Source organism: Lolium perenne, chromosome 7, assembly GCF_019359855.2.
Source record: "Lolium perenne isolate Kyuss_39 chromosome 7, Kyuss_2.0, whole genome shotgun sequence".
Classification (NCBI taxonomy): domain Eukaryota; kingdom Viridiplantae; phylum Streptophyta; class Magnoliopsida; order Poales; family Poaceae; genus Lolium; species Lolium perenne.
The window spans coordinates 64,566,903-64,638,991 of record NC_067250.2 but is presented as its reverse complement, the minus strand read 5'-3'; the positions used below and the strand labels follow the sequence as shown (position 1 = coordinate 64,638,991).

The window sequence follows — 72,089 nt, the reverse complement described above, 5'->3', positions numbered from 1 at the left end:
GTCGTCGCCTCGTTGACCTTCCGACTCCGCCTCTTCTCCTATTTAAAGGTCCCTGACCTAAATCTTCGATACGAAAAAGCCACGGTACGAGAAACCTTCCAGAGCCGCCGCCATCGCGAAGCCAAGATCTGGGGGACAGGAGTCTCTGTTCCGGCACGCCGCCGGGATGGGGAAGTGCCCCCGGAAGGCTTCTCCATCAACACCACTGATACGTCTCCGACGTATCGATAATTTCTTATGTTCCATGCCACATTATTGATGATATCTACATGTTTTATACACATTATATGTCGTATTTATGCATTTTCCGGCACTAACCTATTAACGAGATGCCGAAGAGCCAGTTGCTATTTTCTGCTGTTTTTGGTTTCAGAAATCCTACAAAGGAAATATTCTCGGAATTAGACGAAATCAACGCCCAGGGTCCTATTTTTGCACGAAGCTTCCAGAAGACCGAGGGGGAAACGAAGTGGGGCCACGAGGCGACGACACAACAAGGCGGCGCGGCCTGGGCTTGGGCCGCGCCGGCCTATTGTGTGGCCACCTCGTGTGGCCCCCTGACCTACCCTTCCGCCTACTTAAAGCCTCCGTCGCAAAACCCCCAGTACCGAGAGCCACGATATGGAAAACCTTACTGAGACGCCGCCGCCGCCAATCCCATCTCGGGGGATTCTGGAGATCGCCTCCGGCACCCTGCCGGAGAGGGGAATCATCTCCCGGAGGAGTCTTCACCGCCATGGTCGCCTCCGGAGTGATGAGTGAGTAGTTCACCCCTGGACTATGGGTCCATAGCAGTAGCTAGATGGTCGTCTTCTCCTCATGTGCTTCATTGTCAGATCTTGTGAGCTGCCTAACATGATCAAGATCATCTATCTGTAATTCTATATGTTGTGTTTGTCGGGATCCGATGGATAGAGAATACTATGTTATGTTGATTATCAATCTATTACCTATGTGTTGTTTATGATCTTGCATGCTCTCCGTTATTAGTAGAGGCTCTGGCCAAGTTTTTGCTCTTAACTCCAAGAGGGAGTATTTATGCTCGATAGTGGGTTCATGCCTCCATTAAATCTGGGACAGTGACAGAAAGTTCTAAGGTTGTGGATGTGCTGTTGCCACTAGGGATAAAACATTGATGCTATGTCCGAGGATGTAGTTATTGATTACATTACGCACCATACTTAATGCAATTGTCTGTTGTTTGCAACTTAATACTGGAAGGGGTTCGGATGATAACCTGAAGGTGGACTTTTTAGGCGTAGATGCATGCTGGATAGCGGTCTATGTACTTTGTCGTAATGCCCAATTAAATCTCACAATACTCATCGTATCATGTATGTGCATTGTCATGCCCTCTCTATTTGTCAATTGCCCGAGTGTAATTTGTTCACCCAACATGCTATTTATCTTATGGGAGAGACACCTCTAGTGAACTGTGGACCCCGGTCCATTCTTTTACATCGAATACAATCTCTTGCAATACTTGTTTTCTTGTTTTTCTGCAAACAATCATCATCCACACTATACATCTAATCCTTTGTTACAGCAAGCCGGTGAGATTGACAACCTCACTGTTTCGTTGGGGCAAAGTACTTTGGTTGTGTTGTGCAGGTTCCACGTTGGCGCCGGAATCCCTGGTGTTGCGCCGCACTACATCCCGCCGCCATCAACCTTCAACGTGCTTCTTGGCTCCTCCTGGTTCGATAAACCTTGGTTTCTTTCTGAGGGAAAACTTGCTACTGTGCGCATCATACCTTCCTCTCGGGGTTCCCAACGGACGTGTGCTGTACACGCCATCAAGCATTTTTTCTGGCGCCGTTGCCGGGGAGATCAAGACACGCTGCAAGGGGAGTCTCCACTTCCAATCTCTTTACTTTTTTTTTGTCTTGTTTTATTTTATTTACTTTCTTGTTTGCTGCATTATATCAAAACACAAAAAAATTAGTTGCTAGCTTTACTTTATTTACTGTCTTGTTCTCCATATCAAAAACATAAAAAAATTAGTTACTTGCATTTACTTTATCTAGTTTGCTTTATTTACTACTGTTAAAATGAATACTCCTGAGAACACTAAGTTGTGTGACTTCACTAGTTAGGCTTAATGGAAAACAACAACAAAATGAGAGATCTTTATGAACTTTATCTTCAATTAGGACATGATGTGTTTGAAGAGAGAATTAAAAAACCCATGGAACTTTATATGCATGCTAATGGGAATGTTATTAGTATGAATGCTTTGAACACCATTGTTGCTAATGCTATGGAAAATTCTAAGCTTGGGGAAGCTGGTTTTGATGAGCATGATATCTTTAGTCCCCCAAGTTTTGAGGAGAAAATTTTCTTTGATGATACTTTGCCTCATATTTATGATGATTATAATGATAGTGGTCTTTTGGTGCCGCCTACTATGGAGAGTAAATTTTATTATGATTATACTATGCCTCCTACACTTGATGAGAATAATAATGATAGCTACTTTGTTGAATTTGCTCCCACTACAACTAATAAAATTGATTATGCTTATGTGGAGAGTAATACTTTTATGCACATGAACCATTATAAGAATGTTTTAAGTGATGAATATATTGTTGAGTTTGTTCATGATGCTACTGAAAATCTTTATGAGAGAGGAAAATATGGTTGTAGAAATTTTCGTGTTACTAAAACACCTCTCTTTTTGCTGAAAATCTTGAAGTTACACTTGTTTTATCTTTCTATGCTTGTTGCATTATGCTTCATGAATTTGTCTATTTACAAGATTCCTTTTCATAGGAAGTGGGTTAGACTTAAATGTGTTTTGAATTTGCTTCTTGATACTCTCTTTTGCTTCAACCCTTATTTCTTGCGCGAGCATCATTAAAATTGCTGAGCCCATCTTAATGGCTATAAAGAAAGCACTTCTTGGGAGATAACCCATGTTTTATTTTACTACAATACCTTTGTTTTATATTTGAGTCTTGGAAGTTGTTTACTACTGTAGCAACCTCTCCTTATCATGTTTTTGTGCCAAGTAATGTCTCTATGGTAAAGTTGATGCTAGATTTGGATTGCTGCACAGAAACAGCATTGCTGTCTGTCACGAATTCGCGCAGAAGTCTCTGTAAAAAAATCAAAAAAATCTGGAAATTTACGTGCGTGATCCTCAGATATGTACGCAACTTGCGTTAGTTTTGAGTTTTTCCGTTTGAGCAAGTTAAGTGCCCCTTCCAGGTTCGTCTTTACAGACTGTTCTGTTTTGACAGATTCTGCCTTTTATTTCGCATTGCCTCTTTTGCTATGTTGGATGAATTTCTTTGTTCCATTAATGTCCAGTAGCTTTGTGCAATGTCCAGAAGTGTTAAGAATGATTGTGTCACCTCTGAACATGTGAATTTTTGATTGTACACTAACCCTCTAATGAGTTTGCTTGAAGTTTGGTGTGAAGGAAGTTTTCAAGGGTCAAGAGAGGAGTATGATATACTATGATCAAGAGGAGTGAAAGCTCTAAGCTTGGGGATGCCCCGGTGGTTCACCCCTGCATATTTTAAGAATACTCAAGCGTCTAAGCTTGGGGATGCCCAAGGCATCCCCTTCTTCATCGACAACATCATCAGGTTCCTCCCCTGAAACTATATTTTTATTCAGTCACATCTTATGTGCTTTGCTTGGAGCGTCGGTTTGTTTTTGTTTTTGTTTTTGTTTGAATAAAATGGATCCTAGCATTCATTGTGTGGGAGAGAGACACGCTCCTTAGGCTTTACTCATAGTATTCATGGCGAAGGTTGAATCTTCTTCGTTAAATTGTTATATGGTTGGAATCGGGAAATGCTACATGTAGTAATTCTAAAATGTCTTGAATAATTTGATACTTGGCAATTGTTGTGCTCATGTTTAAGCTCTTGCATCATATACTTTGCACCCATTAATGAAGAAATACATAGAGCTTGCTAAAATTTGGGTTGCATATTTGGTCTCTCTAAAGTCTAGATAATTTCTAGTATTGAGTTTTGAACAACAAGGAAAACGGTGTAGAGTCTTATAATGTTTACAATATGTCTTTTATGTAAGTTTTGCTGCACCGGTTCATCCTTGTGTTTGTTTCAAATAACCTTGCTAGCCTAAACCTTGTATCGAGAGGGAATACTTCTCATGCATCCGAAATCCTTGAGCCAACCACTATGCCATTTGTGTCCACCATACCTACCTACTACATGGTATTTCTCCGCCATTCCAAAGTAAATTGCTTGAGTGCTACCTTTAAATTTCCATCATTCGCCTTTGCAATATATAGCTCATGGGACAAAATAGCCTTAAAAACTATTGTGGTATTGAATATGTACTTATGCACTTTATCTCTTATTAAGTTGCTTGTTGTGCGATAACCATGTTTCTGGGGACGCCATCAACTCTTTGTTGAATATCATGTGAGTTGCTATGCATGTTCGTCTTGTCTGAAGTAAGGGCGGTTTTCACAAACAAATGGTTTGAGTATGCATACTGTTAGAGAAGAACATTGGGCCGCTAACTAAAGCCATGAATCATGGTGGAAGTTTTAGTTTGGACATAAAACCTCAATCTCTTATGAGAATATTAACTGTTGTTGAATGCTTAAGCATTAAAAGAGGAGTCCATTATCTGTTGTCTATGTTGTCCCGGTATGGGTGTCTAAGTTGAAGAATGATCAAAAGCGAGAAATCCAATGCGAACTTTCTCCTTAGACCCTTGTACAGGCGGCATAGAGGTACCCCTTTGTGACACTTGGTTGAAACATATGTTATGCAATGATAATCAGTGTTAACCCAAGCTAATTAGGACAAGGTGCGGGCACTATTAGTACACTATGCATGAGGCTTGCAACTTGTAAGATATAATTTACATGATACATATGCTTTATTACTACCGTTGACAAAATTGTTTCATGTTTTCAAAACCAAAGCTCTAGCACAAATATAGCAATCAATGCTTCCCTCTGCGAAGGGCCTTTCTTTTACTTTTATGTTGAGTCAGTTCACCTATTTCTCTCCACCTCAGGAAGCAAACACTTGTGTGAATTGTGCATTGATTCCTACATACTTGCATATTGCATTTGTTATATTACTTTGCATTGACAACTATCCATGAGATATACATGTTATAAGTTGAAAGCAACCGTGAAACTCAATCTTCCTTTGTGTTGCTTCAATACCTTTACTTTGATTTATTGCTTTATGAGTTAACTCTTATGCAAGACTTATTGATGCTTGTCTTGAAAGTACTATTCATGAAAAGTCTTTGCTTTATGATTCATTTGTTTACTCATGTCATTACCATTGTTTTGATCGCTGCATTCATTACATATGCTTACAATAGTATGATCAAGGTTATGATGGCATGTCACTCCAGAAATTATCTTTGTTATCGTTTACCTGCTCGGGACGAGCAGGAACTAAGCTTGGGGATGCTGATACGTCTCCGACGTATCGATAATTTCTTATGTTCCATGCCACATTATTGATGATATCTACATGTTTTATACACATTATATGTCGTATTTATGCATTTTCCGGCACTAACCTATTAACGAGATGCCGAAGAGCCAGTTGCTGTTTTCTGCTGTTTTTGGTTTCAGAAATCCTACAAAGGAAATATTCTCGGAATTGGAGGAAATCAACGCCCAGGGTCCTATTTTTGCACGAAGCTTCCAGAAGACCGAGGGGGAAACGAAGTGGGGCCACGAGGCGACGACACAACAAGGCGGCGCGGCCTGAGCTTGGGCCGGGCCGGCCTATTGTGTGGCCACCTCGTGTGGCCCCCTGACCTACCCTTCCGCCTACTTAAAGCCTCCGTCGCGAAACCCCCAGTACCGAGAGCCACGATACGGAAAACCTTACTGAGACGCCGCCGCCGCCAATCCCATCTCGGGGGATTCTGGAGATCGCCTCCGGCACCCTGCCGGAGAGGGGAATCATCTCCCGGAGGACTCTTCACCTCCATGGTCGCCTCCGGAGTGATGAGTGAGTAGTTTACCCCCGGACTATGGGTCCATAGCAGTAGCTAGATGGTCGTCTTCTCCTCATGTGCTTCATTGTCGGATCTTGTGAGCTGCCTAACATGATCAAGATCATATATCTGTAATTCTATATGTTGTGTTTGTCGGGATCCGATGGATAGAGAATACTATGTTATGTTGATTATCAATCTATTACCTATGTGTTGTTTATGATCTTGCATGCTCTCCGTTATTAGTAGAGGCTCTGGCCAAGTTTTTGCTCTTAACTCCAAGAGGGAGTATTTATGCTCGATAGTGGGTTCATGCCTCCATTAAATGCAGGACGATGACAGAAAGTTCTAAGGTTGTGGATGTGCTGTTGCCACTAGGGATAAAACATTGATGCTATGTCCGAGGATGTAGTTATTGATTACATTACGCACCATACTTAATGCAATTGTCTGTTGTTTGCAACTTAATACTGGAAGGGGTTCGGATGATAACCTGAAGGTGGACTTTTTAGGCGTAGATGCATGCTGGATAGCGGTCTATGTACTTTGTCGTAATGCCCAATTAAATCTCACAATACTCATCGTATCATGTATGTGCATTGTCATGCCCTCTCTATTTGTCAATTGCCCGACTGTAATTTGTTCACCCAACATGCTATTTATCTTATGGGAGAGACACCTCTAGTGAACTGTGGACCCCGGTCCATTCTTTTACATCGAATACAATCTACTGCAATACTTGTTTTACTGTTTTCTGCAAACAATCATCATCCACACTATACATCTAATCCTTTGTTACAGCAAGCCGGTGAGATTGACAACCTCACTGTTTCGTTGGGGCAAAGTACTTTGGTTGTGTTGTGCAGGTTCCACGTTGGCGCCGGAATCCCTGGTGTTGCGCCGTACTACATCCCGCCGTCGTCAACCTTCAACGTGCTTCTTGGCTTCTCCTGGTTCGATAAACCTTGGTTTCTTTCTGAGGGAAAACTTGCTACTGTGCGCATCATACCTTCCTCTTGGGGTTCCCAACGGACGTGTGTTGTACACGCCATAAACCACCGCCATCTTCATCAACGCTGCTGTCTCCCATGAGGAGGGAGTAGTTCTCAATCGAGGCTCGGGGCTGTACCGGTAGCTATGTGGTTAATCTCTCTCCTATGTGCTTCAATACAATAATCTCATGAGCTGCCTTACATGATTGAGATTCATATGATGATGCTTGTAATCTAGATGTCATTATGCTAGTCAAGTGGATTTTACTTATGTGATCTCCGGAGACTCCTTGTCCCACGTGTGTAAAGGTGACAGTGTGTGCACCGTGTGGGTCTCTTAGGCTATATTTCACAGAATACTTATTCGCTGTTATGAATGGCATAGTGAAGTGCTTATTTATATCTCTTTATGATTGCAATGTGTTTTGTATCACAATTTATCTGTGTGCTACTCTAGTGATGTTATTAAAGTAGTTTATTCCTCCTGCACGGTGTAATGGTGACAGTGTGTGCATCGTGTAGTACTTGGCGTATGCTATGATTGTGATCTCTTGTAGATTATGAAGTTAACTATTGCTATGATAGTATTGATGTGATCTATTCCTCCTTTCGTAGTGTGAAGGTGACAGTGTGCATGCTATGTTAGTACTTGGTTTGATTATGTTGATATGTCATGCACTCTAAGGTTATTTAAATATGAACATTGAATATTGTGGAGCTTGTTAACTCCGGCATTGAGGGTTCGTGTAATCCTACACAGTTAGTGGTGTTCATCATCCAACAAGAGGGTGTAGAGTCTAGCATCTATTTATTTATTCTGTTATGTGATCAATGTTGAGAGTGTCCACTAGTGAAAGTATGATCCCTAGGCCTTGTTCCTAAATACTGCTATCGCTGCTTGTTTACTGTTTACTGCATCTTTACTTCCTGCAATATTACTACCATCAACTGCACGCCAGCAAGCACTTTTCTGGCGCCGTTACTACTGCTCATATTCATTCATACCACTTGTATTTCACTATCTCTTCGCCGAACTAGTGCACCTATTAGGTGTGTTGGGGACACAAGAGACTTCTTGCTTTGTGGTTGCAGGGTTGCATGAGAGGGATATCTTTGACCTCTTCCTCCCTGAGTTCGATAAACCTTGGGTGATCCACTTAAGGGAAACTTGCTGCTGTTCTACAAACCTCTGCTCTTGGAGGCCCAACACTGTCTACAAGAATAGAAGCACACGTAGACATCAAGCACTTTTCTGGCGCCGTTGCCGGGGAGGAAAGGTAAAAGGCTCTCATACTCCGGTCCCAGGTAAAGTACTTTTCTGTTGCCGTTGTGTGTGTGCTCGAAGCTATTTCCTTTAGATCCTGCAATTGCATCTTTTTGTTTCTTGTTTACACTAGTTTGGCATAATGGACAACAATGAGCTTCTTATTCTATTTCCTGATTTAAGACATGGATGGTTTGATGCGAAAATTAAAAAACCCATGGAACATATTAGTATGAACATTTTGAATACCATTGTTGCTAATGATATAGAAAGTTCTAAGCTTGGGGAAGCTGGTTCTGATGATCATGATCTTTTTAGTCCCCCGAGCATTGAGGAGAAAATTTACTTTGATGATACTTTGCCTCCTATTTATGATGATTATAATGATATTGGTCTTTTAGTACCGCCTGTTATGGAGGATAAATTTGATTATGATTACAATATGCCTCCTATATTTGATGATGAGAATAATAATGATAGCTACTTTGTTGAATTTGCTCCCACTACAACTAATAAAATTGATTATGCCTATGTGGAGAGTAATAATTTTATGCATGAGACTCATGATAAGAATGCTTTATGTGATAGTTATATTGTTGAGTTTGCTCATGTTGCTACTGAAAGTTATTATGAGAGAGGAAAATATGGTTGTAGAAATTTTCATGTTACTAAAACACCTCTCTATGTGCTGAAATTTTTGAATCTACACTTGTTCTATCTTCCTATGTTTGTTACTTTGCTCTTCATGAACTTGCTTATTTACAAGACTCCTATGCATAGGAATCATGTTAGACTTAAATTTGTTTTGAATTCGCCTCTTGATGCTCTCTTTTGCTTCAAATACTATTTCTTGCGAGTGCATCATTAAAACTGCTGAGCCCATCTTAATGGCTATAAATTAAGAACTTCTTGGGAGATAACCCATGTGTTTATTTTGCTACAGTAGCTTTGTTTTATATTTGAGTCTTGGAAGTTGTTACTACTGTAGCAACCTCTCCTTATCTTTATTTTATTGCATTGTTGTGCCAAGTAAAGTCTTTGATAGCAAGGCTGATACTAGATTTGGATTACTGCGCAGAAACAGATTTCTGTTTGTCACGAATCTGGGCAGAATTCTCTGTAGGTAACTCAGAAAAATCTGCCAATTTACATGCGTGATCCTCAGATATGTACGCAACTTTCATTCAATTTGAGCATTTTCATCTGAGCAAGTCTGGTGCCACTTTAAAATTCGTCTTTACGGACTGTTCTGTTTTGACAGATTCTGCCTTTTATTTCGCATTGCCCCTTTTGCTGTGTTGGATGGATTTCTTTGTTCCATTGACTTCCAGTAGCTTTGGGCAATGTCCAGAAGTGTTAAGAATGATTGTGTCACCTCTGAACATGTGAATATTTGATTGTGCACTAACCCTCTAATGAGTTTGTTTCGAGTTTGGTGTGGAGGAAGTTTTCAAGGGTCAAGAGAGGAGGATGATATACTATGATCAAGAAGAGTGAAGAGTCTAAGCTTGGGGATGCCCCGGTGGTTCATCCCTGCATATTTCAAGAAGACTCAAGCGTCTAAGCTTGGGGATGCCCAAGGCATCCCCTTCTTCATCAACAACATTATCAGGTTTCTTCTCTTGAAACTATATTTTTATTCGGTCACATCTTATGTACTTTGCTTGGAGCGTCGGTTTGTTTTTGTTTATGTTTGAATAAGTTCATCCTTGTGTGGGAGAGAGACACGCTCCGCTGGTTCATATGAACACATGTGTTCTTAGCTTTACTCTTAGTGTTCATGGCGAAGGTTGCGGCTTCGTTAATTGTTATATGGTTGGAAACGGGAAATGCTACATGTAGTAATTGATAAAATGTCTTGGATAATTTGATACTTGGCAATTGTTGTGCTCATGTTTAAGCTCTTGCATCATATACTTTGCACCTATTAATGAAGAAATACATAGAGCTTGCTAAAATTTGGTTTGCATAATTGGTCTCTCTAAAGTCTAGATAATTTCTAGTAAAGAGTTTGAACAACAAGGAAGACGGTGTAGAGTCTTATAATATTTACAATATGTCTTTTATGTGAGTTTTGCTGCACCGGTTCATCCTTGTGTTTGTTTCAAATAACCTTGCTAGCCTAAGCCTTGTATCGAGAGGGAATACTTCTCATGCATCCAAAATCCTTGAGCCAACCACTATGCCATTTGTGTCCACCATACCTACCTACTACATGGTATTTCTCCGCTATTCCAAAGTAATTTGCTTGAGTGCTACCTTTAAATTTCCATCATTCGCCTTTGCAATATATAGCTCATGGGACAAAATAGCCTTAAAAACTATTGTGGTATTGAATATGTACTTATGCACTTTATCTCTTATTAAGTTGCTTGTTGTGCGATAACCATGCTCCTGGGGACGCCATCAACTTTTTACCTTTGTTGAATATCATGTGAGTTGCTATGCATGTTCGTCTTGTCTGAAGTAAGGGCGGTTTTCACATCAAATGGTTTGAGTATGCATACTGTTAGAGAAGAACATTGGGCCGCTAACTAAAGCCATGAATCATGGTGGAAGTTTCAGTTTGGACATAAAACCTTAATCTCTTATGAGAATATTATCTGTTGTTGAATGCTTAAGCATTAAAAGAGGAGTCCATTATCTGTTGTCTATGTTGTCCCGGTATGGGTGTCTGATACGTCCCCGACGTATCTATAATTTCTGTCGTTCCATGCTTGTTTTATGACAATACTTACATGTTTTGCTTGCACTTTATAATGTTTTTATGCGTTTTCCGGAACTAACCTATTAACAAGATGCCACAGTGCCAGTTCCTGTTTTCTGCTGTTTTTGGTTCCAGAAAGGCTGTTCGGGCAATATTCTCGGAATTGGACGAAATCAACGCCAAACCTCCTATTTTTCCCGGAAGGCTCCGAACACCGAAGAAGAGTCGGAGAGGGGCCGAGAGGGCCACTGCACCATAAGGCGGCGCGGCCTGGCCTGGGCCCGCGCCACCCTATGGTGTGGAGCCCCCAGGCACCCCCCTGCGCCGCCTCTTCGCCTATAAAATCCCTTTCGACCTAAAAACGCAGTACCAATTGACGAAACTCCAGAAAAGTTACTGTGGCGCCGCCGCCATCGCGAAACTCCAATTCGGGGGACAGAAGTCTCTGTCCCGGCACCCTGCCGGGACGGGGAAGTGCCCCCGGAAGCCATCTCCATCAACGCCACCGCCTCCACCATGCTCCGTGAGTAGTTCCCCCATGGACTACGGGTTCTAGCTGTAGCTAGTTGGTATTCTCTCCCCCATGTACTTCAATACAATGATCTCATGAGCTGCCTTACATGATTGAGATTCATCTGATGTAATCGGTGTTGTGTTTGTTGGGATCCGATGGATGATACATTATGATTAGTCTATCTATAAAGTTTGTGAAGTTATTGTTGCTGCAATCTTGTTATTCTTAATGCTTGTCACTAGGGCCCGAGTGGCATGATCTTAGATTTGAGCTCTATACTTATTGCTTAGATTGTATCTACAAGTTGTATGCACATGTCACTGTCCGGAACCAAAGGCCCCGAAGTGACAGAAATCGGGACAACCGGAGGGGATGGCGGTGATGTGAGGGACACATGTTTTCACGGAGTGTTAATGCTTTGCTCCGGTACTCTATTAAAAGGAGTACCTTAATATCCAGTAGTTTCCCTTGAGGCCCGGCTGCCACCGGCTGGTAGGACAATAGATGTTGTGCAAGTTTCTCATTGCGAGCACGTACGACTATATACGGAAAACATGCCTACATGATTAATGAATTGATGTTCTTTCTTAATGCCTTATCAATCCTATCAATTGCCCAACTGTAATTTGTTCACCCAACACTTGTCACTTGTTATTGGAGAGTTACCACTAGTGTAGATCGCTGGGAACCCCGGTCCATCTCTCATCATCATATACTCGTTCTACATGTCATTAGAAGTAGTATCAACTATCTTCTGGTGCCATTACCTCTGTGTTACTATTATCTTTGCTGTATTCTTGTTACTATTGTTCTCATATCACTGCTACTTTCACATCACCCCTGTTACTAGTGCTTTTCCAGGTGCAGCTGAATTGACAACTCAGTTGTTAAGGCTTATAAGTATTCTTTACCTCCCCTTGTGTCGAATCAATAAATTTGGGTTTTACTTCCCTCGAAGACTGCTGCGATCCCCTATACTTGTGGGTTATCAAGATTGTTTTCTGGCGCCGTTGCCGGGGAGGCATAGCTCTACTCATAAGTTCACCTGGGGAGTACACTCTACCTCTTTCTCTGTTTTATTTTATTTTGTTTTGCTTAGTTTACTTTTGTCTAGTTTATTTGTGCTTAGTTTATTTCTGTCTAGTATTAGTTTGCGTAGTTTACTTTTGCTTAGTTTATTTTTGTCTTGTTTTATTTGTCTCATATACCCAAAAATCCATAAAAATTTGAAAAACCAAAAAATTAAAAACTGCTGTTATGGGAGAACCTACAACCTACTTGGAGCTTATAGAATGCTATAATAATTATAGAGAATCAAGAACTGGTAAAATAATGAGTGCTATGATAGAAAAATTGAATACAATGGCTAGAATCTTGCTTAGACGCCATGATATAAACTGTTGCTCTCAACAGGATAAGCATTTTAAATTTCAATGTGGCTCTAGTGAGGAATTTTTAATGCTAGAACAATTTGTCTTATTTATGGGAGCCTCTGAAATAGAATCCTTCATGGTTGAGAATTATGAAACTTGTGCTATTTGTAAGGACCTTAAAGATTATGTCTCTACTATCCTTAATTCTTGCATAGAATGCTACAGTAGGAATCCTTATATCCTTGATTATAAAGAGAGACACATTAATGCACAAGAATGCACTCACAATTTGCAGGAACCAGTGGAAGAAGAAATTGATGAACCTGAAAGCGCATTGGATGAAAAAGAGGAGGAAATTGATGAACCTGAAAGCTCATTGGATGAAAAAGAAGAGGAGAGCGACGAACAAAAGGAGGGAGAAAGGATTAGCTACCCATGCCAACCTTCTAATGAGAGTAACTCTTTATCTCTTACACTATTTGATTGTCCTCCATGCTTACCGAAAGAGGTTGAATGTTATGTTCCTGTGGATTCTCTTGAAATATTACCTATGAGTAAAACTTGTGAGAATAATTATGCTACTGTTATATATGATAATCCATGCTACTTTGATAAATCTTATGATAATGCTTTGTTTGTGCCTGATGTCGAAATGCATGGTACTAAAGAATTTTGCTTGGCAAATGTTTATGATAAAGCTCTAGATGATGATCCTATGTTACTTAATAATATTAATTGTACTACTAATGAAAATGGGATTGGAGAGTATTTAACTTTATCTATGTGTCCCATATCTCTTGAGATTGATCAACTACCTTGTTATATTATTAATAAAAGTAAGTTTGAAAGTTTTAATTCCACTATTCTTGAACTTGATAAAAATTATGTGTTTGGAAATCATGGAAAGTATGCTGCATGTGATAGTTATATTGTTGAGTTTATTCATGAAGCTACTGAGAATTATTATGAGAGAGGAAAATATGGTTGTAGAAATTTGCATGGTACTAAAACACCTCTCTATGTGCTTAAAATTTTGAAGCTACACCTGTTTTATCTTCTTATGCTTGTCACTTTGTTCTTCATGAATTTATTTGTGTACAAGATTCCTTTGCATAGGAAGCATGTGAGACTTAAATGTGTTTTGGATTTGCCTTTTGATGCTCTCTTTTGCTTCAAATACTATTTCTTGCGAGTGCATCATTAAAACTGCTGAGCCCATCTTAATGGCTATAAAGAAAGCAACTTCTTGGGAGATAACTCATGTGTTATTTTGCTACAGTACTTTATTTTATATTTGTGTCTTGGAAGTTGTTTACTACTGTAGCAACCTCTCCTTATCTTAGTTTTGTGTTTTGTTGTGCCAAGTGAAGCCTCTAATCGAAGGTTGATACTAGATTTGGATTTCTGCGCAGAAACAGATTTCTATCTGTCACGAATCTGGGCTGTTTGCTCTGTAGGAAAATCAGAAAAATATGCCAATTTACGTGCGTGTTCCTCAGATATGTACGCAACTTTCATTAGTTTTGAGTTTTCTGATTTGAGCAACGGAAGTATTTTATTAAAATTCGTCTTTACTGGCTGTTCTGTTTTGGCAGATTCTATCTCTGTTTTTTGCATTGTCTCTTGTGGACTTTAAGCGAGCTTTTCTAGACATAGAGAGCTGTAGCTAATGTTTTATTGAGTTCTTGCAATGTGCCACTACAGGACCAAGGTGGATTCAATTTTTTTGTTGAGTACTAACCCCTCTAATGAAGTTTATGAGAAGTTTGTTGTGAAGGAAGTTTTCAAGGGTCAAGAGAGGAGGATGATATATGATCAAGAAGAGTGAAAAGTCTAAGCTTGGGGATGCCCCCGTGGTTCATCCCTGCATATTTCGAGGAGACTCAAGCGTCTAAGCTTGGGGATGCCCAAGGCATCCCCTTCTTCATCAACTTATCAGGTTCCTCCTCTGAAACTATATTTTTATTCGGTCACATCATATGTGCTTTACTTGGAGCGTCTGTGTGTTTATTTTCGTTTTTTTTTGTTTGAATAAGATCGGATCCTAGCAATCCTTGTTTGGGAGAGAGACACGCTCCGCTTTTTCATATGAACACTTGTTCTTCGTTTTACCTTTAATGTTCAATGATAAAAGTTGGAAGCTACAATACTTATTTGGTTGGAAAAGGAAAATGCCTCATATGTCTTGGATAATTTGACACTTGGCAATTGTTTTGAGCTCTCAAGTAGATCATGATTAAGTTTTTTCATGTAGTTTAAACCTATTAGTGGAGAACTACTGTAGAGCTTGTTAAAATTGGTTTGCATAATTGGTCTCTCTTAAGGTCTAGATATTTTCTGGTAAAAGTGTTTAAGCAACAAGGAAGACAGTGTAGAGTATTATAATGCTTGCAATATGTTCTTATGTAAGTTTTGCTGTACCGGTTCATACTTGTGTTTGCTTCAAACAACCTTGCTAGCCTAAGCCTTTGTACTGAGAGGGAATACTTCTCGTGCATCCAAAATCCTTGAGCCAAAAACTATGCCATTTGTGTCCACCATACCTACCTACTATGTGGTATTTCCTGCCATTCCAAAGTAAATTGCTTGAGTGCTACCTTTAAACAATTCAAAATGCTTCTCAATTTGTGTTAATGTTTTAAAACTCATGAGGAAGTATGTGGTGTTTATCTTTCAATCTTGTTGGGAAACTTTCACCAATGGACTAGTGGCTTCATCCGCTTATCCAATAATTTTGCAAAAAGAGCTGGCAATGGGATTCCCAGTCCCAAATTAATTAACCAAAATAGACACTCCTCCATGATATGTGATTGTTGGATGGCACCCGAAGGATTCGGTTAGCCATGGCTTGAGAAAGCAAAGGTGGGGAGGAGTGTCATCATAATAAAACTAAAATAAAAAGGCACTCCTTCATGGTATGAGATTGTTGGCAGGCACCCGAGATTCGGTTAGCCATGGTTTGTGAAAGAAAGGTTGGAAGGAGTGCCACCCAAAAATAAAATAAAATGGGAGCCGCTCTTTGAAGGTTTGTCTGGCAAGGGGGTTAGAGTGCCCACTACCATTCGTTGACAACAACAAACACCTCTCAAAACTTTACTTTTATGCTCTCTATATGTTTTCAAAACCAAAGCTCTAGCACAAATATAGCAATCAATGCTTCCCTCTGCGAAGGGCCATTCTTTTACTTTATGTTGAGTCAGTTTACCTACTTCCTTCCACCTTAGAAGCAAACACTTGTGTTAACTGTGCATTGATTCTTACATACTTGCATATTTGCATTCATCATATTACTTTGTGTTGACAATTATCCATGAGATATGCATGTTGAAAGTTGAAAGCAACCGCTGAAACTTATATCTTCCTTTGTGTTGCTTCGATGCCTTTACTTTGAATTTATTGCTTTATGAGTTAACTCTTGTGCAAGACTTTTGACGCTTGTCTTGAAAGTACTCTTCATGAAAAGTTTTGCTATATGTTATCTATTTTTTAGCAACTATAGATTATTGCCTTGAGTCCACTTCATTCATTTCATATGCTTTGTAATAGTATGATCAAGGTTATGTAAGTAGCATGTCACTACAGAAATTATTCTTTTTATCGTTTACCTGCTCGGGACGAGCAGGAACTAAGCTTGGGGATGCTGATACGTCCCCGACGTATCTATAATTTCTGTCGTTCCATGCTTGTTTTATGACAATACTTACATGTTTTGCTTGCACTTTATAATGTTTTTATGCGTTTTCTGGAAATAACCTATTAACAAGATGCCACAGTGCCAGTCATGTTTTCTGCTATTTTTGGTTCCAGAAAGGCTGTTCGGGCAATATTCTCGGAATTGGACGAAATCAACGCCAAACCTCCTATTTTTCCCGGAAGGCTCCAGAACACCGAAGAAGAGTCGGAGAGGGGCCAGAGGGCCACCAGACCATAAGGCGGCGCGGCCTGGCCTGGGCTCGCGCCACCCTATGGTGTGGAGCCCCCAGGCACCCCCCTGCGCCGCCTCTTCGCCTATAAAATCCCTTTCGACCTAAAAATGCAGTACCAATTGACGAAACTCCAGAAAAGTTACTGTGGCGCCGCCGCCATCGCGAAACTCCAATTCGGGGGACAGAAGTCTCTGTCCCGCACCTCTTAGGGATGGGGAAGTGCCCCCGGAAGCCATCTCCATCAACGCCACCGCCTCCACCATGCTCCGTGAGTAGTTCCCCCATGGACTACGGGTTCTAGCTGTAGCTAGTTGGTATTCTCTCCCCCATGTACTTCAATACAATGATCTCATGAGCTGCCTTACATGATTGAGATTCATCTGATGTAATCGGTGTTGTGTTTGTTGGGATCCGATGGATGATACATTATGATTAGTCTATCTATAAAGTTTGTGAAGTTATTGTTGCTGCAATCTTGTTATTCTTAATGCTTGTCACTAGGGCCCGAGTGGCATGATCTTAGATTTGAGCTCTATACTTATTGCTTAGATTGTATCTACAAGTTGTATGCACATGTCACTGTCCGGAACCAAAGGCCCCGAAGTGACAGAAATCGGGACAACCGGAGGGGATGGCGGTGATGTGAGGGACACATATTTTCACGGAGTGTTAATGCTTTGCTCCGGTACTCTATTAAAAGGAGTACCTTAATATCCAGTAGTTTCCCTTGAGGCCCGGCTGCCACCGGCTGGTAGGACAATAGATGTTGTGCAAGTTTCTCATTGCGAGCACGTACGACTATATACGGAAAACATGCCTACATGATTAATGAATTGATGTTCTTTCTTAATGCCTTATCAATCCTATCAATTGCCCAACTGTAATTTGTTCACCCAACACTTGTCACTTGTTATTGGAGAGTTACCACTAGTGTAGATCGCTGGGAACCCCGGTCCATCTCTCATCATCATATACTCGTTCTACATGTCATTAGAAGTAGTATCAACTATCTTCTGGTGCCATTACCTCTGTGTTACTATTCTTTATTTGTTATTCTTGTTACTATTGCTCTCATATCACTGCTACTTTCACATCACCCCTGTTACTAGTGCTTTTCCAGGTGCAGCTGAATTGACAACTCAGTTGTTAAGGCTTATAAGTATTCTTTACCTCCCCTTGTGTCGAATCAATAAATTTGGGTTTTACTTCCCTCGAAGACTGCTGCGATCCCCTATACTTGTGGGTTATCAGTGTCTAAGTTGAAGAATGATCAAAAGCGAGAAATCTAATGCGAACTTTCTCCTTAGACCCTTATACAGGCGGCATAGAGGTACCCCTTTGTGACACTTGGTTGAAACATATGTTATGCAATGATAATCCGTGTTAACCCAAGCTAATTAGGACAAGGCGCAGGCACTACTAGTATACTATGCATGAGGCTTGCAACTTGTAAGATATAATTTACATGATACATATGCTTTATTACTACCGTTGACAAAATTGTTCCATGTTTTCAAAATAAAAGCTCTAGCACAAATATAGCAATCGATGCTTTCCTCTTTGAAGGACCTTTCTTTTACTTTTATGTTGAGTCAGTTCACCTATCTCTCTCCACCTCAAGAAGCAAACACTTGTGTGAACTGTGCATTGATTCCTACATACTTGCATATTGCACCTGTTATATTACTTTACATTGACAATATCCATGAGATATACATGTTATAAGTTGAAAGCAACCGCTGAAACTCAATCTTCCTTTGTGTTGCTTCAATACCTTTACTTTGATTTATTGCTTTATGAGTTAACTCTTATGCAAGATTTATTGATGCTTGTCTTGAAAGTACTATTCATGAAAAGTCTTTGCTTTATGATTCAGTTGTTTACTCATGTCATTACCATTGTTTTGATCGCTGCATTCATTACATATGCTTACAATAGTATGATCAAGGTTATGATGGCATGTCACTCCAGAAATTATCTTTGTTATCGTTTACCTGCTCGGGACGAGCAGGAACTAAGCTTGGGGATGCTGATACGTCTCCGACGTATCGATAATTTCTTATGTTCCATGCCACATTATTGATGATATCTACATGTTTTATGCATACTTTATGTCATATTTATGCGTTTTTCGGAACTAACCTATTGACGAGATGCCGAAGGGCAGTTCTTTGTTTTCTGCTGTTTTTGGTTTCAGTAAATCCTAGTAAGGAAATATTCTCGGAATCGGACGAAATCAACGCCCAGCATCTTAGGATTGCATGAAGCTTCCAGAACACCCGAGAGCCGCCAGAGGGGGGCCACAGGCCCACCAAACAGTAGGCCGGCGCGGCCAAGGGGGGGCCCACGCCCCCCTGTTGTGTCGTCGCCTCGTTGACCTTCCGACTCCGCCTCTTCGCCTATTTAAAGGTCCCTGACCTAAATCTTCGATACGAAAAAGCCACGGTACGAGAAACCTTCCAGAGCCGCCGCCATCGCGAAGCCAAGATCTGGGGGACAGGAGTCTCTGTTCCGGCACGCCGCCGGGACGGGGAAGTGCCCCCGGAAGGCTTCTCCATCAACACCACCGCCATCTTCATCAACGCTGCTGTCTCCCATGAGGATGGAGTAGTTCTCCATCGAGGCTCGGGGCTGTACCGGTAGCTATGTGGTTAATCTCTCTCCTATGTGCTTCAATACAATAATCTCATGAGCTGCCTTACATGATTGAGATTCATATGATGATGCTTGTAATCTAGATGTCATTATGCTAGTCAAGTGGATTTTACTTATGTGATCTCCGGAGACTCCTTGTCCCACGTGTGTAAAGGTGACAGTGTGTGCACCGTGTGGGTCTCTTAGGCTATATTTCACAGAATACTTATTCGCTGTTATGAATGGCATAGTGAAGTGCTTATTTATATCTCTTTATGATTGCAATGTGTTTTGTATCACAATTTATCTGTGTGCTACTCTAGTGATGTTATTAAAGTAGTTTATTCCTCCTGCACGGTGTAATGGTGACAGTGTGTGCATCGTGTAGTACTTGGCGTAGGCTATGATTGTGATCTCTTGTAGATTATGAAGTTAACTATTGCTATGATAGTATTGATGTGATCTATTCCTCCTTTCGTAGTGTGAAAGTGACAGTGTGCATGCTATGTTAGTACTTGGTTTGGTTATGTTGATCTGTCATGCACTCTAAGGTTATTTAAATATGAACATTGAATATTGTGGAGCTTGTTAACTCCGGCATTGAGGGTTCGTGTAATCCTACACAGTTAGTGGTGTTCATCATCCAACAAGAGGGTGTAGAGTCTAGCATCTATTTATTTATTCTGTTATGTGATCAATGTTGAGAGTGTCCACTAGTGAAAGTATGATCCCTAGGCCTTGTTCCTAAATACTGCTATCGCTGCTTGTTTAATTTCTTTACCGCATCTTTACTTCCTGCAATATTACTACCATCAATCGCACGCCAAAGAAGCACTTTTAAGGCGCCGTTACTCGCTCATATTCATTCATACCACTTGTATTTCACTATCTCTTCGCCGAACTAGTGCACCTATTAGGTGTGTTGGGGACACAAGAGACTTCTTGCTTTGTGGTTGCAGGGTTGCATGAGAGGGATATCTTTGACCTCTTCCTCCCTGAGTTCGATAAACCTTGGGTGACCCACTTAAGGGAAACTTGCTGCTGTTCTACAAACCTCTGCTCTTGGAGGCCCAACACTGCCTACAAGAATAGAAGCACACGTAGACATCAGCGGCATGCTCGCTGGGCGGCGCACTCGCCGGGGGAGGTACAGGGGCTCCCGGAGGAGGAGAAGGGCGTGGGGCTCGCTGGGGGGGGGGGGGGGAGGGGCCGCTCGCCGGGAGGAGCAGGGGCCGCTCACCGGGGAGAAGCAGAGGCGGCATGCTCGCCGGGCAGCGCACTCGCCGGGGAGGAACATGGGCTCCCGGGGGAAGAGAAGGGCGTGAGGCTCGGCGGGGGAGGAGCAAGGCGGCACGCTCGCCATGGAGATCGGTAGGGCAGAGCTCGCTGCGGGGAGCACAGGCTGCGGTCGCTCCATGAGAAGGTCAGAGAGATTGGGGGAGGAGAGGGATTGCGTGGTCACCTTGAAGATAAGGTGGTGGGATCCAGCAACGACCGATAATCAGCGCTTAATCGGGCGACAGATCTCAAGCATTTTCCTATAATTAACCTCTTTCGCCTCTGATCCGAGCGTTCTCTACCCCGCCGCAGCCATGTTTGATCTGGATTATTTCGGGGAGACCTCCTTGACTTCTGCCGTCGGACACCGGCTCCAGAGTTGCCTCACGATCTAGCGGCCATCGTCGTCGGCATCGCGGTCTAGGCGCTGCTGACCTCTCGATTTGGCAAGGTGCCCCGTTGTCGGCCAAGTGATCTCGGTGCAGCTGGCCTCCTAATCTGGTAGGTAGCCAGCCTGCCGATGTGCACGTCCTTACCGTGGATCAGCAACGTCAAGGCAAGAAGCAGTCCACGTCTTGTACATGGCCAAGCCAACGCATGTGTGCACGGGCTGGATGCACGTCGCTACTCCTGTAGCCTAGGCTGAGCACATGGCCAAGCCAAGGCAAGTAGTCCACGTCTTGTACATGGCCAAACCAGCACATGGCACATGCACCCGGGGCCTAGGCTGAGCACATGTGCGCGGACGCCGTCAAAGCGAACAGCTCCTACTTCGGCCAGCACGCGCACTGCAATCCGCCATGGAAGTTGAGTGTGCGTGCTTGGATCTTGGGGCATGGGGCGACGTGTCTGTGGTAGATAGTGTAATGGGCTCGTTCTTAATTTTCGGGGTGAAAACCCTTAGGATTGATGACCTTCTGTGGTCCTATATGGTAATTATTGCTGCTTTCTAGTCGTTTTCTTGCTAAAGGTATTACTTGGAGATTGGACCTCCTCTAGGCTGAAAATCTAAAATGTGACCATGCTGTACCAGACGACGGTGGTGTTTGTCCACTTGTGGTATTCTTGTTGTTGCGAGTTTCCAATTACTTCGAGGAGTTTTGTCTTAAGTTTTTTTTCTTCTTTTATTTATTCAGCTGTGTGCATCCTTGATGTGTAGACTTGAGCCAGATGTTGAGTTGTTGTAGTGACCGGTGCATTTATTATCATCTTGGTATTAAAATATTTTCTTTATATTTTTTTTTACCTTTTATAGGTTATTCATGTAGCTCTCTATATTGGGTTCATCGTGTGGTCCTTTCGAAGCAGCCGGAACATATAAAATCTTGGTGCAGTTGACTAATATTTTATTCATAACCGGAAGAAGGTGTGTGGTGCTCAGAGTGCGTCGGTGAGAGTATGTATCTCGATACTATCTAGTATATCAAATTTAAGACAAAGTTTCAGAAGACGTGTGTGATTCTAGAACTATAAAGCATACAATTATATAGTAGTTCATAGTCTTTTATTTGGAAAATTTTAATATAAAATTGTGCACAAAGTCTATTTGATATATATTTAGTATTATTTATTTTCTAATCCGGTATTGCCATCCTTGTACTAGTCCAGCTGCTGGAAAGATATAAATGCTCCATTGTGTCTCCCTGGAAGCATGGGGAAAGCAAGCATGGAGGTGCAGATGCAAGTGTCTTGCCCCCTAGGGCTAGTCTTTTTCCTCCTGTGCTTTTTCTCTCCTCGCCGTCCCACCGAGGCGACGCTGGTCCAAAGCCTGCCTGGCTTCGACGGCGTGCTCCCCTTCCTCCTCGAGACTGGGTATGTATATATGTATGGATGGTCTAACCATGAAAAATACGGTATTGGACTAATTTCATCGGCTCATCCATGTTGGCAGGTACGTGACCGTGGACGAGGAGAACGGCGCAGAGCTTTTCTACTACTTCATCGAGTCGGAGGGTGACCCAGGGCGCGACCCGGTGCTCCTCTGGCTCACCGGCGGCGACCGCTGCTCCGCGCTCAGTGCGCTCATGTTTGAGATAGGTCAGCAGTTAGTGAAATCTACATGCCATAATATTTGTTAGCCAATCACTGTCGATGTTACGGCGCCAATCACAACACCTTTGCTTGCAGACGCAATCACTGTCACATGTACATCTACTTCACTTCGTTTGGTTGGGAACCTAATGCAATTCCGTCTGCAGGACCGTTGAAATTCATCACTGAACCCTACGACGGGATTGTACCACGACTACGGTACCATCCCTACTCCTGGACAAAGGCTGCAAGTATTGTGTTTGTTGATTCGCCGGTTGGCGCTGGCTTTTCCTTCTCCCGGAACCCCAAGGGCTACGATGTCGGAGATTTCTCTTCGTCGTTGCAGCTCACAACGTTTCTCACCAAGGTACATCGAACTTTTTCTTTGGTAAGTACCAGAGGACACAGTTCAGTTCTTATCTATACTGTTTTTGTGTTCATCTTTGCGAGCAGTGGTTCACGGAGCATCCAGGTTACATCGCAAATCCTTTATATGTTGGAGGAGACTCGCGCGCGGGAATGTTGGCTCCACTTGTCGCGCAGATGATCTCAGAAGGTGGATTGCTATTTGCTACTTCATCTGTTCCTAATTTTTGTTGCTGATTTGGATGTATCCATTAACAAAATATGTTTATATACATCCAAACTTGCAACAAGAATTATGGAATGCAGAGAGTACATTTATTGACACATTTAAGGTGCTGTGAACATATATTCGAACTTTAAAATACCCTACTATTTTCAGGCATTGAAGCTGGAATGACACCGACGATAAATATGAAGGTACTCAATTCACACGCAGATATGCTACAAACAACTTAACTAACTGCGAAAACCTCAATCTGACCTGCTACAATGAAAATATGGTTAGGGCTATCTGGTGGGTAATCCAAGTACAGGTGAAGTCATTGATTTAACTCGAGAGTGCCATATTTGCATGGAGTCGGAGTAATTTCAGATCAGCTATACGAGGTGATTACTTAGACACAAGTTGCGCCGTGCTCTTGCTCAGTTGCCCACTGACCTGCAATTAGCTGCTAGTACTGTATTGCCCTTATGAGTTGCCTTAATTCAATGTCCATCTGCTTGCATGCGACGATATGGATGCTCTTCATAAGTCGATAATGGAGCACTGCCCAGGGGAAGATATTATAAACCCCAAGAATGCACTTTGCGCCCAAGATTTGGACAAGTTCAACGGTGTAAGGATTAAAACTACTTCCATCATCATTTGTGTATAAAGCCAGTGTCGACCTAGGAAGCACGTATACTTGGATATGTATCCGATACTTGATACAGGGATACCATGACACATAAATTTTTTCAGAAACGCAGATACGTCGATACGTTGGTATATATACAAAAAGTAATGATTTTCATAGGAGCAATACAAGTTCACAAATAAAAACAACTGCAACTTCATTATTCGTCAGCCGCTGCAACTTCATTTCCAAGTAATATTTTTCTTTATAAGGTAAAAAAGATGGAATTCACGTTAAATTTTATTCTATTATTCGTCAGCCGCTGCAACTTCAATTCCAAGTTGTCGAAGAGTAGAATCTGTAATGCTTGGACATATTATCATCCCCTATTTGATATCCTGAAAGTATTGTTGAGGTATCCAACACGTATCACTATTTTTCCCCTTTTTTAATTGAAAAATTGGGCGATACATATGGGATATCTACCGGGCTGTATCCAGGCAGTATTCAATACTGATACGCAAGAAAACTGATGTATCCGTGCTGCCTAGGTGTCGACATTGTTTCCCTGTTTCAAATACGTCGTTCTCTAGTGGGTCGCTTGAATAATTCAGTTATTCTATATCATTTTGACTTACTTCTTAATATGCCATATTACTACCGAAACAACTAATTTATGTTCCCCACAGCTATATGATCAGATTGACGCGGCACACATTTTGAACAAAAACTGCGATCATTTATCTTCTAGACCAATTGATGAGGCCATAAAAAGAAAGATCCTAAAGGAGGATACTAGAGTACTCAAACATTCACCACCTCTCCTTCCAATGGATTGCCAAGTAAGTTCTCCGTAATTTACTCCATTGATGAAAAACTGAAGTCGTCGTGCGACATCAAGGAGATGTTTGTCATTAAAAACGATGGTCCATCAATTAGTGTCTTCTGTTTTGTTTTCATTGAGAATTTCTACCATTCCCCTATCTTTTCCTTTTCTATCGTATTGTTCTTCCACATGCTTTCTCCGTTTCCATTTGTAAGAAATATTATGTTTTGTTATTTAATACAAGACTTTGAGCAAGAATTACTTTTAATACTAGTATGTGTTTTTTAAAAAAAAACTTATTATTAATGTTGATCTTATATCATGTGGAAACCTTGTCTTAATGAAATCTAATACACCCTACATGCATTAAAGTATGGAGTAGGAAAAATAGAGAAAGCCTAGTATCTTTAGAAGTCTTATGTACAAATATGTTCTAATATCACCATGAGTTGTTTCTAAATCACGTTATACATATTTTTTCTATCTACAGGACTATGGTATGTACTTGTTATATTATTGGACAAACAATAACATCACTAGGAAAGCCCTTGGCATCAAGACGGTAAATTACCAGAATAATCCTTGAGAAGTTTTTTTCATAGCGCTATTTAAAACCAATGTATAATCATGCTCTTATATATCCCTATACACCTTGAACTCAGGCAAGCAAGGACGAATGGGTGAGGTGCCACGAAAATGATCTACCTTATTCTGCAGACATCACGAGTAGCATAAAGTACCATCGTAATATGACATCAAAAGGTTATCATGTCTTGGTATACAGGTAAAACACTATTATGGTCAAAGATTATCTGACATAAAAAAATTTGCACTTTATGATTGGCAATGTTTTATATTACCGCGAACCACAATTTTGCAAAACATTACTGAAAAAATTATTTAAACAATATGATAGGATATGCTCTCATGTCCATATCAGTCTATCAAGTTGCATATTTAAGTTATCCAACCTTTCATCTATCTGCCTTGCACAGTGGAGACCATGATGCTCTAATACCATTTCTGGGTACACAGTCATGGATACGATCACTTAAATTTCCCATTAAGGATGAATGGAGGGCTTGGCATCTTGATGGACAGTCCGCCGGGTAATAATTTGTTTATAATACACGTGCTTTGAATAATTCTGCTCACGATTCAAAATATAATGTATATGCAGATTCACCCAAACATACGCAAATAACCTGACGTTCACTACTATAAAGGTAACACATATCTATCTCTACCATCATTTATTAGAGAGCTAAAATTTTAATATTTACAAAACTATGTTCACACAAAAGCCGTGATTTTCACAAACCAATAAGTTGTACACTTCTCGATTAACAAGTGAGAACAAAAGAGTTCTATATCTGATAGAACATATATTTTCAAGTAGAAGCTATAGTAAACTAACACCACTCAATTTAAATATAGGGTGGTGGACATACTGCGCCAGAGTACCAACCAGAAAGATGCCTAGCTATGTTTAGTCGTTGGATTTCCAGTAAGCCGCTTTGAATAATGTGTTCAATTGTTATACAATGTAGTGAGGGTAGCACCCGAGTGTATGAATGTGATACTTGAATGTGTCTGGATGTTGTATTAGTAGGTACCCAAAAGTATGAGGGAAGTACACATTTATGTGTCTGAAATGTTTGATGTTGTATCTTATCTTATACTAATATATATATACTAAGCAAGATTGCCTTTTCTTTTGCCACACGGGTCCATTTTTATAACATTTCTAGTAAACTTCGGAGTACTTGAGTAGTGAATTGGAATGTGACTGACGCTACAATGTTCTTACTAGTGCCACCATTTTCCATCTCATATTGTATCAATTTGACAATGAACATTAAAAAGCAAAAGAGGAAATACTTGCCAAGTTTTCAAGTAGCATATGCAAAAACATAAACAATACGGAAAAATTGAAACAAATAAGTAGTCTTGCTGATCGATAATACAAGTTCTTATCGAGCCTCGAGACTGGGTTAATCTGCGACGGCCATGGATCTTGTGAAGTTTCCCATCATGGTTACCAGATCGATCAAGGCCAAGGCACACTTTACACGAGGTGGAAGAATTGGGAACCAGTATATGCGATCTTCTTCTGTCCATTAATTGCATTCATCCGGTGAATTGATTGGTACTGGTGCTATGATCCATGTGAGAATTGATTGGTACGTACTGGTGCTATATATGATCCATGTGATGCGCACATGCGTATATCCGCCAGGTTAGACTGTTTCAAATCGCTGCATTGGCACAAAGGAAAATAAATTTGATCGATCTAGTCTTTTATGTTGTTTTTCTGTTGTCATACAATGATGCAAGTGTTGATGCGGATCAATTGCTTCTCCCGTGGAACATGATATATGATCTACATGCATCTATTTGCCGGACGAACGGCGTACATATTTTGGTACGTATTTGAGAAAAGCAGGAAGTAGAAAAGATGGTGTGATGCATATGACATCCGATTGTTACGATGAATTTACCTAGTAGATGAAGTCTACATGCATCTATTTGCACTACTGGCCAATGCGAGATGCACTACATAACTAATCCGGATATGGAATCATTTTTATAGCTGCTGCGCCTGTATTTTGATGCATGTTCAGAGCTGGCATAATCAATCAGTTTGGCTAATTTCAGTAACCATGCCACTTTATCTTTTTAATTTTCATTAGAATCTTTCTTATGCCATCATCAACTAAATAGAAAACCCAACCCAATTGAGGAGCCTTTTTATGGTACGGACAAGAAAATATTAGCCATCCAGTCAATAGATCCAATGGTCCAATTTAATTAAATCTAGTCGTTTCGAAGAGTAGTATTTTTCCACCCAAGAACGAATTTGGCGGACACACATCTAATAAAAAAAACTTCCCTTTGCTCAGCATTTCTTAGAATACATATTCTTTTTAGGGAAGCTTATAACCTTATTTATTTTACTCCTTTACAAACAATAGGAGTGGATCTCATTATGGTTCATATAGAGAAAAACCTTCCTTTTTCTAGAGAATTTGGATCTCATCATGGTTCATATAGAGAAAAAAAACATATATCGCCAATGGAGTGGAAAAAGTATAAATGGAGTGCCCAAATGTTGACCGAGAACTTGCTAAATTTTTAACAATTGTTCATTTGTGTCTAAAAAATAATACAATGATAATATTTTTTCCACGTAGTGAAATAATGTACTGCTTGCTTTTAGAGCAATTTTTTGCATGGATAGATTCTGTGATTTTGGGTGTTGAGTGATAGTCTCAGATTTAGCAAAACAAAGTTTAAAATATGTCAAAACTTCATTGCAATGAAGGTGCATTTCTATCTAAATGGTAGTGGTAAATGTCGCAGACTCAAACCAGATAGTTCTTGGTTCAGGCCACCCTATTTTCTTGCAAGTTATTCTATTCTAATTTACAAATTTAATTTTTTTAAATCATGTGATAATTTTCTTTTATCCGGACACCCACATAACTTTCTTTTATATCCTATCTGTACATCTCATAGAGGAACTCCACACATCGTCCATCAGTAGCGCGTGATCGAGCCTATGGGGATGGCGATTTTTTTAATAATATATAGTTTTCGTTAATTTTATAAATAATACCCGATTTTGAACTTTTTCAAAAATAATACAGCGTTAGGTTAGTGTTTCCGGAACCCAATTAGTACTAATCGGGGAACACTAACCCGATTAGCATCAAGCACATGCATGCATGCACATGCAGCCTCCTCTACCCCGACTAGTACTAATCGGGTTTCTCTAACCCGATTAGTACTAATCCGGTTTCCCTTACCCAATGGTGTATTTTTTAAAAAAATCATGTATTATTTATAGAATTAACGGAAAAAAGTATTATTAAAAAAATCGCATGTGGATGCACCCACTTGTAGTTTTTAAAATTCAAACAAAAACTTAAACTTTTTCATATTTTATTATAATTTACAAACTTGAATGAAATTCAAATAAAATTTAAGCCTAAACTAAACTAAAGCCCGTGCCATCTCTTTCAAAACGTGAACATATACAAAACGTGAACATATATACCAACAAATGAGCAGTGCCATTCTCTTGATCCCTTACATAAGATTCATTCTTTGCATCCACCCAACTAAAACGAAAAGGAAAAAATATATAATGAAGATCAAATGTTGTAAAACAGATCAAATAATGAATAGTAATGTGGATTGATAATCCTAAAACATACAGGGCTGTCCAAATAATATGGCAGCACCAAGTCGCCAAACGAACTGGTGCGCGGGTTGATTTTATTCAAACATAAGGTACAGTAACATTTCCAAAAATGCTATAACCAATGTCAGCAATTTTACCCGTTGCTTAGGGTAGAAACTACAGGTGCAGGTGCAGCCGATGCACATATTCTTCTGGTGCACTGGATACGTTCTCGTAAATTCATGCATGGATCTTAGTGACCATGGGAAGTGGGAAATAAATTCCACAGCCGGTGGATACAAGTAGTAATCCTAAACCTACGGATATTTCATACGGAATTGGCTTACGGACGTACGTGGAAGTTGCTGGCTGGTGGAAATTTGTTTTGCTCCCGTGATTTCAGGGCTAGAATGGCTCCACGCTTCTCCACGTCAGTCCGTAACCAGAATTTCGTAAAAATCTGTCCGTAGTTCTAGCATTACTGGGATACAAGATGGACGTTCTTTTCTATGAAGATTATATTTTACGAAAAAACCACCAGTTTATTAACCATCAATAGTACGTAGTATAAATAATTTAAAAAGTAATATAAACTAGAAATAGATATTCCGATCACCTAGCGAAGACTACATACACTAGGCGTGCCGCTGTTATCGCCCTTCCATCACCGGAGCCAAACAAAGCTTCTCGCGGTAGAGTTTGTTGTAGTAGACATACAAGATATTGTCGTGCTAAGCCCCACGTAGATCGGAGTTGACTGACATGAAAATAGACCAACAAACACGAAAACCGATCGGATCCTGGGAGATCCAACAGACACACTATTCCACGCGTCCTTCGCCAGCACTACCGGAATGAGGATAAGGCATAGATAACCTTATTCGAACTTCAGGATGCAGCCGTAGCCTCACCATCTCGACAAAGACACCAAAAACAACCAAAATAAAGAATTAAAACTTCCCGCTGGCGAGAGTCCGTGGTCCGCAACACCTCCAAAAAACCAAGGCCATTGGAGGCAGAGCTGACCGGCGGCATTGCCGACGAGGAGAAGGGACCCCAGAGGGTTTATTGAGACGAAGATTGACGTTGTTGAACAAGAAAAGACAAACTGGCTGGCTAGTTTGAGGGGGCGACGAATGCGGCCTTGAGGTTCACGTCCGACGAGCCACCCTCGAGCACCGCTTCTCGTGCCTTGTCCCTCCACATCTTGGCCTTGGCGCGCACCACCTCGGACGTGGCGAGGCCAAGGCACCTCTGCAGCTCGCCCGCGTCCAGGATGCCATCCTTGTCACTCACGACGGCCCTGACCCCGGTGCCTAGCTGCTCCATCAACCATGCGTTAGTGCCCTGGTCCGACCACTGCGGGACACCCACAACGGGCACCCCGCACGACACGCTCTCTAGCGTCGAGTTCCAACCGCAGTGGGTCACGAAGCACCCCACTGCCGGGTGTGACAGGACCTTCCCCTGGTCGCACCACTCCACCACAATGCCGGCGCCGGCGCCGTGGCCGTGCTCCTCGTCGCCGCGGGGGTTATCCTTCCTCAGCACCCACAGGAACGGGCGGCCGCTTTCTGTCATGCCGCGATCCACCTCCGCGATCTGCCGCTTGCTCATCACCGACGTACTCCCGAACGAGATGTACACCACCGACCCAGCCGGCCGCTCGTCCAGCCACTGAAGGTAGTCCTTGCCATCCTGCTTGAATAGATCGTTGCCTTGGGACAACGAGGTCGCCGCCGGGCCGGCGTCAAGGAACGAGAGCACGGGGCCGACGGGGAGGACGTCAAGGCCGTGCTGCCGGAGCGTCGCCACGGCCTCTGGCTCCATGGCGTCGAACGTGTTGGCCAACACGGTGGGTCTGTGGTCGCCGAAGAAGAGCTCGCGGAAGGCCGTGTTCACCATGGCGAACGGGTCGTCGTCAGACGTGCCGGTGAGGAGGAACGACGGCAGGTCGCGCGTGAGAAGCGTTGCCGGGAGCCCTGGGACGTGGACAGCCGCCGTCAAGTCGGTCGTAGCGCCGGCGGTGCCACCAAGGACGTGGAAGTAGCAAGCCAGCACGGTGGCCGACTGGATCCAGTACAGCACAGATGGTACGCCGTGCTCCCGGGCGACGCCGGCGCCCCATGAGAGGAGCATAGTGTACACCACACGCGTGACGGGCCGTCCGGCGTCGCGGAGGCGCGCGAGCACCGCGGCCACCGCACGGGGCCCCACGAGATTGAGATGGGCAATGTAGTCGGAGTCATCAAGGGCCTTCCTTCCGTCATCATAGCCATCCGAGTAGGGCATGTAGCGGACGCCGGCACTGTCGACGTGCTCCAGCTCGCCCGCCTCTGGGAACATCCTGCGGTGAGCGGAGATGGAGGTGGAGACGGTGACACTGGCCCCCGTGGCGCGCAGCAAGCGCAACGCGAGGTGCCGGGCCGGTGTTATGTGGCCCTGCGCCGGGTACGACAACAGGAGGAAGTGTGGTGCCGACATGGCCGGCTAGTATTGCTGGGAGATGTGCGAGTCCAGAGAGCGTCTGTTTATGATCAGTCTACTTGCTGGACTCGGGGTGGGTGCAGTTCAGGGGTATGGACTTACCATATATATACTACTCCGTCCATTCACTTGTAGAAAAATGACTCCAGGTAGGTGAAGTTCAGGGGTATGGATTTAATAATATATAGTACTCCCGTGACTTGTAGAAAAATGGCTGCTGGTGGCGTGTAAAAATCGCTTACCCTACTACTACTAGTCTAAATAGTATTTGCGTGCAAACTAAGAATGTCAATTTATCCACGGATACTGTATTTGTATGGCAGGATATGGGATATATGGACCTGCGGATCATGGGCGATCCGGGGTCTTCCTCGAGGAAATATCGGCCAAGGTAGCCAGAACCAATACTCCCCTCCTCATGGGCGGAGACTTTAACCTCATTAGGGCGGCTTGTGACAAGAACAACGATCGTCTGAACTGGAGACTCATAGATCTTTTTAACGAACACATTGCTGCCTGGGCTCTTCGGGAAATTCCGCGCTCCGGGGCTCGGTTCACTTGGACGAACCGCCAACTCAACCCAGTTCGTTCGGTCCTCGACCGTGTTTTCATTTCTCCGTCTTTGGAAGGTTTTTTCCCTCTGTGCTCTCTTTCTGCGGAAACGAGCCTGGGATCTGATCACACCCCGCTCATCTTTGACTCCGGCGAAGGGCGGCCGGAGCGAAGTAATCGCTTCTTCTTCGAATCAGGATGGTTCGAACGCCAGGACTTCCTTCCCATGCTCCACAACGCCTGGCTCAATCTCTCGGCCAAAGTGGGAGGCCAGGATATCATTGACTGGTGGCAGTTCATGTCTGGCAGCCTGCGCCAACATCTCCGAGGTTGGGCTCGCAACTTGGGCATGGCCAGCAAAAGGGAGAAAGAAAACCTGATGACCCAAATCATGCAGCTGGATGTGCAGGCCGATTCCAGTGGGCTGGATGAGGATTATTGGGCTCTTAGATATTACCTTGAAGACCAACTCCTCCAAATCGTGAGTGCGGAGGAAGAATATTGGCGCCAAAGAGGAAGGATCAAATGGGCCCTCCAGGGGGATGCCAACACGGCCTACTTCCATGCGGTGGCCAATGGACGGAGACGAAAGTGCTCGATCTCTTCTCTTAACCTTGGGAACGAAACCACGAATGATCCCAGGAAGATTCAAGCTGCCATTTATGATTTTTACCGTGCCTTGCTCGGATCGGCGGGGAGCCGCTCCTGTACCTTGTCTCCAAGGACTTGGACGCCAAACGCTCAAGTTTCGATCGAGGACAACAATCAGCTGATGCTGACTTTCTCTGAGGAGGAGTTAGATCTTATCGTCCGGGAGATGAAATCCGACACGGCCCCGGGTCCCGATGGTTTCCCTGTTCTGTTCTTCAAGCGTTTCTGGCCCAATGTTAAACGGGGGGTTCTCCACATTCTCAATGACTTTATGCTGGGACGCATAGACATCTCTCGCCTAAACTTCGCCATCCTCACCCTGATCCCCAAAGTACCAGGGGCGGACAATGTCTCCCAGTTTCGCCCAATCGCCCTCATTAACGTGATCTTCAAAATCGTTTCTAAGGCGTTTGCGTTTCGTCTAGACCCCATTGCGCAAAAAACCATCAGTCTGAATCAGACGGCTTTCATCAAAGGGAGGAACTTGTTGGAAGGCCCTCTTGCACTCCTTGAGATTGTGCATGAGTTGCGCTCTAAGAAGTTAGGAGGGGTTCTCCTTAAGATCGACTTCGAGAAGGCTTACGACCGGGTTAACTGGGAGTTCCTGGCCGAAGTGCTTCGGTGCAAAGGCTTTGAAGAAGCCTATATCCACAGAGTGCTTCAACTAGTATCCGGCGGTCAGACTGCCATTTCCATCAATGGTGTGATTGGCCCGTACTTCAGGAACAAAAGAGGGGTGCGCCAAGGGGACCCGTTATCTCCTCTCCTGTTTAACTTCATTGGCGAGGCACTGTCAGGTATCCTCTCTGCCGCGGGGGCGGCAGGCCACCTTCAGGGTGTGGTGCCCCATTTGATCCCTGGCGGGATTTCACACCTTCAGTATGCGGATGATACGCTCATCCTTATCCAAAACACGGAAGAAAATATAGCCAACCTCAAATTTTTGCTTATGTGCTTTGAAGACATGTCCGGCTTGAAAATCAACTATCATAAGAGTGAAGTCATTGTGATGGGCCAGCCTTTGGAGGAACAGCAAAGAGTCGCGAAGAAGCTTAACTGTAAATGCGGCTCTTTCCCTTTCATGTACCTTGGGCTCCCTATCTCGGACAGGAAGCTCCGACTGGAACAATGGTTGTTCTTGGTCCGCAAGCTGGCAGGCAGAATTGAACCGTGGCTGAGTAAACTTCTCACCTCTGGGGGAAGACTGATCCTGTCCAACGCGTGTCTTGATAGTATTCCCATTTTTGCCATGGGCCTCTTCCTTCTGCATGATGGGATTCATGCTAGATTCGACTCGCACCGCTCCAAATTCTTCTGGGAAGGAGCGGGCAACAAGCGTAAATACCATATGGTCAATTGGCCTTCGGTTTGCCGGCCGAAATCCTCGGGAGGTTTAGGCTTGCTTAACTCAAAAAAGATGAACATTGCCCTGCTGTCCAAGTGGATTTGGAAGCTGTACCAAGACGAGGCTTCTATCTGGGCGACGATTATCAGAGCCAAATACCGCGACGCCGATAACCTGTTCGAGGGCACCGGACACGGGGGCTCGCAATTTTGGAAAAGCTTACACAAAATTAAGCAATTCTTCAAGCTGGGAGCGAAACACGTCATTGGGGATGGACGTCGCACTCTTTTCTGGTCTGACTGGTGGTGCAGTAACCAACCCATCAAAGAGCTGTTCCCTGACCTCTTCAACATCTGCTCTAACCCAAACCTCACGGTGGCTGCGGCCCTAGATGCTGGGGACATCAATATCACCTTCCGACGCTCCCTCAATCTGGAAGGACGGCGGCAATGGAGCGATCTGGGGAGGCTCATTGAGCCTTTTTCCCTTTCTAGTTGCAAAGACAAAGTCTCATGGCACTTAGAACCTTCGGGCAAGTTCTCTGTGCAATCTTTGTATGCCAAACTCTCTCAAGGGGCTTCTGTTGCATACCACAAGGACGTCTGGTCAGCCAAAGTTCCCCTGAAGATCAAAATTTTCGCTTGGCAGCTCATCCTCGATAGACTACCCTCTAGCAAGCAAATCGCGACGCGCCACGGCCCTGCCTCGGGTAATTGCGCCCTATGTGGCCACATGGAAGATGCGGGTCATATTTTCTTCGCTTGCTCCCTTGCAAAATTCGCTTGGAGTGCCATCCGTGAGATTCTCGACTGTAACTGGAACCCTGGGAACTTCCCACAGTTCCATGCTATTCTCTCCAGCCTTGCGGGAAGGGCCCGTAGGCTGTTGTGGTTTCTCTTTCTCGCCCAATCATGGGCCCTGTGGAACATTCGTAATAAACTCACTATTGAAAAGAAAGTTATTAACCACCCCGCTAACGTGATTTTCAAAACTGCTCTCTTTATACAGCTATGGAGCGGCAAGGCAAAGCCAAGCGACCGGGAGGGCCTCCGGTGGTTGGAGAACAAGCTGAGGGAGCTATACGCCGCCGTGAGACCAGGACAACCAAGCCAGTGAAGACTTAGTTTCTCTTGTTCCTGGAGTCTGCCCCTGCACTTTCTTTGTATCGTCTGGTTACCCGTGTTTTCTTCTAGTTTGTCGTTCCGTTTGGCTAAGCTGTATGCCGCAGCATTGTAAAACTTGTTGAACCTGAGGGCTTTATTAATTTAAAGTCGGGCACGCTGTTGCCTTTTATCTAAAAAAAAAGTACCCATATTCTACCCATTCATTAATTCAAGCATAAGACACAAATATAGTTTTATACCCATGGGTCTACCCATACCATACCCATTTATACTGACATGTGGATCTATGCTCCTAAATGGACAAGTTATTTACCGTGTGAACCTTAAGTTGTCATCAATTATCAATTTGCTGTACTTGTCTAATCTTGTTGACTTATGACTTATGAGTATGTGAATTCTAAATTTTGATAATTGTCAACTCAACTACCTGTTATTGAGTTAAGATAATTTTTTTTTGTCAAATGTGCTATCACTGAATGTAAAATTATGAATAACTTGAGTAATATATATCTACCCATTGGGTACCCAATGGATACAGGTATCCGTTGGGTACGGGTACGTGTAGAGTTTCATACCCATAGGTATAGCTATGGGTAGAACTTTCTAGAGAAAATTCCTTATATGACACTCCCTTAAACTGAGATTCCTTATTTGACACTAGATAAAAATTTCTTCCCTATATGACACTATGTGTAAATTTTGTTCCCAATATGACACTCCAGTGCATTTTGTTGACCAACGGTGTTAAGGAGGGACATGAAAAGACCATTTTACCCCTAGTGATAATTTAGTCACTGACGACACACTTCAGTTCCCCAGAATTAATTCTAGAAAATTGAAATATTGGGCAAAAGCTTTCCTGTTTTTTGATGCCACGTCTCATACAATGCGTATATATCTCACACAATTCATATATCCATGTGAAACACATCAGTAGTAGTTCACATACGGGTTCACAAATGAGATCAAATCAACATGAACCGAAGAACACAAAATTCCTCTGAAAGTAACAATTACATAAAAAGAAACCATACGACAATCACAAGCTGACCCATATTTTGCTTCATGTGCTCATTGCATGGCTCCTACATCTATTTTTCAGCAAACATCTGTGAAATCAGAGAGAAATTCGTGGAAGACACTCACCCTTCTTGCCATGCTGAACCTGCATCCATGCCCAACATTGCAGTCCTGACTTGGCCGCTCTCTGCAGTGCCGTGCCTTGGCCTCCCTCTGCCGACCTGCCTTGGCCGTCCTCCGCCCTTCCCTGGCCGCCCTCCACTGCCCTTCCTTCGACGCCCTCCGCCCTGCCTAGGTCACCGACTCACCGTCCAGAAGGCCGCCTCACTCGCAGTCCGCTGCCGAAATTGGTGCGCCCGCCGCAGCCGCGCCATGGCTGTCCTCCGCTGCGGGGCCTGGTCCGCGACCCGCTGCCGCGCCATGGCCCATGGCCCCCGATCTCACGCCTCCGTGGCCACTACGAGCCGGGCCACGGCCGCCGCGCCGGTAAGGGTTCCAAACTTCCAATCGGGGTACGGGAGCCGGGCGAGGAAAAGGGGAGTACCAGGCGAGTCAGACTGATAAATTTTTCCGTCAATACACAGGCAGAGTCGGAGAGGGTACCTTGGTCCATCCGCAAAAAATATGACGGGAAAACTTGACGGAACCAACGGCAGTGTCATATAAGGCAAAATAATTACACAAAGTATCATATAGGGAAGCAAATTTTGAGCAGTGTCAAATAAGGAACCTCTTTTTAAGGGAGTGTCATATAAGGAATTTTCTCAACTTTCTACCATTAACTATAAAGTGTATGATATTGCTTTACCCTACCCATATACCCTACCCATTGCCCTCCTTAGTGCAAACTGCACACGCTACCAATATGCAATACTGGTGGCGTAGCACTGCACGCTACTATTAGTTAGGAGAGTAGTGGCGTGTCATGCAAGGCCACGCTGCCAGTGTGTCGCAGAGTAGCAACATGTCGAATCTGTTATGTTACTGATACAAGTTAACTACCTGTGCATTGCTATGGTTCTTCGAGTTTTTTTCTTGTCACACATGCAAAACATAATATACATGATAATTCAGTGTATTTAAAGAGATAAAAAATCATAATTTTATATCTTATGCATAGAAACCAACCACCCAGAATTTATGTACTATTGACTAAGTTTTTCCACTTCGCCAATGGTTTCAAGTAATAATTTTCAAGTAATAAATTATGACGATTTTACAACAAATCGTCACAAATGGAGCGTCACAAATCAACACATTTCTTGTAGTCTTGCGTGACGATGTTAGGCCTCAAAGTCATCATGATATGCTTCACCTAGGTCATGTCGCTCCCTCAGTCCGTCACATTACCAAATTGAAAAGTAGAAATATGTTTATTGAAAGATTAAATTTTCTAACATAGGCTAAATTGATGGTGTTTACAATCTGTATAGATAACCTTTTTAGGTCTCTAGCAACCGCTTGCTTGAGGGTAGTCCTCTAGCTAAATTGCAAACACACAAGATGGCTAATAGATCTTAACCATGCACCAGAAGGCTATCATGTCTGGAAGTGGTTGCACTTTTACAGCTTAGTGGTTATCGTTTTCGTTTCGCTCGTGAGGCGGTGGGGTTCCAGCCAGACCCTCGGTTTCGACCTTTTTTCTGGAAGGAGGGAGGGGATGATGATGGTGCGCATGGCTCAGAGGAGGACAAGCAGGATGAGGCCTCTGCTGATGCGGCGCCGGAGGTTGCTGGTATGGATGTTGATGGACATCCTCCGACGCATTCTGGCACATCGGCGGTGCAGTCTACGCAGGTGGCGTTGACTCCTTTCAACCACTCGCCGATGACGGATAGAGGACGGCAGATTGTGGCTCGTGCTAGAGTCGAGTCGCCACACCTGGTCGCCTCTCCCCCCGTGGCTCCACGGGAGCCCTCACCCTCCAGAGTTCGGATCTTTATGCAGGGTCGCACTCGTCCGGTCTCCGTTCCACCGCGGGTGCAGCAGCCACTGACTCCGTCTCCTACGCCTCAGACGGTTTCAGTGGTGCCGCCGACGTCGGTGGTGCAGCAGCCCGCTGCATCATCGCTGCATGCGCAGCTGACCGTGGGGTCTCCTCGCGCGCCGGGGTCGACCGAGGAGCGGTCGGCGCCGCTGACCCACCGGGCCGAGCCGCAGCCGACCACGGCACCGCCGCTGCAGCCTGTTGGGGGGCCCACGCTGCCGGTGCAGCAGGGCGCCACGACGTTATCTTCACCGGGGCAGGCGGTCTCGGAGGCCGCCACGCAGGGAGGCCGGGTGGAGGTGCTGCCCGAATCTTCTCCGCCTCTACCGCGTCCGAGTGTCGCAGTGGTGGAGGAGATGCGGGACCTTGAGCAGTGGACTCCGAGGACCACGCCTACTATGGCGGTTAGGTCTTTCGAGTCTGCGGCTCCGCCGGCTTCCTCGTCGCCACCGTCTGCTCCGCCGTCTACCTCCACGCCGCCGGCCAAGGCGGGAGAGATACAGGGGGCTTCTTCACCCGCTACCCCTGTATCGGCGGCTCCTACTTCACCAGCTGGTTCTCCGCCACGCTCGCCCACTTCTTCGCCAGCCTCCTTGCAGCAGCCTTCACCCACGGTCCCTCCTCCAGTCGTTCAGCCGACGGTGAGGAGGAGTGGGAGGTTTGCTCTTTCGGAGGATGGGGCGGGGGCGACGGATGAGGATGTCATGCAGAGAGCCATGCGACGCAAGGCGGAGATGAACCTCGACACGGCAGGTATTAAACAACCGTCTAAGTCATTTGTTTCTTTTTCAGATACTCGTATTTCTTCTAATTTGAGTAGCCTAGGGGTTTCCTTGGGTTCTCGGTCTGATGAGATATCTGTTTCGGCTAATGTGTTGAGACAAACGGAGCTTGACCGTTTAACGGTTGTTCCGAATGTCTCCACTGGGCCTGAAACGGCAATTATAGACGATGATGATGATGATGACATCCTAGATGGTCAAATTCTCTCAGCTATAATTGGCAACATTTCAGAAGTTGATTTAGAACACGCGGAGCTTAGTTCTGATTTACAAGCATCCGAACGTGCTTCTCGATCATCGGCTGGAAAGAAATCTCGTAGGTATGGCAAGAACTCTAAATCTAAAATAGTTTCTCGATGAATGGCATGTTCCGGAATAGCAGATGTCTTCGTGACTTGGCTAAGCATTCCCACATTGCTGATGGTTGTAGAGATTATGATTTAGATTTTCTTGCTATATCGGAGACGGGTAGGCGAAATTTCTCTCAAAGTTTTCTCGACCGTTTGTCAGGCGGGATTAACTTTCAGTGGTTTTCTCGCCCGCCCCGTGGTAGGTCAGGGGGCATTTTACTTGGCGTCCGCATAGACACCATGACCGTTTTGGCTAGTTCTGATGGAGAGTACCACATTAAGCTCGACATTCAGAACAAAGCAGATGGTTTCACGTGGAGTCTGGTCGCTGTGTATGGTGCCGCCCAGGAAGTGTTTAAGGCTGACTTTTTACGTGAGTTGGTAAACCTTACAAAAGATAATCCTTACCCGATTTTAATCGGAGGTGATTTTAATTTGTTGAGGTTTCCTCATGAGAAAAGTAAAGGCCGTTTTGATGGTCATTGGCCTTTCTTGTTCAACGCTGTCATTGATAGCCTTGATTTAAGAGAGGTGTTTATGACTGGTCGACAGTTTACTTGGGCAAACAGCTTGCCGGAGCCCACCTACGAGAAACTAGATCGCGTGTTGATGGATACCGAATGGGAAAATAAATACCCTCGGGTGTCAGTCCGCGCACTAGAACGTATTGAAAAACTGTCTGACCACGCTCCCATCCTTTTAACCACCGGGAATCCCACACCCGTTTGTAAACGGCCGTTCAAATTTGAACTTGGCTGGTTATATCGAGAGGGATTTCATGATATGGTTAAAAGGGTTTGGGATAGACCGGTCGGAGGGAGTACGCCCATTTTGAGATGGAATAATAAAATGCGTTCTATGCGCAAACATCTCTCTGGTTGGGCTGCCCATACGGCTGGTATTCTTAAAAAAGAAAAGTCTCGCTTATCAAATGTGATTGATGAGCTTGAGGCTGTTGCGGAGATTAGACCCCTGTCTACACATGAGATTGAGCTTAAAAATCAATCCAATGAACAGATGGCGGGTCTTCTTCGCGAAGAGGAGCTCAAATGGTATCAACGATCCAAAGCTCAATTCATCTTGGAGGGAGACTCGAATACGCGGTATTTCCATGGCTTAGCTAATGGGAGACACCGGAAAAAACGTATTCACTCTCTTATTCAAGATGAAGGGTTGATTGAAGGCCATGAGCATCTCAAGTCTTACATTACTAATTATTATAAGGGTCTGTTTGGTCCTCCGGAGGAAAGTACTTTCTCTCTTAACGAGGACTTAACGGATGATATACCCTAAGTTTCTTTGGAAGAAAACGGCTTGCTAACCACACCTTATACTGAGGAAGAGGTTAAGAAGGCAGTTTTCCAAATGGAATGCAACAAAGCACCGGGTCCAGATGGGTTTCCAGCAGAGTTTTATCAAACATTCTGGGATACTATTAAATCGGACCTTCTAGATTTGTTCAGTGATTTACACATTGGACAACTAGAATTATTTCGTCTAAATTTTGGTGAAGTTATCTTGTTACCGAAAATTAATGAGGCAGAATCCAACAATATAGACCCATTTGCCTATTAAATGTAAGTTTCAAGATTTTCACGAAAGTGGCCACCATTAGACTTAATACGGTTGCGGATCATGTTGTTTTACCATCGCAGACAGCCTTTATGCAAGGACGTAATATCCTTGATGGAGTAGCGGTTTTGCATGAGACGGTACATGAGATGCATTCTAAGAAATTAAATGGGGTTATTTTAAAGCTTGATTTTGAGAAGGCGTATGATAAAGTTAAATGGTCTTTCCTTCAACAGACACTCAGGATGAAAGGCTTTTCGCCTGAGTGGCGAGCTCTAATTCATGATCTCGTGTATGGAGGTAGTGTTGCAATCCGGGTTAATGATGACACCGGTCACTACTTCCAAACACGAAAAGGGTTACGCCAAGGAGATCCGCTATCTCCGATGTTATTTAACATCGTAGCGGATATGTTGGCGGTACTCATAGAGAGAGCCAAGTCTGATGGTCAGATTGAAGGTGAGATTCCACATCTGGTTGATGGTGGTTTATCTATCCTTCAATACGCTGATGACACAATTCTTTTTATGGATCATGATCTTGAAAAAGCTCGAAATCTGAAATTAATTTTAGCAGCTTTTGAGCAATTATCAGGATTGAAAATTAACTTCCATAAAAGTGAATTGTTCTGCTTCGGTGATGCCCAAGACGATGTAGCTCTGTATACAGAGTTATTTGGTTGTGGGCAGGGCCAATTTCCGATTCGTTATTTGGGTATTCCGATTCACTATCGGAGACTGACAATTGCGGAATGGAAATTAGTGGAAGAAAGATTACAAAAATGCCTCAGTAGTTGGAAAGGTAAATTGTTGTCCCTGGGTGGAAGATTGGTACTCATTAATTCAGTACTAACTAATATGGTACTGTATATGCTATCATTCTTCATCCTACCAAAAGGAATTCTGCATAAACTCGATTATTATCGATCCAGATTCTTTTGGCAAGGGGGCAACGAGAAAAAGAAATATCGACTGGTTAAATGGAGTATAGTTTGTAGTCCCAAAGATCAAGGAGGGCTTGGAGTTCATGACCTGGAGGTCAAGAATTCAGCTCTTCTGGGTAAGTGGCTTTTTGTAAGGGTATTTCACCCTTATCCATTATTTTGGTAACGATGACACCGTGCTAAAGTATTTGGCCTAATATGTTTATAAGTACAATCTCAGGTATTAGGCAATGAGGCGTAAATGGTGTATCAAAGGAACAAGAAGGCTAAAGGTGACCCCCCATTTCAACAACAATCAAAAAGGGGTTACAGGAGAAATCCGGTCACCTGCCCGGTCCAACCGGGCCAGCAACCGGCCAGTCCGGCATGGTGGCCGGTCAACCGGGCGGCAACCGGGCTCCAAAGGAGGAGCCAGCAGTTCCGGTTTGCGCCCGGTCAACCGGGCTCTCGACCGGCGGGTCCGGTGCTCCGTCCGGTCCACCGGGCGGCAACCGGGCGCCAACCGGCCGCCAACCGGAGGAGCTCCAGACCAGCAAAAGGCGTCCGGTCATCGGCCCGGTCAGACCGGCCTCTCCGCCGGGCTGTCCGGCTCTGTGGCCCGGTCAGACCGGGTTCGTCGAGGAAAAGCTGAGGTGGCAAGTGGCAACGGCCATATTTCGAAGAACACTATAAATAGCCCTTCTCCTACCTCTAGACAGTCAGGCACTACACTACAAACTGTTCTTGAGCTCTCTCTCTCTTACTCCATTGCTAGAAACACCAAAAGCCTCAGATCTCCCTCCTCCTCCACCCAAACTCAAATCCCTCCGGGGAATCACTAGAGGAGGACCCGATCTACCGTTCTACCAAGCCAAATCTCATTCCCCCTTGTATTCATTGAGAAGCTTGCTTCCTAGGGTTCCTTGGAAACCCTAGGTAGGCAAGAGGAGTCCGGAAGCATCCGGCTGTGGATTTGCTCCGGCAAGATTGTGAAGGTTTGGAGGCTACCTCAAAGTCTACCACAAGTGAGTGAGCTATTCCTTCGTGGGATAGGCTCCGGAGAATAGGGTGAGCCTTCGTGGCGCGGGGAATCCTTCGTGGGACCTCCACTCCTCCAAACGTGACGTACCTTGTTGCAAAGCAAGGGAACACGGGAATACATCCTCGTCTCCGCGTGCTATCGGTTATCTCTAACCGAACTCCTTACTTGTGATTTAACTGCCTGTGAGAGCCTTCGTGCTTGAGTTAGTTGTATCCTCATATAGGTTGCTTCACCTAGTTTGCATTAGGCTCATCTTTATATTCCGCAAAGCCTAATATTGCAAAGAAAGAATTAAAATTTGTAGAAACCTATTCACCCCCCCTCTAGGTTTACCATCTCTATACTTTCAATTGGTATCGTAGCCTGACTCTTATTAAGGGCTTCACCGCCTTAAGAGTGAGATGGATAAACTCTTCGAGGGTCTAGATGAAGACTCTAACCTTTCGGTTAAAGAGATGAAATCTAGATTCTTGGTATATGAGGCCGAGAAGAAGAAAAAAGGAGGATGAGCTACAAAACCAAATGGCGTAAATGACTGCCATGCTTAAGAACCTAACTGCGGGTGGAACTTCTAGTGGGGCTTCGGCCTCTAAGGAGTCCTACCATGATGTTAACCATGACTATCCTAGAAACACTTCACCCATGCCTCATATAAACCATAGTGGGACCGTTCACCATTACGATGGAACTCACTTTCCACATTGGAAATCTGCTATGGAATCTCATATTCGCAGCTGCAGTGTGGAGCTATGGGAGCTCATTGTTCATGGACATCGGGAGCCACAAGATCCTACTCGGTTGACCTCCACCGAGTTCTACAACCGTCAACTCAATGCATCCGCACGTGACAAGATTAGAAGTGGCATCAACCGCAAGCTTCTTGATCAAGTCGATGACATTGTCTCCGCTAAAGAGTTGTGGGATCGGATCGTAGTACTCCAAGAGGGAACCGATTTGATCCAATCAGCTCTCTATGAGACCGCAAAGCAAGAGGCCTACCAATTCATGATTCGAGATGGAGAATCCATATTTGATGCCTATGCTAGGCTTGGTGCTCTGAAAGTAAGGGTCAAGGGTCTTGGTGTTGAGAAGTACAATGACGGATTTGAGATGAACGAAGCCTTCATAAAATCCAAGGTCATTGCTATGATTGCCGTCAAACAAGAAGACACCAACCTTGGACTCAACTTGCAAATCATGACCAAGAGTGCCGATCTCAACTCCGATGATCTAGTCTCCTATGTGGCCGCCAATGAAAGCATGGCCAAAGCCGGAAAGAGGCTCAAGGCAATGAACCGTGTTGATGAAGCCTCACACAACCATGAAGCTGCCACACAACCTTGCTCTCAAAGCTAGAGCCGACCATGAAAGCAAAGAAGACTATGAGATTGAAGAAGATGAAGAGATGACTTCAACTAGTGACATTGCTACCGACTTTGCTTTCTTTGCCAAGAAGTACAAGGCAAAGTTCCCAATGCTCCTCAATGACAAGAAGAAGAAGAGAACTTGCTACAATTGTGATGAAGATAACCACTTTGCAAATGAGTGCCCTTATGAGAAAAGGGTAGACAAGCCAAAGTTCATCAAAGGGGTCAAGCCAAGATTAAAGCCGAACCCAATCAACGATCGGTACAAGAAGAACAAGGGAAGAGCTTTTGTTGGGGCCGAGTACTTGTCCGATGAAGAAGAGGAAGATGAGGAGAAGGAGGCCGGAGTGGCCGGTTTAGCATACTCTAAGCCCGGTCACTCTTCACATATGACTACTCCAAAGATTACTCCACGGAGAATGATGTTGGCTCTTCCTTCATGGCAAGAACAACTCAAGATGATGACTCCGATGACTCTCCCTCCTCTCCAATCATTGGCTCTTGTCTTATGGCAAGGGAAACCAAGGTAATGGAACCTCCACCTTCCCTATCTAGTGTTCTTGATGATGAAAACGAAGATCAAGAAGAATTAACTATGCTTAAGGAACTCTATGATGTTAGATGCACCCTTCGTGGTGAAGCTCTTGTCAAGTTTGATTTCTTGATGGACTCACTCAAAGAAAAGGATGAGTCCATTGAGGAATTAGAATATCAATTGAATGAGAAGGAACGGAGATTCAATCTCCTAAGACAAGAGCTAAAAACCGAAAGGTGCATATCTCAAGGCCTTAAGCAACAAATTGAAACTTATGAACTTGATAAAGTTAAGGACCTAGAAACTATTGATAGGGCTCAATTATTGACCCAAGAGCTCAATGCTTCAAAGGAGGAACTTGAAGTTGCTCATGTTTCTCTCACTAGGGATCTTGACCACCTTGAAAGAGCTAACAAGCTTGTCAAGGATGAGCTCAAGAAACTTGGAGAGAATCATGATCTACTTCAAGAATCCTACAAAAAGGCTCTTGGATCAATGAAGGATCCCATTGATGTTGAAAAGCTTGCTTGTTCCTCCATTTCCTTTACTAGTGAGCATGCTAAACTTGTTGAGGAACATGTTCGTTTACAAGAGGAACTTTCTTTGCATGTTGAGACCAATGCATATCTTGAGTCCTTGGTGACCAAATATGGTCTTGACTATCATCCTAATGAATCTTCTTGTGAGCAAGCATCTATTCTTGAGGAAAATGTTAGGCTAACAAAGGAACTTGCAAAGTTCACCACCGCCAAGAACAAGATGGGATTGGATGACCTCTTGAGTAAGCAAAGGTCAAACAATCAAAAGTATGGACTTGGATATACTCCCAAGTCCCACAAGAAGAACAACTACAAGAAGGAGAAACTCGCTCAAGATAAGAACAAGAAGGTCACTAACAATGGCAAAGCCTCAAAGGGCAAAGCCACTAGTGGTGCCCACACGGGGCCAAACGATCACTATGCATTATTTGTTGATTATTATGGTGATGTCTATGCTAACTATATTGGCCCTCCTAATGGCTATGCTTATAGAGAGTACTCAATTTGGGTACCAAAAGATATTGTTGCCATTGCAAAGGAACCCATTAATCGATGGGTTACTAAATCCTCTACTTGATTTTGTAGGGGTATTCCTCCGGTGGTCCAAAATGGGTGTTTGATAGTGGATGCACCAATCATATGACCGGAGGAAAAGGTGTGCTTGATCAATTCATTGAAGATATCCACAAGAAGTCAAGCATTACCTTTGGTGACAACTCAAAGGGAAAGGTACTTGGGTATGGCAAGGTAGCAATCTCTAAGGACTTGTGCCTTGAGACGGTTATGCTTGTTGAACACCTTGGCTATAACTTACTTTCTATATATCATCTTGCCGATGCCGGTACAATTCATATTTCACTAAATATTATGTGCAAGTCTTTAGGAGTGACAATCTCAAATTGGTCCTTGTTGGATTTGTGGAGAACAACCTTTATGTGGTTGACCTCTCGAAAGAGAGCCCCTCCTTTTCCACATGTCTAATGGCGGCCAAGCATGACGAAGGATGGTTGTGGCATCGCCGCCTTGGTCATGTTAACATGAGGAATCTTAAACAACTCCTAAAGGGTGAGCATATTGTGGGACTAACCGGTGTTTCTTTTGAGAAAGATCGTGTTTGTAGTGCATGTGTAGCCTAAAGCAACTCAAGAAGAAGCATCCCATCAAGAGTATTGTTACCACATCTAGGCCTTTGGAGCTCCTTCATTTGGACCTCTTTGGGCCATCACATTATGATACTCTTGGTGGAAGCAAGTATGGACTTGTCATTGTTGATGATTACTCAAGATACTCTTGGGTCTTTCTCCTTAAGTCTAAGGACGAGACCCATAGAGAGTTCATCACCTTCGCCAAGAAAGCTCAACGTATGTATGAATCCGAGATCAAGGCAATTAGGACCGACAATGGCACCGAGTTCAAGAACTACACTATGCAAGAGTTTGTGGATGATGAGGGCATCAAGCATGAGTTTTCGGCGCCATACACCCCTCAAAAAAACGGCGTTGTTGAAAGGAAGAACCGGACTATCATTGAGATGGCAAGAACCATGTTGAGTGAATTCAACTCACCACACAACTATTCGGGAGAATCCCTCTCTACGGCCGTCCACTACTCCAACCGGCTCTTCCTCCGTCCCTCCACAACAAAACCCCATACGAGCTCCTTACCGGTAACAAGCCTAATGTCATGTATATTCGTGTCTTTGGATGCAAATGCCTTGTTAAGAACAACAAAGGAAAGCTCGGTAAATTTGAAACTAGAACCATAGAGGGTATATTTGTTGGATATGCGGAGAACTCTCACGCCTATAGATACTACAACCGGTCCTCCGGGACTATTGAAGTATCTTGTGACGTGGTGTTCTTGGAGGATAATGGCTCCCAAGTGGAGCAAGTTGTTCCATGTGTTGCAGGTAATGATGTTGATCCATCTAGTGCCATCAAGCATATGGGCATTGGACACATCCGGCCCATGGAGGTTCATAATGATGATCAAGATGATGGAGTAGATGTCTCAAGCACGCCACAAGTAGAGCCTAGCTCAACTCAAGCCGAACCATCAAGTGCAACTCAAGAACCACCCTCCACTCAAGATGAGTCTCAATCCGAAGAACAAGAAGAAGACCCTCATTCCATGGAGCAAGATCATGATGACGATCAAGAAACATCCTCAACTCATGATCAAGCTCAAGTGGTCCCTCATGATCAAGTACTAGCAAGAGATGAATTCATTGATCATGAAGGAACCATTCGGAAGATCAAGGCCGCTACAAGGGCAAGTGACATGAAAGTGGATCAAGTCCTTGGTAGCATCTCAAGAGGAGTGGTAACTCGTAGACACCATGCATTACTTATCACTTATTGTCAACATCATGCTTTTGTGTCTAGTTTTGAACCACTTAAGGTACATGAAGCCTTGGTCGATCCGGATTGGGTAATTGCCATGCAAGAAGAATTGGAGTGTTTCACTCGTAATGAAGTATGGTCTCTAGTTGAGAGACCCAAGGATCATCGCATCAATGTCATTGGGACCAAATGGGTATTCAAGAACAAGCAAGATGAGAATGGCATTGTTATACGAAACAAAGCAAGGTTAGTGGCGCAAGGGTTTGCCCAAATAGAAGGTATGGATTTTGAGGATACCTTTGCGCCGGTAGTCTGCCTTGAAGCTATTCGTCTTTTGCTTGCATTTGCATCTTTCCACAATTTCAAATTATATCAAATGGATGTGAAAAGTGCATTTTTGAATGGTCCCCTAAAAGAAACCGCATATGTGGCTCAACCCCGGGTTTCGAAGACCCATGCCGACCCAACCACGTGTATTTACTCCATAAGGCACTCTACGGTCTCAAGCAAGCTCCACGTGCTTGGTATGAGTTCCTTAGGGATTTCTTACTACATGATGGGTTTTGCATGGGTACGGTCGATTCCACCCTTTTCACCAAGCGGGTTAAAGGGGTGGCCTCTTTATATGTCAAATATATGTTGATGATATTATTTTTGGTGGAACTAACCCCAATCATAACAAAGCCTTTGAGCTATTGATGACTAGGAAATTTGAGATGTCCATGATGGGAGAGTTGAAGTTCTTTCTAGGCTTCCAAGTGAGGCAACTTGCAAAAGGCACCTTCATCTCTCAAGAAAAGTATGTGAAGGACATGCTCAAGAAATTCAACATGACCAATGCAAGTCCAATGAAGACACCCATGCCCGTAAAGGGGCAACTTGGTTCATGTGACGGTGAGAAGGATGTGGACATAAAGGTATACCGCTCCATGATAGGATCCTTACTCTACCTTTGTGCCTCTAGGCCGGATATCATGCTAAGTGTAGGGATGTGTGCTCGTTTTCAATCCGCTCCCAAGGAGAGCCATTTAGTGGCGGTCAAACGGATACTAAGATACCTTGTTCTCACTCCTACACTCGGGCTATGGTATCCAAAGGGGTCAACCTTTGAACTCATTGGCTATTCGGATTCCGATTGGGCCGGTGATAAGGTTGATCGGAAGTCTACTCTCCGGGCTTGCCAATTTATTGGCCGGTCATTGGTGAGTTGGTCATCCAAGAAACAAAACTCCACCGCCCTATCCACCGCCGAAGCCGAATACATATCCGCGGCATCTTGTTGCACTCAATTGTTATGGATGAAGCAAACCTTGAAAGACTATGGTGTGTCTCTTGGTATGGTGCCTCTTCTTTGTGACAATGAAAGTGCAATAAAGATCGCCAACAACCCGGTTCAACATTGTCGCACTAAACATATTGACATTCGCCATCACTTCCTACGTGATCATGTTGCCAATAAGGATATTGATCTCACTCATGTGGGAACAACCTACCAATTGGCGGATATTTTCACTAAGCCTTTGGATGAAGCCCGCTTTGTTAACTTGAGAGGAGAACTTGGTATTCTTGATCCTAAAAACTTGGATTGATTAACTTCTTGCACTATATTCTTGCATTTATCTTGCTATCTAGCTTAGAGGCATAGCACATATGGGGATAGTCATCTTACCATATCTTGGTATGATGCATACCTATGTGTGCAACATAAATAGACCCAATGTCATTATATGTACCCAAGCATGTCTCTTCGTGGTCACATGACATTTGCGCTTTCACATAGGGGGAGTACTCCCCCGCCCCTCATTGAGCTTTCATTACACATTGATTTGACTATATAAGGCCCAATGATCTTAGTGCGAGCATCATTTCCAAAATAACTTATGATTCTTGATATACACTTCGAATCATGCCCATTGTTGCTATTCACATCTTGTTTGGATTTTCTCTCCAATGGGTATGCCTAGAGAACTCTGTGTTTCCAACCCCATGTCTATGCTCATCTCATCATCATCTATCTATCTATATGTACATGTCATCATTTGAGCACTTACACACACTTACACACAGCATAGGGGCAAAAACGAGGCAAAATTAGACAACTCTGGGCTGGCTGGTCGCTGGCCCGGTCGGACCGGGTCCCTGACCGGATGGTCCGGTGGACCGGGCGGCAACCGGGGTCTGGGCCGGGCCAGCCGGTCACCAGCCCGGTCTGACCGGATATCTGACCGGTCGCGCAGCCCACTATATATTGGGAAGAGATACCCTTTGGGGTCTTCTTCCCCATTGTTCCCCAATCCCCAACCTCCATGGCCGGCGCCCTCAACACCTCCACCAAGATCTAGGCACTTCCCACCACAAGAACTTCCCCAAACTTCACCACACCATAGATCGGGGCCATTGGAACATCTCCACCGAAGGATTTGGTCCCTCTCCAACTAGCTTGGGAATTTTTGGAGTTCTTGGTTTTCAAGCCCTACCTTGTGTTCTTCTTGTTCCCTTGATCAAGGAGGACAATGTCTTCGGGTAATGTACTCTCCTTTCCTCCCTAAGTTCTAGTCCTCCTCACACATTGCAAGTTCTTGCCAAAATTTGAGGAAACCTTAGGGTTAGGTTTAGGGTTTGCAAGTCCTCATGCCTTTAGAGTGTCTCTCAACACAAAGCACATTCCCCACTCTATTGCTATAGCATGTACTCAAGTTTTTCGAGTTTTTGCATGAATTTGTGGTAGAAATCTGGGCACAACATCACAAATCGACAAACCCGGTCAGAAGCCCGGTCGACCGGCCGCTCAACCGGCCGGCCCGGCGTGTGGCCCGGTCAACCGGTCGCAAACCGGATCGTCCGGTCTGCTGTCCGGTTTAACCGGCCTGTGCGCCGGGTTGCCCAGTTTTCGCACAATTTCATCACTACACTTGGGTATATGCTATGTTTTTTGGATTCCCTCTTATTGATGACATGTACACTTACCCCACTGCTATCCTTGCTATATTTTCTCATTCACAGGAAGTTGGAGTGGTGAGCCACCACGTGGCAATGTTGCCAAGCGAGGTAGGATGGCTGATCCTCCCCGCCGTTCTAGTAGCCGTGCACCCCCTCAAGCTCATCACGGCACTGACACTGGCAGCTCAGCTCGGGGTAGAACCAAGTCTGTTGCTACCAAGCACAAGGATAAGAATGTTGTCCAAGAGGATGATGAGGTAGTACCAACCATCAATGTTGGGGCTGCAAACCGTCTTGAGTGGCAGGAATGGAGGACACTGAATCCGTATCGCTTTGAGAAGCCAACTTACACTCGTTCGGACAAGGCATTCTGGACCAACACACAAGCAGCCCTCTGGGAGGGTTTCTATGATTCTCATGAGTTCATGAAGCATGGTAACATTGTATCACCCAAGGCCATCAATCCTGACGAACTTGCCTTGCATGAAGCCACAAAGTATCGTTTTGTGGTTCAAACCTTGAGGGGCCTGGGATTGTATGACCTTGTGTGCCTCAAGCCTGATGATACCCAAGATGATCCTACCTTCTGTCCCCTCATTGTACGTCAGTTTCACTGCACTGTCTTCTTCCATGATGATGAAGACCGCACCCTCACCTGGATGACCGGCAAGACAAAGTTCTCATGCTCCTACTCTCAGTTCCGTGCAGCCATGGGTTGTGGTGATGACAGTAATCCAGGGTACAAGATTCATTCACGGTCCCGGTGCACTAGGGGTGACATCTCTTTCTGCTATCCTGCGAACCCTACGCCTGGACCTCCCACTATCTCTGGGATGTACTACTCCTATTTGGTTCTTGCCAAGCTATTCCGGGAGAACCTCATCAGCAAGTCTGGAGACCACAGTGAAGTCCGGAACTATCACCTCAACTTGATGTACTATTGTCATCCTGACAGAGTGAGGAAGATTGATGGCTGTGATCTTATCTACTGTGAGCTAAAGAGAGCAATTATGGATCGCATGACTCCTAACTACGCCCAGTATGTTCAGCGGCTCATCAACTACATTGTTCCCGCTCCTCGGAACGTTATTGGTGAGAAAGTCATCATGGATCCATTCAGGTTCCCCATTCAGGAGGCCACTCGTCCAGACGTTCCCTCCATGATGCCCACCACTGAGCGCCGCTCCAAGGCATCTCATGATCATGAAGCTAGCTCCAGTCACTCTCGGCGCTCTCAGCGTGGGGCCGCTCGTTTCTTCACATGCATGTTCCAAATGTGCAAGAAAAGCCATGATGTCGCCCATCAGACCCTTACTATTGTCCAAGAGACACGGAGGCGTCAGACTGAATTCATGGCCTCAAGGAACCACCCTGTTCCTCCTCCTGGCCCTGAGATGGAGCCTGTGATAGCACCTCAGTGGGAGATGCCTCTTCTTACCGATGAGATGCTCCAGAACTTTGACTTCTCTGTGTACGCTCATGGTGCTCTCCCTAGGCCTGCTCGTGCTCCTCCTGCTGACTATGCTGATGATGATGAGCGTGATGATGATGCCCGTGATGATGATGCACGCGAGAGCTCCTCCTCGCTTGGGTTTGGTCACTACTGATGGGTGCGATAGTATCTCTCCTCTTTTCTTCGCCTTTTTGGTGATCCGATGCCAAAGGGGGAGAAGAGAGTAGAGTCTAGACCACGGAGTTCTTTGATCGCCACAAGCCATGGGAGTTGCTTTATTTGGATTTTATATGGCTTGTGCTAGTTTACTTTGAGTTTTCCAAGAACCATTTGCTATTCGTGTATGGATATGTATGGATGATTATTATGTGTGCTACTCCATGTTAGGATGATTATGCTATGCTTATATATCTTGATATGCACATCTCCATACCATGCTTGTTTCCTAAAGGTAAAGATATTGGGGGAGCTTCTCATGTTTCTCAAATGGTGCACTTTGCATTCAAACGCAAATTCTCCAAGTGCACACATTATGGGGGAGCTTTCGTAATATCTTATATGGAATCAAGGTTTAGAGCTTATCATAATATCTATTTGTGACTCTAGCTCGGTTTGTCATCGTATACCAAAAAGGGGGAGATTGTAAGGGTATTTCACCCTTATCCATTATTTTGGTAACGATGACACCGTGCTAAAGTATTTGGGCTAATATGTTTATAAGTACAATCTCAGGTATTAGGCAATGAGGCGTAAATGGTGTATCAAAGGAACAAGAAGGCTAAAGGTGACCCCCCATTTCAACAACAATCAAAAAGGGGTTACAGGAGAAATCCGGTCACCTGCCCGGTCCAACCGGGCCAGCAACCGGCCAGTCCGGCATGGTGGCCGGTCAACCGGGCGGCAACCGGGCTCCAAAGGAGGAGCCAGCAGTTCCGGTTTGCGCCCGGTCAACCGGGCTCTCGACCGGCGGGTCCGGTGCTCCGTCCGGTCCACCGGGCGGCAACCGGGCGCCAACCGGCCGCCAACCGGAGGAGCTCCAGGACCAGCAAAGGCGTCCGGTCACCGGCCCGGTCAGACCGCCTCTCCGCCGGGCTGTCCGGTCTGTGGCCCGGTCAGACCGGGTTCGTCGAGGAAAAGCCGAGGTGGCAAGTGGCAACGGCCATATTTCGAAGAACACTATAAATAGCCCTTCTCCTACCTCTAGACATGTGCACTACACTACAAACTGTTCTTGAGCTCTCTCTCTCTTACTCCATTGCTAGAAACACCAAAAGCCTCAGATCTCCCTCCTCCTCCACCCAAACTCAAATCCCTCCGGGGAATCACTAGAGGAGGACCCGATCTACCGTTCTACCAAGCCAAATCTCATTCCCCCTTGTATTCATTGAGAAGCTTGCTTCCTAGGGTTCCTTGGAAACCCTAGGTAGGCAAGAGGAGTCCGGAAGTATCCGGGCTGTGGATTTGCTCCGGGCAAGATTGTGAAGGTTTGGAGGCTACCTCAAAGTCTACCACAAGTGAGTGAGCTATTCCTTCGTGGGATAGGCTCCGGAGAATAGGGTGAGCCTTCGTGGCGCGGGGAATCCTTCGTGGGACCTCCACTCCTCCAAACGTGACGTACCTTGTTGCAAAGCAAGGGAACACGGGAATACATCCTCGTCTCCGCGTGCTATCGGTTATCTCTAACCGAACTCCTTACTTGTGATTTAACTGCCTGTGAGAGCCTTCGTGCTTGAGTTAGTTGTATCCTCATATAGGTTGCTTCACCTAGTTTGCATTAGGCTCATCTTTATATTCCGCAAAGCCTAATATTGCAAAGAAAGAATTAAAATTTGTAGAAACCTATTCACCCCCCCCCCCTCTAGGTTTACCATCTCTATACTTTCACTTTTTAAGCTACTTACGGAGGATGGGATTTGGCAAACTATACTTCGGAGAAAGTACATCGGCTCGAAGACATTATCTCAGGTGGTTTGGAAACCTGGGGATTCACACTTCTGGGCTGGTCTTATGGCGACAAAAAATATCTTTTTTCGACATGGGACTTTCTCCATTAAGAATGGAGCACAAATACGGTTCTGGGAAGATGCTTGGCTCGACAATGCTCCCCTATGTGAACAGTATCCCGCTTTGTATAGAATTGCGCGTCGCCAAGGTGATACCATTGCAACTGTAATAGCTACTTCACCCACGAATGTGACGTTCAGACGGGTTTTACTAGGACAAAGGCTTGTGGCATGGAACAATCTAATTCAGCGGCTTGGAGATATTCAGTTATCGCCAAAGCCAGATGAATTTCGATGGAACCTGCATGTAGATGGTACTTTTTCTGTAAAATCTTTATACAATGCGATCCTGCTTTCTGATTTACCAGTTGATAATAATAAAAAAATTTGGAAGATGAAGATACCATTAAAAATTACTCCCTCTGTTCCATTCTATAGTGCCTATTGTTTTTTGGCACGGAAATTAGCGCAAGAGTATTTTTTACACAAGACCCCTAGCAGAACGATTTGAGATCAACGTAAAATTTGGGAAATCCATATCTTCCTAACTTACCATAACAATTTTGGGAGCTGAACGATTTGGGAGCTGAACAGGGAGGGGGTAATTGAAAAAAAGCTAAGCTACAACCTTATATTCTGAAACAAATGCCAAAAATCTATAGGCACTATAGAAAGGAACGGAGGGAGTAAAAATTTTGGATGGTATCTTCGTCGCGGGGTTATCCTCACCAAAGACAATCTTGTTAAGCGGAATTGGCACGGAAGTACACGATGTGTCTTTTGTCATCATGATAAAACCATCAAACATTTATTCTTCCGATTGCCGGTTGCCATAGATCTATATGATCAGTCATCCAAGTAGCGTCTACCTTGTATCCGCCGACTAGTGTCGCTAATGTCTTTGGCAATTGGCTTCATGGTATTAACTCAAGGTTTAAAATGCTTCTTAGGATGGGGGCGCTAGCAGTTATCTGGGCGCTCTGGCTATGTAGAAATGACAAGATCTTTAATGACAAAAATTTCTCTTTGTTGCAGGTCATCTACAGATGCACATGTATTCTCCGTTCGTGGTTACCTCTTCAGCGTGTGGAGAACCAAGACCTATTTACGGAGGTCTGTACACGGTTGGAGGATACGGCGAGGGATACTTTTTCCCTACATGGGTGGCAGCATAGTCTACGGATAGTAGCTCCTCCCACATCTTAGGCGTGATATGATTCATCGTTCCGATATGTATTTCGCCTTTTTATTTTTGTAACTCTGGACTCTTGAGACAACAAACGGCTGTGTGCATCCTGATTATGCAGAGGCTGGATGTAATTGCTTCTTGAAGTAATAAAGCATCCTTTATCGGAAAAAAAATGTCTCGTTACTTTCTTCGGTTCTTCACTCGGTCACTCTTGACAGTTACTTACCCATCCTCTATTATGGACTTATCAAGATAATGGCACAATTTCCCCATGACAAGAGAAAACAGATCAGATGTTTCAGTAAAATGCTACCTTTTGACTTTACACACCCAAACAGAGATATAATAATCAAAAGTATCTCCCTTCAGTTATGAGTTCGAAGCAATGCTACCTAGTGACGTTATACCGAGGTACGTCAATTGCTGGTTGAAAACTATTTCCAAGCCCCCTCTTTGGACCTATGAGGCCACTTAGAATTTCTGGAAGGGCTCTATGTTAAACTGTATAAGTGGATTGGTCTTTTAGAATAGTTGGTTAGTGCATGAAGCTTAACATGGTATAAGAGCCAAGACCTCGAGTTCGAGTCTTGGTTTTCACAATTTATTCTATAAATTGTTGTTATCTCCCTCCTGTCTACGTATTGGCCTCTGGAGTTATAGGCCTCGCACGTGTTGAATTGTCTCGGCGTCACACACGTGAGAAGGATGTTAAACTGTATAAGTTGATTGCCTAGCTCTTTTCATCAAATCGATCTTTTGAAATAGTTGATTAGTGCGTCTGTTGAAATAGGGAACGTCTACAATACACACCTAAGCGCGTATATATAGGCAGATATAATAAGGTCTGTACACATGGATGAAGCTAAACAGTATTTTTACTGGGTCATCTCTTTATCCCTCTATGTGACAGTGGGATCAGTTAAGCATTACTTAGTACAAAATAAGGAAAGATTTGTGCATTTCACTGGGATCAGCTGACACCAGTGCTGTCAATGCAGCTCCGTCGTCCCTGTCTGTACATATATAGTAAGATGAAAAAAAATACGAAATCAAATCGTGAGGCTCAAAAAGTAATTGGAACGAGGTCTTTCGGCGTGTCAGGCATCAAAGCACAAGCGACCAGATGACCATGCCGTTAGCATATCTGTATATCAGGCCCTCGACGCCCACCTTTTGGTAGAAATTTGACCGAGTTTGCCTTACATAACAAAACATGTTTAAATTCAATTATTTCAACTACACCAAATGATCTTATGATTTTGTGAAGGCTTTCTGTTTTATGATTCCATGAAGCCGAAAATAATAATTTGAAAGAGGTCTTCCAGCATGTCATGCATCGAAGTGCAAGCGACCAGACGATCATGCAATTAGTGTATATATGTATATCGCCCCCTCGACGTACGTTCACGCTTTGGGAGAAATTGGATTGAGTTTGCCTTACATAACCAAACAAGTCTAAATTAATTATTTTAACTACACTCAACAATCTTTCAAATTTGTCATGACTTTTCATTTTATGACTCCTTCTATATGACTTCCGTTGTTGTTTTATTGGATTCCCTTTATTTATACGCTCACGATTCAACTTCATATTTAATTACTTTTACATGCCTGCCATACAAAAATATAAAATAACAAAAAAAGCCGCGCATATGCGGTGCCACCTCGCTAATTGTTAGAAAGATAGTATGATCAGAGAGTGGTGTTTTGGCACCCGGGAGCATATGCTCCCGGTTTTGAAATTTCGTTTATAAAACACTTTTAAAATGTTGAAAAATTCGGACACAAAATATAATGGGTATATCTCAAAATTCTACACGCTCACAAGATCGTTTCACCGAAAACCCACATTTTTGTCTCATGTGTAATAAGACGAATTTGGTGTAAAAAAGGTTGTCTATGTGACATTTCTTGTCTCTTTCGCAGAAGTCACAAAGAATGTCAGTTTTTCGCAAAACTTGATGTGCACATATAGAATGTTGATATGTAAGCGTGAAAATTTCGTCCAAATTTTTTGGACATTTCTAAATGGTTTATCCGGTGGCAGAAGCATATGCTCTCATGTGCCAAATTGAATTTCTGGTATGATCATCATTTTATATCGCACATACCCGGAGTTGAAGCGTAATAAAAATGTAACACATATTGCTAATTTTATATTCAAACCCATCTGTTTGATATATGTGCGAAAAAAAGCAAGTACTCCCTCCTATCTATATTAGTTGTCTCAAATATAGATGTACTAAATATATTTTAGTTCTAACTATATCTATGCTAGCGATAAGTAGTATTACGCGAAAGCACTAAATCACACCAAAAGAGAGGTGAGTGTTCTTCTTTCTGCAAACCACGTCGAAGTGATGTGTGTATACCGACAATCGTCCGAGACATAATCCTCGGTAGCACTTTTAGAGAAATATTTTCCACCGACTTAATCAAGTTGGCAAGCATCAAGGCCACACATGGGTGGGACATGTATGTTAACAAAAACCATGGGTGGGGCATGTTGCCATGCATAGATCACGTCGGCAGTGTCAGGTGTTGCAGTAAGATATTATAATAAAAAAAAGCTCGTGCGACGTGAGTGCATCAATATGTAGGTGGATTTGGTCGCATGCATGGGTGTGTTAACTGCAAATAGTATTCCCGTTCGGCCTATCAATCTCTGCTTTGAAAGCTTGCTTCGAACAATAGTACTTTCTCTGATTTCACAAAAAAAATGTTAATTTCATTTAAATTTAGATGTATCTAACTAGTATAGATTATGTTTTTCAGGCCCTAATGATACACGAAAACCTTTTTTCCGTGTGTAGTGTGGAACCACCGAAGAAATATTTTCTGGACTGTAACATTATATTTGCACATGGCTCTTTTAAAAATAGGTATCAGCGTATATGCCCACCATCACAAATAGTTGGAGGTTGCGCACCTTGTGTAAACATTTTGAGACATCTTTTTGATGTGCATATCTCATTTTCTTCTACCCATCCCAACCGGTAATGAATCAAAAGTCGTGTGTAGAGCTTTTCCGAGGTTGCCTCCTGGTATTCTGCCACGCGCGTAACTTCTTTGCCTTCCTCCCACGTGCCACATACACGTTGTCGATGACTCGGCTTCCTCGGCCGTGCAAGATAAATCTCCACGTCGTCGCCCTCTTGGCACAAACCACCACTATGGTAGACACACATCACTTTGACATGGTTTGCAGAAAGAAGAAAACTCACCTCTCTTGCATCTGGCAGTGTCCGCTGGTGCATCGTCGCCGTGTGGAGTAGGAACCTTCGATCGCGGAGGAGGGACAAGCATCTCCGGTCATAGAGGTGGAGCAATCCCTCCCGTGGAATGACCAAGCAGCCGACTCCTCGTAATCCGGCCTGGTCCTTCGATGGCGTCGAAGGAGAAAGGAATTTGGAGTATGACGAAGAGACGACAAAATCGTCGGAGGAAGACGAGACACCACATCCCGAATGGTGGGAGCTGGCTGAGCGGCAGTAAAATACATACCTACAAACTACAAAGGAAGCGTTGATGGACTGAAATACGAAAGATGACTAGAGAGTGATGAAATCCTAAATTTAATAACATTTAAGATTGCAAAGTATTGAGATATTTGATCTTATTAAAGTATGATTAGATACTTAAATCTTCTTCTGAAGAGGAAATGAAATTCATTGGAGACGATCGATTTGTCGTAAAATATGTTTTTGGCAAAATTCAAAGAGTTGTCTACATTTAAGTAGCAATGCTTGAGTAATTAGGTTTTAAACTAGCAATCATAACAATTAATAGAATTGATGAGAAGATTGACAAAACTGCATCCACTTCGTAAGGTGAAATAGGGTTGTATGTGTGCAACCGGCGGGTTTTGTAAATCATGTGGATGCTATAACATCGTAAATGGAATCCTAAATTTTGGGATCAAAAGGATTTTAGGGTTTAAACAATTTCCCTAAGAACATCAATACGTGATGACATGTAATTGCATTAAATTTAGTGGGAGCTTAAACAATTTCCCTAAGAACATCAATACGTGGTGACATATTTTTTGAGTAGGATCTATGTGTGAAATTCCATCTTGTATGTGATGACATATTTTGAGTGGGAGACACATGAAAAAAATTCCGGCATATATGTGGTGACATATTTGAGTGGAAGTTTTGAATAAAATTGATTTAATATGTAAGTGACATATTGTGAGCATAAGGTACCATAATAATAAATGAATTTGAAAAATATTAAAATGTCTATGTGATCTATTGAGATAGATAGAGAAAGGTTTTAATCATAAAGTCAAATTTCACCATCCTAAGAATAAAGTTCTGAAGAAATTCAGGATGTGATAAGCAAAGAAAGAAGTCCTCTAGCTTTTAATATAACAGAGTACAAACATCAAGATGTTTACATTATATTATACATACTCTGGGATGAACATGAAGATGTTCGCGGTATTATAACCAATAGTTAAGTGAAAGAAAATAGATATTCTACATCACCTATGCCCGAGTCATTGATGTCTACGCACGCTTCTATTCCTGTATACGCACGCTTCTATTCCTGTAGACAGTGTTGGGCCTCCAAGAGCAGAGGTTTGTAGAACAGCAGCAAGTTTCCCTTAAGTGGATCACCCAAGGTTTATCGAACTCAGGGAGGAAGAGGTCAAAGATATCCCTCTCAAGCAACCCTGCAATCACGATACAAGAAGTCTCTTGTATTCCCAACACACCCAATACACTTGTCAGATTATAGGTGCACTAGTTCGGCGAAGAGATAGTAAAATGCAAGTGATATAGATGGTGGTAATATTGCAGGAAGTAAAGATGCAGTAAATAAACATGCGGTGCCAGAAAATAGCTTACTAGCGTGGGAAGCAATTCTCTGTGGTGTAACTTATTCGGAAACAAGGCCTAGGGATCATACTTTCACTAGTGGACACTCTCAACATTAATCACATAACTGAATAAACAACTCTCTTGTTGGATGACAAACACCACTCATTGTGTAGGGCTACAAGAGCACCTCAATGCCAGAGTTAACAAGCTCCACAACATTCGATGTTCATATTTAAATAACCTTAGAGTGCATATTAGATCATTGCAATTTAGACCGAGAACTAACATAGCGCACACACTGTCACCATTACACTATGAAAGGAGGAATAGATCGCATCAATACTATTGATACGTCTCAAACGTATCTATAATTTCTTATGTTCCATGCTAGTTTTATGACAATACCTACATGTTTTATTCATACTTTATATCGTTTTGATGCATTTTCCGGAACTAACCTATTAACGAGATGCCGAAGTGCCATTTCCTGTTTTCTGCTGTTTTTGGTTTCAGAAATCCTAGTAAGGAAATATTCTCGGAATTGGACGAAATCAACGCCCAGTATCTTATAATTCCACGAAGCTTCTAGAGCACCAGAGAGGGGCCAGAGGAGAGGCCCAGGGCCACCACACAAGGTGGCGGCGCGGCCCAAGGGGGGGCGCGCCCCCCTGTTGTCTGGCTGCCCAAGACCCCCTCCGACTCCGACTCTCCGGCTATAAACGCCTTCCTGACCTAAAAACTTCGGAAGAATAAGCCACGGTACGAGAAAAGTTACGCAGCCGCCACCATCGCGAAGCCAAGATTCGGGGGACAGAAGTCTCTGTTCCGGCACGCCGCCGGGACGGGGAAGTGCCCCCGGAAGGCATCTCCATCGACACCACCGCCATCTCCATCAACGCTGCTGTCTCCTATGATGAGGAGGGAGTAGTTCTCCCTCGAGGCTAAGGGCTGTACCGGTAGCTATGTGGTTCATCTCTCTCTCCCATGTGATCTTTATGTGATCATGAGCTTTGTGATCTAGTTGAATATCATCTATGTGCTACTCTAGTGATGTTATTAAAGTAGTCTATTCCTCCTTCATGATGTAATGGTGACAGTGTGTGCATCATGTAGTACTTGGTATAAGCTATGATTGTGATCTCTTGTAGATTATGGAGTTAACTATTACTATGATAGTATTGATGTGATCTATTCCCCCTTTCATAGTGTAATGGTGACAGTGTGTGCGCTATGTTAGTACTCGGGTCTAAATTGCAATGATCTATTATGCACTCTAATGTTATTTAAATATGAACATCGAATGTTGTGGAGCTTGTTAACTCCGGCATTGAGGTGCTCTTGTAGCCCTACACAATGAATGGTGTTTGTCATCCAACAAGAGAGTGTAGAGAAAGTAGTATTTGTTTATCCAGTTATGTGATCAATGTTGAGAGTGTCCACTAGTGAAAGTATGATCCCTAGGCCTTGTTTCCGAATAGAAAGTTACACCACAGAGAATTGCTTCCCACGCTAGCAAGCTATTTTCTGGCACCGCTTGTTTGCTGTTTTACTACATCTTTACTTCCTGCAATATTACTACCATCTATACCACCTGTGTTTTACTATCTCTTCGCCGAACTAGTGCACCTATACATCTGACAAGTGTATTAGGTGTGTTGGGGACACAAGAGACTTCTTGTATTGTGATTGCAGGGTTGCTAGAGAGGGATATCTTTGACCTCTTCCTCCCTGAGTTCGATAAACCTTGGGTGATCCACTTAAGGGAAAACTTGCTGCTGTTCTACAAACCTCTGCTCTTGGAGGCCCAACACTGTCTACAGAAATAGAAGCGTGCGTAGACATCAAGCATATTTTCTGGCGCCGTTGCCGGGGACGAATCAAGACACTCCATCAAGCCCGTCAACCGCCATCAAACCTCCCACGTCAACCACGCGCCAGTTGTGGACAACAAGCATATTTTCTGGCGCCGTTGCCGGGGAGGAAAGGTAAAAGGCACTCATACTCCGGTCCCAGGTAACTAAGTTATTTTCTGGTGCCGTTGTGAGTGCTCGAAGCTATTTCCTTTAGATCCTGCAATTACATCTTTTTGTTTCTTGTTTTTATTTCACTAGTTAGGCATAATGGAAAGCAACTATGAGCTTTTTAAGCTATTTTCTGAGTTAAGACATGGATTGTTTGCTGCGAAAATTAAAAAACCTATAGAATCTTATTTGCATGCTAGTAGCAATGATATTAGTATGAACGCTTTGAACACCATTGTTGCTAATGATATGGAAAATTCTAAGCTTGGGGAAGCTGGTTTTGATGAGCATGACATTTTTAGTCCCCCAAGCATTGAGGAGAAAATTTTCTTTGATGATACTTTGCCTCCTATTTATGATGATTATAATGATAGTGGTCTTTTGGTGCCGCCTGCTATGGAGAGTAAATTTTATTATGATTATACTATGCCTCCTACACTTGATGAGAATAATAATGATAGCTACTTTGTTGAATTTTCTCCCACTACAACTAATAAAATTGATTATGCTTATGTGGAAAGTAATAATTTTATGCATATAGCTCATGATAAGAATGTTTCATTTGATAGTTATATTGTTGAGTTTTTTCATGATGCTACTGAAAATCTTTATGAGAGAGGAAAATATGGTTGTAGAAATTTTCATGTTACTAAAACACCTCTCTATATGCTGAAATTTTTGAAGTTACCCTGGTTTTATCTTCCTATGCTTGTTGCATTATGCTTCATGAATTTGTTTATTTACAAGATTCCTTTTCATAGGAAGTGGGTTAGGCTTAAATGTGTTTTGAATTTGCTTCTTGATGCTCTCTTTTGCTTCAACTCTTACTTCTTGAGCGAGCATCATTAAAATTGCTGAGCCCATCTTAATGGCTATAAAGAAAGCACTTCTTGGGAGATAACCCATGTTTTTATTTTACTACAGAAATTTTGTTTCATATTTGAGTCTTGGAAGTTGTTACTACTGTAGCAACCTCTCCTTATCTTATTTTATTGCATTGTTGTGCCAAGTGAAGTCTCTAATAGAAGGTTGTTACTAGATTTGGATTTCTGCGCAGAAATAAATTTCTATCTGTCACGAATTTGGGCAGGGCTCTATGTAGGTAACTCAGAAAAAACTGCCAATTTACGTGCATGTTCCACAGATATGTACGCAACTTTCATTAGTTTTGAGCTTTTTCATCTGAGCAAGTCCAGTGCCTCTAAAAAATTCGTCTTTACGGACTGTTTTGTTTTGACAGATTCTGCCTTTTATTTCGCATTGCCTCTTTTGTTGTGTTGGATGGATTTCTTTGTTCCATTGACTTCCAGTAGCTTTGAGCAATATCCAAAAGTGTTAAGAATGATTGTGTTACCTCTGAACATGTGAATTTTTGATTATGCACTAACACTCTAATGAGTTTGTTTCGAGTTTGGTGTGGAGGAAGTTTACAAGGGTCAAGAGAGGAGGATGATATACTATGATCAAGAAGAGTGAAAATTCTAAGCTTGGGGATGCCCCCGTGGTTCATCCCTGCATATTTCAAGAATACTCAAGTATCTAAGAGCATGTCTAACAGGCCCCGTATATTTTCGCCCCTTAAAACGCGAGTAGAGGGCCCTGTATTCACTTTTCGCCGGCCGAAAACTCGTCCGAGCTAGCAGACCCCGTATGTCTAAACTGTAAAAAGGAATATTCCCAAATATGCCAAAAAAAAATCATCTTCTTCATCCTCTCCTTCTTCCTCCTCTGGCCACAGCCACAGCCCTGCCCAGCCCCTGCCCCGCCCCGTCCCGGCCGGCCCCCGCCGCCGCGCCGCGCTGCCGCCGCCGCCGCCCACGGCCGCCCGCCCCGCCCGCTCGCCCGGCCTATCGCGTCCGCGCCGCGCGCGCCGCTCGCGCCAAGGCCGCGCTCGCCCCGCGCCGGCCCACGGCCGCGCGCACCCGCCCGCCGCCGCCCGCCAAGGCCGCGCCGCGCACTCGCCCGGCCACGCACCCCGCGCTGCTCCGCCTAGCCGCCGAGCACGCCGCTTCGCACCCGCCCGGCCGCCTGCTAGCCTCACCCGCGCCCGCAGCGCTCACCTCGTGCCGCAGCCGCCCGGCCGGCCGGCCGGTCGCCCGCGCGCCTCCCAGGCCAAACGCGCACACCAGCCGACGGCGATGCCCGTAGTCTTGTGCAGAATCTCGATTTGGCGCGATTGGGAGCGTGCAGGAGCTCGATTTGGCGTGATTGGGTGCGTGCAGCAGCTCGATTTGGCGCGATTTGGCGAAAGCAGTTGCGATTTTGTGAAAGTTCAGCGCGCCACGAGTGGGGGGTTGACCCTGTATTCAGCCTCCCACCCTGTACTTGTAAGGGGCGAGGAGCCGCCCCGTAATCGAAAACAGCAAAAATCGGTACGGGGTCCGGTTTTACGGGGTCTGCTAGACGGCAGGGTAGAGCCGAAACCCGTATAATGACGGTTATTATACGGGTTTGCCCCTTTTATGGGGTCTGTTAGACCTGCTCTAAGCTTGGGGATGCCCAAGGCATCCCCTTCTTCATCGACAACTTATCAGGTCACCTCTAGTGAAACTATATTTTTATTCTGTCACATCTTATGTACTTTACTTGGAGCGTCTGTGTGCTTTTATTTTCTTTTTGTTATTTCCATTCTCTGAATAAATTCATGCTTGTGTGGGAGAGAGACACGCTCCGCTCTTTCATGTGAACACTAGTGTTCTTCGCTTTTACTTTTAATGTTCATGGTGGAGTTGAAAACCGCTTCGTTAATTGCTATATGGTTGGAAACAGGAAATGCTTCATGTAGTAAATGGTATATGGTTTTGAATAATTTGATACTTGGAAATTGTTGTGCTCAAATAGATCATGTTTAAGCTCTTGCATCATGTACTTTGCACCTATTAATGAAGAACTACCATAGAGCTTGTTGAAGTTTGGTTTGCATGATTGGTCTCTCTAGAGTCTAGATATTTTCTGGTGAAGTGTTTGAACAACAAGGAAGACAGTGTAGAGTCTTATAATGCTTGCAATATGTTCTTATGTAAGTTTTGCTGTACCGGTTCAAACTTGTGTTTGCTTCAAACAACCTTGCTAGCCAAAGCCTTGTACTGAGAGGGAATGCTTCTCGTGCATCCAAAACCTTGAGCCAAAACCTATACCATTTGTGTCCACCATATCTACCTACTATGTGGTATTTCCTGCCATTCCAAGCAAATACTTCATGTGCTACCTTTAAACAATTCAAAAGCTATTATCTCTTATTTGTGTCAATGTTTTATAGCTCATGAGGAAGTATGTGGTGTTTTATCTTTCGATCTTGTCATTTACTTCTGACAGACTTTCACAATGGACTAGTGGCTTCATCCGCTTATCCAATAACTTTGCAAAAAGAGCTGGCAATGGGGTTCCCAGCCCCGATTAATTAACTTGCATTAATAATTCTCTTCACATGTTTTGTTCTGATTCATCAGTAAGCAACTTAATTTTGCAAATAGACACTCCTTCATGGTATGTGATTGTTGGAAGGCACCCGAGGATTTGGTTAGCCATGGCTTGTGAAAGCAAAAGGTTGGAAGGAGTGTCATCCATAAATAAAAAAACTAAACTAAAGTACATGTGTAAACAAAAGAGAAGAGGGATGATCTACCTTGCTGGTAGAGATAATGTCCTTCATCGGAGCCGCTCTTGAAAGTCTGGTTGATAAGGTAGTTAGAGTACCCGCTACCATTCGTTGACAACAACAAACACCTCTCAAAACTTTACTTTTATGCTCTCTATATGATTTCAAAACTTAAAAAGCTCTAGCACATGATTTAATCCCTGCTTCCCTCTGCGAAGGGCCTTTCTTCTACTTTATGTTGAGTCAGTTCACCTACTTCCTTCTATCTTAGAAGCAAACACTTGTGGCAACTGTGCATTGATTCTTACATGTTTACCTATTGCACTTGTTATATTGCTTTATGTTGACAATCATCCATGAGATATACATGTTACAAGTTGAAAGCAATTGCTGAAAGCTGGGAGCGGTGTTTTGGAACATGGGTCCATATGCTCTCTATATTTTGAAATGCATCTTACATACATTTTAAATTTTAGAAAAAATTGAAACTAAAAGTTCGCACGTACATCTTCACGTGTTACATGCTCACAAAGTCGTTTCATAAAAAATCGACTTATCATGTGACGTGTGTAAAAAAGACAAAATTCAGTGCTAAAAATAATGCTTTTCACAAGATAAACTTTCTCTTTTTTATATAGACCACACAAAATATTGGTTTTTCGTGAAACTTGACGAACGCACGTATATTATGAAGATGTACATGTAGAATTTTTTGTCCAAATTTTTTGACGTTTTGAAATATATATTTTTAGTAGAGGGAGCATACACACCCGGGAGCCGAATTGAATTTCCGTTGCTGAAACTTAATCATCCTTTGTGTTGCTTCAAAACTCTCTACTAAGGATTTATTGCTTTATGAGTTAACTCTTATGCAAGACTTATTGATGCTTGTCTTGAAAGTATTATTCATGAAAAGTCTTTGCTATATGGTTCAGTTGTTTAGTCATTGTCTTTACTATTGCTTTGAATCACTTCATTCATCTTATATGCTTTACAATAGTATTGATAGAGATCATGTTGGTAGCATGTCACTTAAGAAATTATCATTGTTATCGTTTACCTACTCGAGGGCGAGTAGGAACTAAGCTTGGGGATGCTTGATACGTCTCAAACATATCTATAATTTCTTATGTTCCATGCTAGTTTTATGACAATACCTACATGTTTTATTCATACTTTATATCGTTTTGATGCATTTTCCGGAACTAACCTATTAACGAGATGCCGAAGTGCCAGTTCCTGTTTTCTGCTGTTTTTGGTTTCAGAAATCCTAGTAAGGAAATATTCTCGGAATTGGACGAAATCAACGCCCAGTATCTTATAATTCCACGAAGCTTCCAGAACACCGGAGAGGGGCCAGAGGAGAGGCCCAGGGCCACCACACAAGGTGGAGGCGCGGCCCAAGGGGGGGTGCGCCCCCTGTTGTCTGGCTGCCCCAGACCCCCTCCGACTCCGACTCTCCGCCTATAAAAGCCTTCCTGACCTAAAAACTTTGGAAGAATGAGCCACGGTACGAGAAAAGTTACGCAGCCGCCACCATCGCGAAGCCAAGATTCGGGGGACAGAAGTCTCTGTTCCGGCACGCCGCCGGGACGGGGAAGTGCCCCCGGAAGGCATCTCCATCGACACCACCGCCATCTCCATCAACGCTGTTGTCTCCTATGATGAGGAGGGAGTAGTTCTCCCTCGAGGCTAAGGGCTGTACCGGTAGCTATGTGGTTCATCTCTCTCTCCCATGTGATCTTTATGTGATCATGAGCTTTGTGATCTAGTTGAATATCATCTATGTGGTACTCTACTGATGTTATTAAAGTAGTCTATTCCTCCTTCATGATGTAATGGTGACAGTGTGTGCATCATGTAGTACTTGGTATAAGCTATGATTGTGATCTCTTGTAGATTATGGAGTTAACTATTACTATGATAGTATTGATGTGATCTATTCCCCCTTTCATAGTGTAATGGTGACAGTGTGTGCGCTATGTTAGTACTCGGTCTAAATTGCAATGATCTATTATGCACTCTAAGGTTATTTAAATATGAACATCGAATGTTGTGGAGCTTGTTAACTCCAGCATTGAGGTGCTCTTGTAGCCCTACACAATGAATGGTGTTTGCCATCCAACAAGAGAGTGTAGAGAAAGTAGTATTTGCTTATCCAGTTATGTGATCAATGTTGAGAGTGTCCACTAGTGAAAGTATGATCCCTAGGACTTGTTTCCGAATAGAAAGTTACACCACAGAGAATTGCTTCCCACGCTAGAAAGCTATTTTCTGGCACCGCTTGTTTACTGTTTTACTGCATCTCTACTTCCTGCAATATTACTACCATCTATACCACCTGTGTTTTACTATCTCTTCGCCGAACTAGTGCACCTATACATCTGACAAGTGTATTAGGTGTGTTGGGGACACAAGAGACTTCTTGTATTGTGATTGCAGGGTTGCTTGAGAGGGATATCTTTGACCTCTTCCTCCCTGAGTTCGACAAACCTTGGGTGATCCACTTAAGGGAAAACTTGTTGCTGTTCTACAAACCTCTGCTCTTGGAGGCCCAACACTGTCTACAGGAATAGAAGCGTGCGTAGACATCAACTATCATAGTAATAGTTAACTACATAATCTACAAGAGATCACAATCATAGCTTATACCAAGTACTACATGATGCACACACTGTCACCATTACATCATGAAGGAGGAATAGACTACTTTAGTAACATCACTAGAGTAGCACATAGATGATATTCAATTAGATCACAAAGCTCATGATCACATAAAGATCACATGGGAGAGAGAGATGAACCACATAGCTACCGGTACAGCCCTTAGCCTCGAGGGAGAACTACTCCCTCCTCATCATGGGAGACAGCAGCGGCGATGAAGATGGCGGTGGTGTCGATGGAGATGCCTTCCGGGGGCACTTCCCCGTCCCGGCGGCATGCCGGAACAAAGACTCCTGTCCCCCGAATCTTGGCTTCGCGATGGCGGTGGCTCTGGAAGGTTTTCCGTATCGTGGCTTATTCTTTTAGGGTTTCGCGACGGAGTCCTTAAGTAGGCGGAAGGGCAGCCTCGGAGGGGCCCTGGTTGGGCCACACAATAGGGGGCGCGCCCCACCCCTTGGCCGCGCCGCCCTGGCGTGTGGGGCCCCCTGGCTCCCCTCTGGTCTCTCTCCGGTGTTCGGGAAGCTTCGTGGAAAAATAAGATACTGGGCGTTGATTTCGTCCAATTCCGAGAATATTTCCTTACTAGGATTTCTGAAACCAAAAATAGCAGAAAACAGGAACTGGCACTTCGGCATCTCGTCAATAGGTTAGTTCCGGAAAACGCATCAAAACGATATAAAGTGTGAACAAAACATGTAGGTATTTCTCCTATAAATGATGCTAGACTACCCTCTCAACCAGGCCATCTGAGAGGGGCACATTGATCTGGATCGTTCATTTGCCCAGCAACAGTAAAATCTGCATCCCACTTTTTACCTCAGCCGTCGGATGTGGTAATTATTTTATCACCTTTTGCTTGTCCAAACGAGCCAATGACTTATGGGACCAGTTGTGTGTGCGGGCCACCGGTCGGAGGCACCCACGCCCGCTCGTCCGAGTCATCTTCTTTCTCCTACGCGCGCGTGGGGCAGGTGAAAACCCTAGATCGACATCGTCGCACGCCCGTGGTGAAAAAGTCCCCCAATCATGGCTTCTCTTGTTTGCCAATGGGGGCGGCGAGAGGATACGGGAGAAGGAGGGAGGCGGAGATGCACCGGCCACCTGCAAAAGGGGAGGAGCAAAGCCGGTCGGCTGCTGCGGAGGCCTGAAGGTTGCCGCTGCTCGTCCCTCGGGCAGCCGCCGCCGCCGTCCTCGGGCTCCGGCGCCATTCGGGAGATTGAGGCGGCGGTCGGCCAGCTTATGGGTCCAACCTTCTCGCCTGTCCCAAATCTTCTGCCCGGCGGCTTGTCTCGTCTGCGCCCCCAGGCACCACGGCGTTGGGGATGGAGCACGCAACCACGTGCACTTGCTTGAGAGCGAGCTCGGCCGATGCCTATGATGCCCACGTGAGCATCTCCCAAATCTTTTTCCCATCTGCTCCCAAATCTTCACATCCGCTCTTGATTACTCTCTTCTAGGCTTTGCCATGTTTGTTGGTTCGTTACCTGGCCTCGTCTCTATTGTTCCTTGTCTAGGTTTGATTTCTTCCTACCTTCAGGTTGAGCATGATAATCTGTAGTTGCGCTTCCGTGGATGAGATGTGTCTCAAAACTGTGAATTATTTGTTACCCAAACGCCTTACTAATCGGAAGTTTATCGTGTTTTAGTCCATTAATATGAACATTGTAAATTTTACGTCCTAATCTAAATTGGCCTTTCAGCTCCGCTCTTGGAGATTAGACTAGCTAATCGGTAGCTACTATCAAGATGTTCACGCTGTGAGCAGAAGCCAAAGCAATCATTACAAGAAAGGGGATGTCCTCAGGAAGGTGTCGATTCCAACTCTATGTCAGCGTTATTTTTTATATGGATTTCTTTCATAAATAGAAGATACATATTTCTCCAATCTTGGATGAATTACATTATTTTAAGGACTCCTATCCTTTTATGTTATGCAGCTCAAGAAGTTGTTTGCAGACCATGAGCTTGTATGGATATAACTGTGAGCAGAAGTTCTCTTATATTGTCTCTGCACCTACGATCTCATCTCGTTTACTTCTTGACCATGCCATGCTGCTTGTTTTAGCCACTGTTGAATGATGCTAATTATGCTTGTCATTTTTATTATGTTTTAGCCACGACCTGATGTGTTCTGCTAGGTGTGCGTGTGTTGTTGCCATTGTGGGCTACTGCTAGATGTGTGTCTATCTGAATTCAAGTTCAATACATGGATCTGATGTATGTTTGTCATGGATATAATTCCGCATGGTCTTTTATTTGGGGTCCTTTTGGTGGTGAGGTATGTGTTGCTTCCAAGGGTTGCCTGGCTGCGCTCCGCTTGTGCTGGGTATGAACCCTACTGGTGGAGTAGCATGTTTTCTTTCTAATTTGAAAAACTGCTTTACCACATTAGGTAAAATCCAGAAGTAATTTGCCTATATTTATTATGCTAGCTCTAAAGTGTGAGATGTCTCCTGCTCTATACGGTTAATTTGTGGGCATATCATTGCTTCTGTCTCCTAATTGGGTGATGAGCATATGGTGTACATTTTTGTGAGCACGTGTTTGTGATCAGACTACCATGGTATCTAGCTTCATTTCTATCATGATACTGAATTTCTTGGTGCTTCAGTGTGTTATCTCGTGATTTATCTGGCCAGGGACAAATATGTAATGGAGGATATATTATTGTTTTAGTCACCACTTTTTCTTGTGCTACTAGGCACAAATTTCTCACATTAGCAGATCTGCTTGTGTGCATCTTTTCTTTTTATACACACACAGTTCTTTTTTTATTGATATAATTTATAAACAAGTTCTAAATATGTCCTCACTTTCTTAGCTCTGTACCATCATAGGGTTTGTACCTACATCCTACTGCCTTTACAATCAGTTTATTTTCTATTTGATGGTGACATGTAGTTTACCTTAAACGTTAATACCTTTGCTTCGCAGAGAATCTGAATAACAAAGGAGGGAATTGAAAAGGTTCTCAAGGCTGGTGCTAATGTTGTATTTACCAGTGGTGGCGAAGCCAGCACCCACAGGTGAGCTTCTTGTCTTTTTATCTGCACCCCCATCCTTCCCACCACTCGGTATTGAAAGGCATGATCCACTTTCATGTGTATGTATTGAATGATTTGTGGATCGAGCTTGTGTTATTAAAAGGCATATACATTACTTGGTTTATATCTGCATCTGGGCCAGCTTCAGGAAGCAACTTTATATTTGTAAGATGTCATTTACCAATTATTCAGATTCTGTGATCTACAATCCTCTGTTTTTAGTTTGCAAGTTCTTTGTGGTGTTTCCTTTTGCTGTGAGGTGTGCTTGCTGTCCTGCTTTGCACATCTTGGTTCATATCACAGAGAGTAATTTGTATGTTTGCTCCGCCCTTGTAATTCTGCAGGTGTTTAACGGTCTTCTCAGCAGAAGTGGTAAAACATAAGCTTTATCATTTCCAGTTCGAATTATCCCTAAATCTGACAACCCACTTATTTAGACTGTTCTGGGTGTTAAATAACATGTTTCAGCATCATTATTAATTGTTAAGGTAAGCTAAATTTATGACAACATTTTTTTACGTGTTTACAAGAGTCTCAGCAGTATTACTATTATATTCTCACATTTGCCTTACCCCAAATTAGGCTATCACTTTTAAACTTTTCTCACCAGAACTATCCCTTGGTAACAGGATGGCTTTACAACACTAGACGTATTAGCAACAGGATGGCCAGTTGCAGCATGTTATACTCTGTGCAGTTCTTCTATGTGCAGATTACTGCCTCATATTGCTTCAAACTTCTGCATAGGTACCTAGATGTTTATTTCCTTTGCTCCAACTAGATTTTATCATATTAAAGTACTACATAATTCGCTGCAGGGTTTTGTTGACGGAGCTCACT

At 43.7% G+C, this 72,089-nt stretch overlaps 1 protein-coding gene, 1 long non-coding RNA gene and 2 pseudogenes across 2 annotated transcripts in view; 3 read left to right on the top strand and 1 right to left on the bottom strand.

Annotated features, from left to right (window-relative positions):
• The first annotated feature begins 22,317 nt into the window (after nucleotides 1–22,317).
• LOC127313108 (serine carboxypeptidase-like 19) lies at nucleotides 22,318–26,369 on the top strand (annotated as a pseudogene).
• Nucleotides 26,370–29,637: 3,268 nt separating this feature from the next.
• LOC127313109 (phloretin 4'-O-glucosyltransferase) lies at nucleotides 29,638–31,438 on the bottom strand. Its single transcript, XM_051343653.2, has one exon. The coding sequence runs from the start codon at nucleotides 31,373–31,375 to the stop codon at nucleotides 30,008–30,010; it is 1,368 nt and encodes a 455-aa protein (XP_051199613.1). The 5' UTR covers nucleotides 31,376–31,438; the 3' UTR covers nucleotides 29,638–30,007.
• A 24,022-nt stretch (nucleotides 31,439–55,460) lies between these two features.
• Nucleotides 55,461–55,591, top strand: LOC139834253 (U4 spliceosomal RNA; annotated as a pseudogene).
• Nucleotides 55,592–69,182: 13,591 nt separating this feature from the next.
• Nucleotides 69,183–72,089, top strand: part of LOC127317254 (uncharacterized) — a 5,645-nt gene continuing 2,738 nt past the window's right edge. The window contains exons 1-4 of the long non-coding RNA XR_011749324.1: nucleotides 69,183–69,590; nucleotides 69,906–70,013; nucleotides 70,143–70,186; nucleotides 71,140–72,089. The exon at nucleotides 71,140–72,089 is cut by the window's right edge and continues 143 nt beyond it. This is a non-coding gene — a long non-coding RNA (uncharacterized lncRNA). The remainder of the gene's footprint in view (nucleotides 69,591–69,905; nucleotides 70,014–70,142; nucleotides 70,187–71,139) is intronic.

Coding starts and splice junctions, on each gene's coding strand:
- LOC127313109 (XM_051343653.2), bottom strand. CDS start 31,375: ATGTCGGCACCACACTTCCTCCTGTTGTCGTACCCGGCGCAGGGCCAC.